The following is a 66,505-nucleotide window of genomic DNA, read 5'->3' on the forward strand; positions in this document are numbered from 1 at the left end:
GTCAAATATCAAAACTCTAGGGGTCGATTGCACCAACACATTCACCTGCCCACCGCTGAATGGCGTCAACAAGACGACGTCGAGGCCTTTTACCTCGAGCCCAAATTTAGATCCAAGGGCCGCTAGCACAGTTATGAGCCTATGCTAGGGCCCGCGCAGCGATCATCTCTCCGGAGGAGCTAGCGGACAACCACACCCGGATGGTCATCAGGGTATGTATATTGCATATAGATATACTTGCTTATATCTTGCTCAATACTTACAATCTTATTTCCACTGCAGTGCTGGGTCGAGAGTCTACCCATGTGCCAAAGGCTAACATTTTTAGAGCATGAAGTCCAACAGCTTTGTTCCTTGAGCGACGTCTCCGAAGCCTCCCGTGATAAACTTGAACAGCTGATCGTCGAGGCCACTCAGCTAAAGGTTGATCTACAAAAGAACTTCGAGCTACTGCAAGTGGAAATGAGCAAGAACGCTGAACAGACTTCCCAACTAGCGAGGCTTAACAAACAAGCCAGCTCCTTTGAGTCAAAGATCAATTCGGCCAACACCCAGAAGCTCTGAACCATTGAGGAACTGGATATCAAGAATAAGGAGGTTCGGGTCTTAGCTCAGAATCTTAAGGAGTTTGAGGTCGCGCTGAGTGTCAAGCTGGAGAGTCGATCGATAGAGCAAGCTGCGGCGAATGTCCAGCTCGCCGCCAAGGATGTTGACTTGGAATCATTGAAGGCCGAGTTGGAGGCATCCCGATCGGTCCTACAAACTTATCAAGATGTAGAACCTGGTTGGTTTGAAGTCCTCAAGTGGGATTATCTCTGCTTGAACACCTTCAACAACCGATTCACGGATCGAGCACTCCACCTCTTCAACTTCGGAATTGATGGGACTCTTAACCAGCTAAAGGACGGTGGCCATCTTCCGTTCACACTGACCAACAAGGTGATCAAACCAGGAGAAGTTGATTGAGTCGTTGCTGGAAGACGTGTTGGATTATCTCGAGTGATCCCCCCTTTCTGCTTTGCAGGCCTTCTTTTGCACTCCCTCTGGATGTTATGTATAAAATTTTCTAAGTATCAATGCATGATCACCCGTTAGGCGCATCTTTCTTCTACTATTTGTTTTCAAATATTCCCTTATGCATCGTCATTCGGCATTTCTTCACTTTGTTAGATTTTTTTTTCAAACGTTCCTTCACGCCTCACCATTCGGCTCAAGTGGGTTGTGTACTACTTAATGTTTTGTGAAATTTCTCCAAGTATAATTCACTGCTTTCTCAATCGTCAGTGTAACTAGTCTCAGAGACGTCCGAATGTTCATTGTAGCATAAGTCGAATGGTAAATCATAGCGATGTGTGTCTGCTATAATCACTACTCAACCTGTTAACTTTGTTGTTGGGCTTTGTGGAGTCGCACGACCCTGTTCATCGTCGACTTGGTTATAGAGTCGTCGCTCGGCTGCTATTCAATGTAAAGTCGAGTTTATAGCCGCCGCTCGACTGTCGATGCGTAGAATTAGGTTATAGCCGCCATTCGGCTGTTGATGCATAGACTTGGATTTATAGTCGTCGCTCAGCTGTATATGAAGACCAGAGTTTATAATCGTCGCTCGACTGTTGATGAAAACCAGGGTTTATAGTCGTCGCTCGATTGTTGACGAAAACCAGGGTTTATAGTCGTCGCTCGACTGTTGACAAAAACCAGAGTTTATAGTCGTCGCTCGACTGTTGACAAAAACCAGGAATTATAGTCGTCGCTCGACTGTTGATGAAGACTAGGGTTTATAGTCATTGCTCAACTGTTGATGAAGACAAGGGTTTATAGTCACCGTTCTACTACTAATGAAGACAAGGGTTTATAGGCACCGCTTAACTTTTAACTTGGTCGATTAGCACAAGAGTCTGGAATACTTGAGATTTTTATTCATTGTCTTCCTACATTCACAAGACACATTTATACAAGTACATCTAGATTTAACCACGCACCTCTCACCCGATCCTATAGGGTTGGAGATGGTTCGTGTTCTAGGGCCGCTCGAGCCTTCTGCCGTTTTCATCCTGTAGGTAGTAGACTCCCGAGCAGAGCTTCTGAACGACTTTGAAAGGTCCTCCCTAGGGAGCCTCCAGCTTGGTGACGTCTCCGACCAATTTTATTCTTTTTTACACCAGGTCGTCAACCTAGAATAATCTTGGGATCAACCTCCGGTTGTAGTTTTGCTTCATTCGCTGCCTGTATGTCATTAGTCGGACGGTGACCTTATTCCGTGTTTCATCCACCAAGTCGAGCTTCATGAGTCTCCGCTCAGCGTTCTCCTCGTCGTAGAGCTGCACCTGATGGAAGAGGATCGACGCATTGGACGCGTCTCCATATGTGCCGGTCGACTTCTTACTCTGTCCCCAAGCGCGTACATGCTCCGCTCGGTCTCTATATCCGACTTGATGACCCACTACTGAGGACGTGGGCTCTTACGCCTGCACTCAGCTATCACTTGCTGTTGTTGTTGCTCCACCATTTTTACTGCTCAGGCTTGTATTAGCATTTCCAATTCCTCCTTTGTCAGCGTCACCGTGGTGAGTCGTCCAGCATCCTCCATCTTCGTGTTTCGAATGGCAGACTACGTTCTCATAGACGATGCCAATATGATCCTGTCTGAAAATCGTGGAGATGGCAAGCTGGAGATGTGGTTGCTACGTTGACTGGATGTAGACTCCGCTTTGCTCTGTAGCACAAGAAACATCAATGCCGAGCCAAGGAAGGGGCCCCTGGCGTTAACCCTCCGACGCTCAAGTCAGTTATCGGAAAGTGGAAAAAATGAAGCAACAATAGACATAGGCGTGAATAATAAATTATGCGTACCTCCGCCGGTGTATGGACCCCCTTTATATAGTGTCATGGTGGGCAACATGTACGTTTCTCGAGGCATGGGTATGTTCTCTTATTGGTCGTGGACACGTTCTCTAACTAGTCGTGGGTACGTTCTCCAATTTGTCCTATGAAAGAACATGTCAGAAAGTGCTTCTGACACTATACCTTAATAGGACATGCATATCCCCAAAACAGTGGATACATTTGGTTCAAGTTATCATATATAACCTTGGTTATGGGGAATAAAACATAACCAAATGTTGTTTGGTTCAATGTAGGTAATGTAACAAAAACTTGTTTGTTTGAAGGTTTTAATGAATAACCTAATTTAATATTTTACTATATTACCCTTAGTTACAAAACCAACTACACAACATAATAATAATAATAATAATAATAATATATTATTATTATTATTATTTAAACTCTACATTTATTTTTTACTTTTTCTTTTTTCTTTATTTTTATATATTTTTTATTTGTTTTACTTTTAAAATTTTTAAGTTTTTTTATTTTATTTTTTAAAATATTTAATGTTTTTTACATTTTTTATATATATTTTTAATGTTTTTTTAACTTTTTTATTATTTTTTTAAAGTTTTTCCTTTTTTTCCTCATTTTTATTTTTTTTATATTTTTAATGTTTTCTTATTTTTAACAGTTTTTTATTTTTTTTAAAAAATATTTTATGTTTTTTTTTATTTTTTATTTCTTTCTTTACGTTTTTCTTTTTTGTCGCATTTTTTTTCCTTATCCGAGGATATTTTGGGTAAAAAAAATCGTTAACCTCAGAATCAAGAAAAATCTCAGTTTTTTCTGGTTGAATGTCTCTTTTGCTGACGTGTCGGGTATGGAATATTACTCGGTAATCATTGATTACCTAAACCAAACAGGGTTTTTGTTGATAACTTTGGATGGATAACCAAAGTTATCAAGAATAACCCCCAACCAAACACACCCTAGAAGTTTTCATCGCATGATCCGTCTGTTGACCATGTCTTATGTCAACAGCACTATCTTCCAAAAAGATATCCCGAAATACAACAGTGATTCCGTTGATCGACCGAGCGAGGAAGCCGCTTGGCTAGGGACACCTAAGATCGGTCAGACTTCCCCGCGATGATCCGACTCGATAGGTTATTTCCACCCGACCGTACTAATGCTCCGGTCGTCCCACCGCTCCTTTGTTCCGTAATGAGCGCTTGATAATCTAAGCTGCACGAGTGTTCTGTTTAGATCATCTTTTTGTCGATCGGGCGGTTTATGTTCGATCGACCACTGTATGAGAGCTCCGCTCAACCCCCTTCGATGAGTCCATTGATTTTCTGACATTGACCTTTTAAACTTGCAACTCTACATCGATTGTTGTATCTTTTAACCTACTCTTAGTGGGCTTTCTTATCACATATAATTTTGTTCACGTACAAAATGAATACAATACTAAGGAATACGGAAATTTATATAATCCATCAAACTTTACTTCTATTTGGGAGGAGGGGAGTGAAAGGAAAGAAAAGGTCAAGAGAAAGAAAATTTTTTATCCTGGTCTGAGATTGAGTGAGTTACAGAGGGAAATGGAGAGAAAGATTAGTCTTAAATATGCATGCCAAGAATCAGCATAATTTCTTATATTTTGATTTGGAGTGTAAGAAAGGGGAAAAGAAATTTAGATATATGTTATTTTAATTTTCTCCCTAATATCAGTGGTTATGTTTGACTTTCTCCCGGGGGCAACACGTCGAGGAGGCAGTGGCTCCGGTGGTGTGGCAGCGGTCGTGTTTGTACGTGATAGCAACGACGAAACTCACTCACGGAGAGAACAATAGGTGATCGTACCGGCAAAGAAGCACGAGAAAAGAGGGGGATAACTATTGTAGGATTATTGGACCTCGATTGACGGACAGTGGGGAGGTGGCACACTGACAGCGAAGAGGTTACAAAAGTTTATACATTTGTAGGAGAGGGAGAGGAACGACGATAATTAAAACTTAGATTTTTAATTTTTGAAACTTGAGATTAAGTTCAACTCCTCATTCAAAACGAATATTTTTTTGTAACTTTATATATTTAGTGCCCCTGTCTTTCCTGTAAAAAAAATAATAATAATAACACATGTAACCTTCATTCCCTTTCTTTCTCTCCTAAATAAGGAAATATAAATATATTTATAGGAATTTTTCCTACAACCGATTTACCCAGTCGATGGAAAATTTTCGTATGAAAATTAATCACCCCGGGATAGTCAATGAGACTATAATTATTATTATTATTATTATTTTAAGTCAAAGAACACAAGCTAACTTTTTTTAAAAAATTAACAAGTTAAATTATCCAAACTAAAAAAATATAAGAACAACATAAATATGAAAATTACTTTACTAACCTAAAGATAAACATGTAGAGACAAATACGAGTACGAGTAATGCCTTCAAGGTCCCTTGGTAACAAGGGTGTATTCGACCCAAAGGAAAAGATAGTTCATTTGTAGAGTTTTTAGTTCAAATCAATTAATTAAATCACCAAATAATCAATTTAAATCCTAATAAGAAATTGTTATTTATTAATATTGAATCGACTTATTATATTTTTTTAGTCGACTCAATCTACATTCAATTAAATCGAATATCACTAACTTATTTACCAACAATTTTAAATTATAAATCAGTTAGTGGACTCAACTTGCATTCCACTCACTCAATTCAAACAGAGAATAAAGTCATAAAATTACAATTGACTAAAAAATCAACTAAACATCCTAATCGACTAAGACAAATATAAGTTGGCTTTATCTCTAAATTTGCTCAATTATATCTAATAAGTCTTCACAAGTTTATTATTTGTCTTATAAAGTAATTAAGGCTTTAGCTAGGAGTGAGTAAAATTTTGATTAAACAGAAATAGCTGAACTAATTTAAAAAATATATTATATTTATTTGAAAGTTTATTTAAAAAGACACATCAATTATTCTGACTCAATCAATTTAATTTCAATTTTGAAAATCATTTAATTATTATTATTATTATTATTCGGAAAAAACAAAACAGACAATTCTTCTTTGTTACACACTATAAATAAACTTTTACCCTTCTCCTCCTCCTGCTTGTCTGTCGCCCAACTAAAACCCTAGGAAGCAATATCAACGAGTACCGCTCGGGATCCAAATTCAAGGACTGGACATGGGCGATCAACAGTTCGGTGAGGAGAGACCTCATCTTTCTGCTCGAGAGGTAATGAATTCATCTCCCTTGATCTCGATCCGTGTTTTTTTTTCCATCTTTTTTTCTTCTGATTTTGTTGTTTGTGGTTCAGGTGTCGGATAACTTTGTTCCGCAGTATTACTACATCATGCAGCATTCGCCGGAGTTGCTGCACCAATTCTACCGGGACGGCAGCTGGCTTGGTTGGTCGGATGCCCATAGCGCCCTGGAGTCCGTCAACACTATCGATGTGGGTACTCATATCACACCAGTTTATGTTTTTCCTGTAAATATGATCAAAATATTATTGAATTTTCATCTGAGTTATCGGTTTAGGCGATCGATGACAAGGTTCTTTCGACGGAATTGGGTAGAGTGGAAATAAAAACGGTGGATGCCCAGGAATCTTTTGAAGGCGGGGTAACTGTGCTTGTGTCAGGGTATCTCATTGGAAACGATTATGTCAAGAAGAACTTCATTCAATCCTTCTTTCTCGCACCTCAAGAGAATGGATTTTATGTCTTGAATGATGTATTCAGAGTTGTGGAACAGGAAAGCCACCACCAAGAGCAGCAGCAGCATTTGCCGAATGGTGCCTATGCACCTCTTGTTGACGATGATCATGGTTGGTCTTTTCTCTTTTCGACTTCATATCCTAGGCTCAGGCTCCATTGCTATTTCATGTTTATTTTTTTTTTTTACTTTTTTTGCAGATTTGCCATCAGAAGATGTCACTGATGACCAAACAGTTCCTTTGCCGGAAGAAGATGTCTCTAATCCTTCTGAAAATGGAGAAATTGAGGAAGTGGCAAAACCTATAGTTGATGTTATTGTGGATGACGCTAATGATTCTCAGCCACGGTTGGTTAATTCAGATGTTGAAATTGTGCAAGCCAATGTGATTGAGGAAGCTACTCAGCCCCAGGTTGTTGATTCAAATGTTGAAATTGCACAAAATGTTGCCAGTCCAGAAGTTGTCAAAGATTCTCAGGAGGAGGCAGTGGATTCAAAACGATCATATGCTTCAATCGTAAGTAATTATACACTGGTTGATTTTTACAAAATGCATGGTTTGTTTGGCGTGCTTAGTTTTGGAAATTGCAAGCTTTATCGGGTTGTATCCATAGAACTAGGATCATCTAGCTTTTTTTTACACATGCCTTGGCACAACGGTAAATTTGTTTCCACGTGACCTTGATGTCACAAGTTTGAGTTGCAAAAACAACTGCTTGTAAAATGCAAGGTAAGACTGCATACAATAGACCTAATGTGGTCTGACCCTTCCTTGGGACTTTGCACTGACAAGAACTTTGTGCACTGGACTACACTATTACTAAAAAGGACCAACTTAAATTATGTTATTAAGTTTTCATAGTTTTTTTGTTGAAAATTTATTTCATAATATTGTCTTGATGTGTCATGGATGTAGGTGAAACTCATGAAAGAAAAATTCTCCGAATCAGCTCCTGCGCATGCCCCCTCTAAGCCCATATCCATTAAAACTGAACCTCAAGCCACCCCCGCACCCACTGTTGCTCAAGTATCCGACATGCCTGAATCCACTTCTACTGTTGCTGATAGCAGCAAAAACCAAGAAATCGCAGAAGGTAATAACTACTTGAATTTGATTTGCTTTTGTTTTGTCAAATTTCATATTGTGTTTTCTCCATTTTAGCAGATGGGCATTCGATATATGTGAAAAATCTTCCTTTGGATGCAACTCCTGCTCAACTCGAAGAAGTGTTCAAGAAATTTGGTCGTATTAAGCCAGATGGTATCCAAGTTAGAGGCAATAAGGTTATTATTCTTTGTTTTATCTGAAATCTTTTTCAGTCTTCGCTTTACTGTGATCTGACAAAATTCTTTAAATCATATGCAGTTACAAGGTTTCTGTTTTGGGTTTGTGCAGTTTGAGGCGGCAACTGCTGTTAGCAGTGCGATTGAGGTGATTCTTATGAGATTTAACAAGTTTGACATTATTTTGCTTTACTTCATATCGAAATGTTAATTCTAAGATTCATTTTCCCATATAGCAATCGAATGATTTTAACTAATCATTGGAAGTGCAACATCTTAATGTGGAACTAATTGTCAGATCAGGATTGGAATTAGTCATGGCTTGTATATGTTTTATCTGCCATTGCTTCTTTTTGCGGGGAACCTTGAGAGTGTGCGATCTACTAGTAACAAAAAAAAATAGAAACAACATTATCGGATCCTTTTGCTTCACATAGGGATTTAGTTATATCTGTCATTTTAAAAAAACTATTAGAGTTGTTTACAGACCATCTCTCTTTATCTCATTCACATGAACTCACCTGTAAACAAACTGTCGATATAAAGAACCAGAGTATGTTGAGTTATACGAGCTAATGCATATACTTTTGTTTATCTGTGTTTTGGCTAATAAAAGGAATATGTGAATGGAAAGTATTTTGGTTAGTCACTTGTTTGATAAATATGAAGGGGAGTTTTGGCACAAGGGTATAGTTGCTGCCAAGTTTGATTCTCAGAAATAGCTTCTTGTAAAGCAGGATATAACAGACCCTGCATTAGTAGGAGTTTTGTGAATCAGACTGTCCTCTTTTTACTTGTCTAATAAATATCATAAAATAATTGCTTGTTCAAATCGCAGGCATCACCTGTACTGGTCGGTGGTCGTCAAGTCTATGTTGAAGAAAAACGAGCTACGGGTGCACGAGGTAAGTCGGCAAGGACTTCTATTATAGGCTTCACATGAGCACTTATTGATAGACCTTTCTATATGGATTACCTTTCTATATGGACTTCTAATTTTGTCTTCTCTCCTATTGTTCGGAAAATGCAACAATTTTTTTTTTAGAAAAACCTTTTGTACCATGGATTCAAGAATCATTCTTGCTTTGCCTACACAATGATGCAAACACAATCGAAAGATATATTTATTTCTTTTGCGAGCCGAAATTGAATTTTCAGTTTTATTAGTTATCATAAGGATATTCAACACTTGAGGGACTCATTGGCATTGCATAATTCTCTGTCTGCAGTTACTAATAATAGAGGAAGATTTCCACCAGGAAGAGCGTTTCAGAACAACGGGCGAGGTCGTGGCAACTACGCCGGGAGAGGATATGGTAGGTTGAATTTCAACACCAGATCTGGAACCGACCTTGGAGGTAGAGGTGCTGGTAGGGGTGCCTACTTAAATCGCGGCAATGGCCTTGTATACCAGAAGGTTGCTTCCATGGAATCAAACGACGGTTCCCATTAGCTCTTCCTCTCGTGCAAAGGGTCTTTCGATGGGACTCCTTGTTCTTATTTGAGTTATTTTTTATGTTATCTTCTATATTATTACCTTAGCAACACTTCGACTTATCTTGGAAATTATTGGTTCAATTGGAATTAATAATATTATTATTGCGAGTTTCTGTTCATCCAATATTTGAAATGAAATGGCTTGTGAAAATATTTAATCCATGTTTTTTTTTCTTTTCTTATTTTGACATCAATATTTGAATGATAAGTTTTAGGAATGTAAAATAACTTGAAAACAAGAATAACTAGTTCAAGCACAAGTCATGATCCAAAATAAGGTCAGGGCGAGTATTTAATCCAAAATACCTTTGGTGTCCTTCCCGGTCAAGAATGGAATGACGTGAAAATATTTAATCCATGTATTTTGCATATTTGATATCGATATTTGAATGATAAGGTCTAGGAGTGTAAAATAGTTGCAAACATAGAATAACTAGTTCAAGGACAAGTCACGCACACATAATATTTCTTAAAATTTTATTAAATTCATTTAAGTGTCGATCTGAACTACTAAAAATTCCTTTTGACAATAATTTTTGAGTAATTATTATTGATTATTAAGTAATAAATAATTTTATCTTAATCTTTGATATCCATGTGACAAAAGGCGATTCGCTCGCCCCAGCGCCCCCGTCAATCCGTCCCTAGGCCAACACGGAGGAGGTAAATCACGGATGACTACTAGCCATTAGTGTAAATGGCTAAGACATGAGGGAAGTTATGCTCGGTCACGCCGAGTTTGAACCCCAAGACCTTATGTGACAACTCCCCATGTCTTAATCTTTGATATCCATGAGAGTGAGAGAGAGAGAGAGAGAGACTTGACGCACCATGACTAGTATTCAAATATACATACGATTCCTTTTGAGAAGAAAAACTTTCCAAAAAAGATTATAAGGAACTACATCTACGTAAATTTCCATTCCTGAAGATCTTTCAGGAGTTGGAAAATTGAAGTGGAATCGAGTCTGTTAAAACACAATCGAAGAACAGAGGAAGAGTTTCACTTAGCTAGGAGTGACATTGCTATCGAGGACCCTGGTGTCGCATTGGGCAAATCTAGCTCACACAAAAATTTTAAAACCTTGCCACTTTACGTCTCCCTCCTTGACCTCCTAGGTCGAAGGCCAGATGCATCGTCAACCTTTTCATTCTCCTCTTTGTCCTCTGCACTCCCTGGAGCATCGTTCTCAGCGGTTTTGATGTTGGTTTCAGAAGTCGATACTGCAGGAGTCTGTAAAATGTAAGAAGGTTGATGGAGTTAAAAGATTGGTCAAGAGGCAATTTGCATTAAGCCAGAAGAAAACCAGCAGTGACCTGAGTCTTCTTTTTGCCAAAGAGAAGCCTGAATATAGCAGTAACAAATACAATTAATATGGAAATCAAGACTCCGATGGTGAGAGTAGGTTGTTTCTCTGCCTTATCGATAACATCCTACAAAAGAAACCAGTCATCAGACCTGAAAACAAAAAAGACTAGATTTCTTGACTCGATATAAGGAATTGAAAAAGAAAATCTGAAGAAAAAAACTTGGAGCAATAGCTCACTATGATTTTAATCTTGTAAGGCTCCAAGAAAGGAATGTCTGCTATCTTGTAAAGGAGATCGAATATGTTCTTCTGTAATAAAGAATGGAAAGATTAAGAATGTGATGTTCGACGAGAATTAACTTGGAGCAACTAAATTTAAAAACTAGAGTTTGCAGATGGGAACATCACCTGGAAACCTGAAAGAGCATCTCTGAACCCAGAAGTTGCTTCTTCAGTCTTCTCTTTTTCCTTCTCAGCCTTGTATTTACGTTTCCATGTCTCCAGCCGATAAGACTCAGCAACCTTCTCATCACTAGCTACCAAAATATTGTCAAACAGAATGCCATCCTGCATAGTCCATATCTCGATACCAATGGCAGCAATGGACTCAAAATTGGGCTTGTCAAGTTCAAAGTATTCAGGGTTATCCATCTCTTGGGGTTTCCAGATACCCTTGTAGTTTGGATTGTCAATTAGAGGAGCAGACCATTTTCCCTTGTATGCTGGGTTCCTCTTCATGGGTCTCTTCCACTCTCCACATCCAGGTGCTTCTTCACACTTTGGGTTGTCTATCTTTGGTGCTTCCCATTCTCCATCCTCTTCGTCATCCCAATCTTCTGGCTTTGTGGCTTCAGGATCATAAATTTCCTCAGGCTCATCATCCAACCATCCTTCCGGCTTGACGGCTTCCTCATCTTCGATCTCCATTGGTGCATCTTCATTCCAGTCGTCAGGCTTTACAGCAGCAGAGTCTGGAATTTTAGCTCTTTCATCCCAGTCCTCAGGTCTCTGATCATCAGGATCAGGTATTGTCTTGGGTGGAATTAGAGCCGGTTCAAAGTCATCAGCAGACAAGAAATTAGCTTTTTTCTTCTCTTCGCCATCAATCAAAATTTTCAGCTCATTGTCAGGTTTTAAAATAGCAGTATAAACATGCGAGTTTTTGTCAAATGGAACTGATGGAGGATACTTCAGATGATGCTCCACGTACTTGCCAGTTTTAGGGTTCTTGTGCTGGAGGATAAAATGCACCTTATTCGTGGATCCACACTTATCAGGTCCAAACATGATGGTAAATGGGGACTCATTGTCAAATCCCTTAGGTCTCCAATCAGCAGCCTGAGGACGGAGGTATTTCAGATATGCACCTCCACATTCAAGTCCATTTTGTAATCGAACTTCAAACTGAAGAATAACAGTTGCATCCTTGACAACAATTGGCCCCTCAAGTTCTTTGACAATGGCATATTTTCTCGCCTTCTCACTCACAAGCATCCCATAGTCTTCATGCCCATCACTCTTGGAGTATTTCCATATGCCTAATTAACCAAGACAACTTCGTAAGAAGGGTGACACTGGTTGCTAAAAACCATAAGCGAAGCAAAGAAAAAAACAACTGGGAAATAGCATACTTTTTCCAGGTAAATTTTCTGCCATGTATGAAACCAACATGTGGAAAAGATGATGTCACACCATAAAGGTATTCAAATTTTGGTGGATAATACTTTTGATGCTTGCGTTATACAAGTTAGCAAGAAACGGGTCATGATGGTAAACTACTGGTGGTTGATTTCAGTAAACAAAACAACTAAAGAACATGGTGCTGATAACTAAACTTCTCATAGAGAATCACATACTCCACCCTTCAAGGTATAGAAACTAAAAAAGTGCCTACATATTTGCTCAAAAATCAAACCTGAAAGCCCATTAGAACAAAATACAATTTGTTCATGTCATGAAAACCAGATTATATATGAACATCAAGTATCAAACCATAAACTCTCAAGATAACATTCTTACTAGAGAGCACATGCAGTGAATCCATAGTTAAAAGAGTTTCCTGTGCCATATTGCTTAATTGACATTTTAGTTATTTTACCATAATTCACAGATTTTATTATCATGTTCCTATTCAGTAACATATTAGTATGGATCAAGAAGTAAATACTCTATATCTCAGATTAAGAATTTTGATGAGGAAATTATAGTTTATTTATTAGCACTTCTGATATTTCAAAATGCTATTTCTCTCAATCAAATAATTGAAAATGTCACATTCTATTCATATTTAGTTTCGTTCTCCAATTTGAAAAAATGTGTTAAATATTCAGATCCTTACTGGTGTTGGATACCACATATCTGAATCTGAGAAACATACAAGGAGTCAATAAAGTTGTCTTGGCCATTGGTCGTGCGGACTACACTCAGATTATAAGTTTTTTTTCAGAAAGAAAGGCAATATCACAATAAACTAGCTAAATTAAAAACTTATTGAATTGAAAAATTGAAAGAAGTTTAATCGTGGAGAAAGATAAATAGATCAAAGTCAATAAACACTAAATTCCAATCCTTGCAACTAAGAAAAACACTTACACAAAGTTTATCATCATCAAGTTGTGATTGTCCTGACTATTTTAGATTGGCTACATGAATCCTGTTCTTCAATTGAATTCTGTGTTAAGCAACATCACTAGTACTATTCAAATTTATTTAATTATTTCTGTTATATTAATTGATGCTTTCTTTAGTCTCCCTCTCCCTCATATATATTTCCTTCAAATAAGTTCATCTCTCCCCTATTTATCAAACTTATTGATCCTCTTTGAACATATAATTATCATTTCAATTTAATTTCTCTCATTCTAGCAGCATTTCTAATGGATTAAAGTGAATGACTCGTTCACCTTTCTCGTTAACTTATTGAAGAACGACTAAAAAACTTAGCATTCATACGAGTAATCTAAAGTTAGTCAATTTAGTTTCATCACATTAATTGCCATAATTTATTCCCTCATGTTTCTTTCCCATCATTTTCAGATCTCCGAACAGCGATCCCAGAATCATTTGCCGGATAATGAAAATAGGAAGCAGAAACCGAAAGACGAAGACTTCACTCTGATAACGGGAGATCTACTGCGAATTAACAACAGATCGGAAAATAATTTACCCTGGTAGTCCGCCTTGTCGGAAACGATCCACCGCCCCTCAAACGACTCATCAAAGGGCTCGAAGAACAGCTGGTTCAGAAACGACAGGTCATTAGCTACATCTCGAGAACGCCAATACTGGAAGAAAGAAGCAAAGAAGAGACAAACTACCGGATCCGACGCCCAAATCTGCAGGAAAGTGGAAGCGATCAGCACCAACAGAAGTGGGGCGGCCATCCTTCAACCGCTCAGTGGAGGGAGACAGCGGATCGCGAAGGAGCGAGCGCCCGCGAGGATCTCCCGATGCAGAGACCGGAGCAGACGTAGGAGTGAATCACACTCGCCGCACCTTCTCGGCTGACTCCTCTCTCTCTCTCTCTCTCTCTATCGTGGTTAATTACAAAAAAAGTAAACCCCTCCTGCCCAGCTTAACTATGATATACCCGCAACAAAAAAAGTAAACCCAACGATTTGTTTCTGCGAAGGACACGAAAAATTACCACGTCGAGTTCCCCAATTAAATGATGCCATGTCATCAACTATTGTGGGACCCTCCTCCAGGAGACAGTTTTGCAGATTGGGTAGTAAAAAAGGTAAACTTTGTGTTCTTTAATTTGATAAGATAGTTGAACTAAGGCAGATTAAATCTAAAATAGATTAAATTAGGTAGTAAACAAGGTAAACTTTGTGTTCTTAATTAATTTGATAATATGGTTAAACTAAGTCAGATTGAATCTAGATTTAATGATGAGATACCTGAATAATTGATAATTTTTATTTATTTACAGTAAAAAATAGAATTATTTATCTTAAACGGTTTAATATTGTCGGTCCTTCTATAAAATATATTGTTTATCGAGAGATCAACGTTTTACACTTATTGGAATTTATCTCAAACATAGAAAAGCAATCATTTATACATATGCCAACTAAGTCAACTCATGATATTTAAATATTTTTTTAAATTGATGAAGACTCCCAATCAAGAACATCTTTAATAAAATACTTCCTTTGATTTTGTCATTCGGCTATGTATTAATACAATGATGGATCCAGATAAAAAAAAGAAAGTGTGCTCAAAGAAGAGAACTGAAGCTTATTTTTTTTTTTACTGTCCTCAGATTACAATATACTGGTGAAATTTTTTGAGAACAAAGGGGTGCTCAATCACACCTCCGCTCCCCCCTAGATCCGTCACTGTATTAATAGAAGAGTATTTGAAAGATATTTTATTAATTATAACTTATGTGTACAATTTTTAAAATATAAAAATCTTGGATTTTTTGGTCATCCACTATATAAGTGCTTTCTGATTTATTCTGATGGTCGATGAAAAAATTTTATATGAGTCTAAGCTGGTCATCCTAGACTAGTAAACGAGATAAACTGAATTTATTATTCTTTGTATTTATTTTTTTTAATGGAGCCACCCTGTTGATCTGTATACGTTGAATGAATTTAAACGTCTAAATTTATCGAGAAAATGATAAGGTAAGATGAAAAAATTAAAAATAAAGAGGCATTTAAAAGACATTTATTATAGGTTTTAAAATGAAATTGATTTTTAAAATTATATACATACTCATACTCCCTCTCCCTCTCCCTCTCCTTTAAATTCCTGCGAGAAGCCCCTTTAGTTAGTTTTATATAAATATTTGTACTAATTTATTTTGGGATTCATTTTTAACGAGTATAAAAGATGTTGTTAGGTGCCTAATTTTTATATGGAAAAAAATGCTAAGACAAAATTTCCCATTTTATTTTGAATATCACTTTTAAAGTCGTGCTAGAAGAAAAGAGAAGATAAAAAATAATTTGATAGAGAAATTACCGAATTTTATTAGTATGGAATAACTCTAGAAAAAAAAAATTCTTTTGATTCAAACATTCGAGTATGTATTAATGGAGGGGTATCTGGAAGATATTTTATTAATTATAACTTATGTGTACAATTTTTAAAATATACGGATGTTGGACTTTCTTGAGCACTTTTAGATTTATCTGTCGATGGAAAATTTTCATGGAAAATCGAATTGATAATTCTAAGACTAATTAATGAGACTAACTAAATTTATTATTTTTTTAATAGAGCTACCTTATATGTGCATACGTTAATTTATCGAGAACATAATAAGGTAAGATTGAAAAATTAAAAATACAAGAGGCATTTGAAAAACATTTATTATAGGGTGTAAAATTAAATTTATTCTTAAAATCATATACATACTCTCTCTATATAAATATTTGTTCTAATATATTTTGGGCGAATTTAGGGCAAGGATCTTGTGATCGATAGAGGGGCACTTCTCATTTATATAGAAGAAAATAACAAAAAAACAAAAGCTATGTTGCTACCCTTTTGAAAAAGGAGTAAGGATCACCGAAGTAATGTCTAAATCCAATGACTTTACAAAGGAAAGATAAAGAATTCTAGAACAAGGAAATACTATTTTCAATTGTCTCAAAAAAGGGATCAGAATAATTGACTCAGGATGAGACAAACAAAATAGATTAGAGACGGCTCAATAAATGTTTAAGGATTCCCCTGGGACTATGTCAGTCACGATGACGAAAAATTAGGAAGAGAAAACGATGATACAAATTTTATTAAAATTAAAAAATATATATTAAATTACATAACACACTAATAATATTTGGGCTCCTCTTATAACTGGGCTTGAGGCAAGCACCATTTGGGCCTCACCTCAGGTCCGGACCTGTATACATACTCCCTCTATATAACTATTTGTTCTAATATATTTTGGATCTATATAAAATATTTGGTTAGGTGTCTAATATTTTCCATATAAAAATTCTAAAACCAAATGTCTGTATTTTGAATATCATTTTTAAAGTCTGCTAAAAGAAAAGGGAATATAAAAAAGAATTTGATGGAGAAATTACCATATCTTATTAGTATGGAATATACATAAGTATTTAGAGTAAAATAGACAGAAAATCTAAAAATATGAATTGTTTCATAATTTCAACCACCAATCTGTACAGTATATTATAATATACGACTAAAACAATTTTATTGTATAATCATAATTTACTTCAATGTACTTGTGGTTTAATTACTGTATTTATATATTACAATTTTAATTCTAATATACTTAAAATTTTAAAATTAACGTTAAATAACATTTAGAAATTAATATTCTCAATAATTTGTTTCTATAAAAAGAGATTAAGTTTACTATTAGACAGCGTCAAAACCGGCACCATCAACTCCTCTTTCTTTTTATTCACTTCCGCCATCTCTGTCTCCTTAACTCCTCTGTCTCTCCCTGTCTCTCGATGTCGACTGCCAACATCGACACCGTCGCCGCCTCACTGCGCAGCTTCTCTCTCACCGCCGCCGGAGGCAACAGCGGAGACCCATCGCCACCGAAGGTCGGGGAGATCACGGTGGACCTCCACTCCAACTCCGCGCTCCCCTGCCACTGGGAACAGCACCTCGACATGCAGGTGCCATTTCCCTCCCTCCTTCCGACGCGCCCTCTTCTTAAATGCTCCAATCATTGATCATAAATGCGCCGACCATCTCAAAATCTAATTTTGGAACTCATCTCGCCGTCAAAATCCTTCCTTTTTCCCGGCGATAGATTGTCATTAATGCTCTTGTCTTGTTTTTTAAGGTTTAGTTTTCGAAAATCTCATCGCCTCTCCAACTTCTTAGTTCTTTCCCCTCGTCGATGGTGATTGCAGTTGTGTGTTTCTTGATCTTCATTATTTTACATCCTTTTCGATTTATTTCCGTGCAAGATTTGATTTTTTACATCGATTCGATGAAGCTTCGTCACTAATCCTTTTTCTCGTCGATTTGTTTTTTTTTTTTTTTGCAGACAGGCGAAATCCACTACATCAATCGCGAGACCGGCGTCAAAACGAAGGAAGACCCGCGCATATACTCCTCCGACGAGTACAGCTGCCGTTCTGACTACGAGGAGGAGGAGGAGGAGGACGACGACGATGACGGCGACAGCGACTCCGGCGACTTGTCCTCCAGCGCGTCCTCTGCTTCCCCTCCCAACACCTCAGCGCCCGCCCATGTCCTAGTGGCCGCCGGCTGCAAGGGCTGCTTCATGTACTTCATGGTCCCCAAGCACGTCGACGCCTGCCCCAAGTGCGGCGGCGGCGGTCTCCTCCACCTCAGCCGCAACGGCTGCATATGAACCATTTATCAAATTTTTTCCTCCTCCCCGTCGATGTAGTAGATCACTAACAAGATCACAGCGATCGCCTGCTTCTAATCAAATCAAATTCGCGGCTTGTTCCTCTGCTCCTCCATCTCCTCCGACGCTGCTGCAATCTGTAACTAAATGCTGCAATAATTGCGACGCCCGATGCTCGATATTTGCAGACAGTGCCGGCTTGTTCCGTAGTTCGACGGTGGCGCCGGGACCGCTCGAGGCCCGCGGAAGTACAAAAATATTCCCTCGCTTTCATTTCGTAGCCAAATCAATGCAATTCGGCGCCCAGTCGCCAGCAAAAGTTAAACGTTTGATAGCAAAAACACAGCCTCCCTTCCTGCTTCGCTTTAATGGGCTGTGGGCATACATAAAAAAGGCGCCCTTAATTATCAGGGTATTTTTTTTTTAAAAAAAAACAAAGGTTCCGTTAATTGGGTCGGAACCTCGGAAATCGGAATCGGATATCACTGCACTTCTCCGATAAAACCCTGCTCCTCTCTCTAGATACGTCTCGTGTCTAGTGTTCTCTCCTGGAGTGGAGGAAAGTATATCACAGAAATTATTAGTTTTTAGAAGATTGTTGATACATGACTAAGATATTTATTTATCTTAGTCATATAAATATTCAAATCTTATTCTATCATACTAGTATCTTCTGCGCCAGTATATAGACCGTCTCAACAAGTAATTCGAATTTTCTGTCCCGAATCTTCTTTGTCCTCATGTTCCACTACTGATCGGATGATCCAGATTACATTTCAAAATATCATGCCATCTTTAAGATGTGTACAGTATCCTTATGATGTGTCATGATATCTTGAGATATAATCTGGATCGTCCGATCGACAGTGAGACATGGGGACAGAGAAAGTTCGGGATAGAGGATCCGAACTAATTTGATCAACTAAAAATTTTTATCTCTCAATTATAATACGTGTATACACATGTATATAATTAATATATACATATGATATTACTAAAATACTTATGCATACATATGCATGTATGTATTCTGGATGACCAAATTCTGACCATTTAATATTACCCAATTTTTAATTAGGGATTGTCATTATTTTAAAGGATGGTAGTCATTTATTTTCTCCGTGTTAGTTGGATTGACAAGGCACTGAGATCAACGTAATTAATTTTTATCGATGTGGATAGGTCTCGTGTAATCTTATTTAGTGTTGTCTAGAGAGAGAAAAAAAATTGATAATTTCAATTAGTCTTCTGGGAGTGATCAATTTAGTCATACAAAAATTTTTCATCGATCATTAGGATAAATCAGAAAGCACACGCAATAACCAACCTATAAATTCAAGATCCTTTATTTGCACCCTCCATTTGAAGGAAAAATATTTACAAATACATCATATTTGAATATTGAATTACGAATACTTGGTGACAACCTAAATATTCTACAATGATACTATGATAGTAAAAGACGAATACGCTCGTCCCTAGTACTTTCGTCAACTACAATTATGGCAAAAAAATGAAACGCTCGTCCCCAACGCCTCGTTGTACCCGACCCGAGGCCATCACGAGGAAGGTAAATTGACCTCCGTCAACTACAATGGTGGCAAAAGGTGAATACGCTCGCCTCAGCGCCCCCGTCAACTCGTCCCAAGGCCAACACGGAGGAGATAAATCACGGACGACTACTAGCCCTTGGAATAGTGATTAGCACATAAGAGAGGTATTTACTTCGACTTTATCAAGATTCGAATCTCAGACATCATGATGACAACATCTCATGCACTAACTACTAGATCCATCCAAGAGAAGACCTCCGTCACCTAAATTGATACTATTGCAGCAAAAGGCGAAGCCCTCGCCCCCAGGGCCCCCACCGACCGGACCCACGGCCATCGTGAGGGAGGTAAATCGCAGCACCCGAGCTAGTATGGGACGGACCGGGTGGGATACAGGGATAGGGGATTTATTCCCCCGCTGCCACTGAATTTCGACCCGGCGGCCTCACCTAAATTGATACTATAAGTCTATAATTACAGGAGAGAGAGAGAGAGAGAGAGAGAGAGAGAGAGAGAGAGAGAGAGAGAGGGGCTGACATTAATACGAAGCGTAGCCCCCTCTACCGTTTTGCCCAGGGAAAGGAAAGGGACAGGACTTGCGACGGAAGCAGCAATGTCTGGCTGCTGTTGCTGTTGCTGCTGCTGCTGCAACTTCTCTTCTTCTATCTTGTGATGCTTCATTAATTCGTTTGGCTTTATCTTCCTGATTGACTCCTCAACTTGCTTGCTGTTTTGCATCATGATCAAATGATTTTTGCTCTGAAAGAGGCGTCTTCCTTGGTCAGTGGTCACAATAATATAATATAATATAATGAAGTTTTATGGAAAAACAGATAAAATAATATTATAATACAATTTTTATTTCAATATTATAACAACGACAAAAATGAATGTCTTATTTTATACACCTTTTGAATTTTTAATCAAACGGACTTCCACTATTGCCCTTTAGAATGATATAATTATCTTCCAATATAATATTTGATATTATTATTCTTTTATCATTTGCTCAAATCATCCAGTTGTAAGAATTAGATAAGTTAGTGATGATGCCCTTTTTTAGCTTTTTAGTCATTGAAGGATTGAGTCTCAATCATATTTTACAGATCCTATGCGAGACTAATTTGAGATTAGTATCGGATTGCAGAATTAAAGATTCTACCATATACAAATTTAAATTAACTAGTATATTAACTCAATAATATTTATCTTTTAATATCACAAAATTAAAGAGTTGAAATTTTCTACTACACTGCAAGATATAGATATTTATCGACGAATCTTTTCGTCGCTAATACATGTGTTTTGTCGCTAACAAATATTTGTGACGATAAAATTTTGTCGTTAGAATCGTCGTTAATTATAAGCTTATCATAAACACATATTAGTGACAAATTTTACAATTTCATCACTAATATTTTAGCTACGTGAAACTATTCGTCACTAAATAAAATTATTTCATCCAAAAACATTTGTGATGATTTAAATAATATCTTTGCTAAAATTGGGAGTTTAGAGATGACATAAATTATATTCATCGTTAACATCTTTGCTACAATTGATATAAATTCGTCGCAAACAGTTACGAGTCAGTGTATCAGATAGGTTACTGACGAAATATCATAATCTTGTCGCTAACATTACAATTTAGCGACGAAAATTAGTATTTCGTCACTAAACACTTTGCTACGATTTATTTTTACCGCTAAATAATCATAGTTCATCACAAAAAATTACCATGCATGGTTAGAGGCGAAATTGTATTATTTCGTCGCTAATAGTCATGGCTAGCGATGAAATCACCCGAATTCGTCGCTAACCACTATTTAAAAAAAAAAACATGTTCTTTTTTGTTTTCATTCATATATCCTGTATATAGATTTACAAACATATCAATCATCATTATTATAACAACAAATTCACAAATACACTAACAAATAACTCATACCTCAATACAAATATATAATCACAACATTCACAAATTAAATTCAAAACATGTTCACAGCCAAGAATTCAAACAACTTCAAAATAAGTTTATAATCAAAAATCCAAACTAGTTTAAAACAAGTCCAGAATAATATTATATTCATATCCAAAAGTCCACAACATCAAAGTTTAAGACTGAGAAAGAGGAGTTGGAGAGGAAGATGAATCATAAATCAAGAAATCCAATATTCCAAATGTTAATCGTTTAAGAATTTGTTCAAACATATCTTATCTTAATTTTATTGATGCAAACTCAGCTTGGATGTTTGCTAACTAAACTCTGGTGTTCGCTAACTTATCTTAGGTGGATTCAAGTATTCCACGTAATGCAACGTTAGTTGATCTGAATGAGGAGATGACTTCTGAAGAAGTGGACCTAACTGACTTTGGCACACTTCTAAGTCTTGTGATGTATGCAAACCGAGTACTGATAACCTAATACAAAATTTTGAAGATAATAAAACATATGACATGATATGATTATATTGAGCATCTATATAAGAGTTAAATCAATAGTAAATTAAATAGCAATCAAATAAGATGATTATGAATATAGACATACAAAAAAAAAAAAAAGATGATACTAAAATTTAGATATAAAAAAAGCATGAATTTGAAAGAACTTGAAAAGCTCTCCCAAATCAAAGTAAGTGACTGAGTGAATACAATGAGGAAATGAATATAACAATCTAATCACTATTTTAGTTGAAGATTCAATTTAATTTGAACATTTCGGGTATAAACTTACTATAAAGTTACTAGAGTCTTTAAATTCAAATAATAATAACAAGTCAACACTTGTATTCATGATTGATTTAAATACAACTTTAAAAGGAGGATATAAACTAATTGTACCTATTTATGCACTATGTTAAACAAACCATTATTCACTAAGAGTTATGGAAGTCTATAAGTTTTTTCAAAAGAAACTACAGATTATTATAGAAAAAGTGAAAACTATATTTGCAGTTATTAACCAATATTTTCGTGGACCTGATCAATTGAATTTGTTAAACATCACTCTTGTCATTTGCAATATCTTTCTTGTGTTTAAACATATATAACCAAAGGAGAAAAGGAGTACCAAATGATGATGACTCAAGAATCATCGGAGCAAAAGCCGATGAAGATACTAGCACGGATCGTCGGAGAAAAAACCGATGAGAAGATTAGCGCAGAGGAGAGAATCGTCAGAGAATCGCTGCAGCAGATCTCGCAAAGAAACGACAGAGGAGAAGGGAAGAATTAGGTTTTGCATGTATTTTTGCGACGAAACTTAAGAGCTTAGTGGTGATTTTAATTCATAGCTAATATATTTGCGACAAATTTCTAAAATTTGTCGCTAAAGTATAATTAAGTTTGCGACGGATTGTAATAATTCATCGCAAACATGTTCTTTTTTACAAATCAAAATAATTTGTCGCAAATACGTTAGTGGTGAAATGAAGAAATTTATCGCAAATGGTTTATTTTTGTGACAATTTAATATTTCATCGCTAATGCCATATTTTAGATACGAACAAATAATTTGTCGCTATTTTAATGATTTTTTGTAGTGCTAACACAATAAAAATAATAATATTCAATTTCAAAAATATTATTTTCGCTCACAAAATGATTCAATTTAAAGGCCAACTAAACAACTGATATAACATAAGTTATTGACACCTTTGATTCGAACCAGTACACTAAAACTAAAACAATACCCATTCAAAGACTCATCACTTTGTGAAAAAGAAACAATGAAATATTTTTGATAAAAACTAATTCAAACATAACTAAATAAATGTTTAAATAGTCTCAAAATTCTAACCCTAATTATGCAAATGATGAATATAACTTACATTATAAATAGTCCAAACGATAATAAAAAACTTAAAAAATTATAGACCTGTGAAAATACTTTAAACGGTGTTTTTTTGAATATGAAACTGGATGGTTATAAGTTTCACCCAATAATAAACTGTAGATCCCCAAAGATACTTTAATTTAATATATTATAGGTGACATGATTCAACTTGAGATAAAAGTTATGACCTCTAAAAACTTCTCCTGATCCTTCTAATCCTGCTACAATCCTACTCCAATTCCATTGGAAAAAATGATCCTATTCGATCCAAGACCGATTCGGTGTTTTGAAACATAGGATCATGCGATCCTACAATCTTGAATTACGATTTTGCAAACATTGGTCCCAACTTCGTAAAATTAAGGATAAACTTTTCTTAATGGGTAGTTGACCTAAAACACTGAGCTGACACTACTAGAAAAAACACTTTTTGAGACACAACAAAATATGTCTTAAATTATAAATTTGATGTCTCAAAATGTTTTTGAGACGGCTATGAGACAGTAATGTAGTCGTCTCCAATACAAGCGTCTCAAAAAAATATTGAGACAGCTGTACCGTCTCAAATGTTATTTAAGACAGTGATGAGACGGTTGTTCAATTGTCTCAAAAATATTTAAGACAGTTATTTTTTGTCTCAAATGTTATGTCTTATCTTGTGAAAAATAACTAAAGACACTAAATTAAGACGATAATGTGCCGTCTCAAAAAGAAGTGAAGACAGTAAATTGTTGTCTCTAATATTTTAATTTGTTAGATGCATCATTTATAACAAAAATTAATAATCTTAAAAGAACATTTACTATACAAATTAATCTAGATCCGATCCGATTTATTGAATTATCATTTCAAAACAAAAGGAAAAACTCTCTCTTCATAAATTAAAAGTGATATACATAGACAAAATTCTAATATTTTTTAACTTACAAGTTAAGACATAGGTTTCATGTCAACATTCATCCAATAATAAAAATATCTACATATCCATCATTAATTTGATAAGAAAAAAAAAAATTACTATTCTCATGAAAGTTACAGAAGAAAAAACATAAAGAACAACTCCTCGTCATCTGAAGATAACTTCTATAATCCTTCTTCATCATAATCCTGAACACTAAAAAAATTCTTATTAGAGATAAAGATGATTTAGAATATATATTGTTCAGAAAAATCAATAAACAAAATTGTTCAATAAGAAATCTCATCATTTAACACATAATCCTCTTTCTTGCAACTATATATATATATACACAACACAAATAGCCCCAAGTTAAACAAACCTCTTCATCTCGTAATAAGAAATGATGGGGTTCATGTGTTTATCAATATATTTGTGTCTTTCAAGTTGTTGCACCTGTAAAATAGATTTATTTACAACATAAAAATATGTACATTATATAGCCAAAATTGTTAATAAAACCAAAAAAACCTTGTGAAAATAACTACTAATGTACCTGTTGGTTACCCAATCTTTATACATGTAAAATAGTATTATCTACAATCTAAATAAAAAAATAGTGTATGTATATCAAGAGCTTCCTCACCTTCGGCGAGGTCTTCAAACTTTTGGGACCTGACGAAGGCAAATAACATAATCGAGCCTTCAATTAGCAGCCACTTTACGACCAACTTGCACAAATAGGGTCTTAAAGGTCTACTACTTACACTAATCGATAGAAGAGGTCACCTAATCAATGCTTGATGATGCTATAAGTGATCTTTTGACCATCAGAACCTGCTCCTCTCTCGACGGCCTAGTAAAAAAATAACAAAATATACAACAACTGTAAATCTTGATCCACGAGATTTAAAACATGAAGTAGTCTGGAAGTCTTGGACTACTAGTTGAAAAGTGAAACAAGAGACCAATATATGATTGTAATAGAAAATCTTGCGATAATTCAAATTATCTTGTGAGTTGTGGTTTGATAAAAAAAAGCTTCATAAATTTAGATGAGCGAGCTACTATTAATTTTAGCTTAGCTCAAGTATTTTGGACTAGTAGTTAGATATGATAGCTGGTCAGTTCTTTCATGTAAATGGTAAAATATATCATAAGCCGAATTAACTATCCCACAAATGCATGTGAGCCTATTAATGATACGGTCAGAGGAGGGTGAGAAGTGATAGTCAAAACAAAGAGCTTGGGCAAGGTGGCTTCTAACATATTTCTGGTAGGAACAAAACCTAGAACCTAGAACACACAAAAACTAGAAAGGTGGGACTGCACTGGTCCATTGGTGTGACTTGAGTTAAATGGATTATGTATGTATGTATTCTCTAAAATGACACGAATTTTGGTGGAATTGGTTCATTTCTATATAAGAACTTTCTAGTTACAAGTGTGCTTGAGATGGTACAATTTCAGAATGGGTGATCTCATAGGAAGCTCATCAACTTGGAGTCACATTCCATGTGGTGCAATTTTAGGATGAGTGATCTCTTGGGAGGCTTCTAACCTATATGCCATATTCCATCACAGGATAAAATTGTTAATGATGTAATAAAATGCTGATTAAACTTGACAATACTTCAATGTTGTTAGCACATGAAGTTACATGTCAGTCTGATAATGAAAGGGCACTATTATACTCGGAGGTCAACTGACTAATGTTGGGGTCACAATTGAGCATCAAATCAGAGCAACAAGGATAAGCTAATAATCAAAACAAAGATCATAAATTACTACAAATTAGTAGAATAGAGCAGATGAGTACCTGATTCGCCAAAGTGTTGAAGTGAATAATGTTACGCATCATCCAAACTAATTTGTAGAATGGGCAGAACTTGTCATATCTATTGCAGAAGTTGTTGATTGGCACTTGATGAGACAAAAACAATTATGGTAAAGTTATGCCAATAACTGATTGTGTCAAATACAACTTATGGAGTAAATGCATTCTGGGCAAGATAATCTTCACACAGAAGATTAGCAGTCTCCAAGGTAATCTTATCTGTTTCTGCAAATGCATCTTTACCAACTAGCTGCAGTACCAGAGACAAAAATCAAAACAAATTTTTATGTAGTTTGGTCTTTCATAACTAGATAAAGAAACTCCAAAAATCAAAATTTCCAAAACTATGTTAGAGGTTCCAAAAATGCATCATTTTTGGACATTAAAATACCATGTAAATTGATTTATTGTTTCATCTCTAAACATTGTTCCAAGTCCAATATCCTATATCAAAATCCAGAAAAAAAAAAAGCTGTCGGAGGCATAGTTTGATGTTAGAGGCATATATCCTATATAAACATAGAGCCATGATTACCTCTGGATGAATCGGCGCTCTGGTGTGGCCTGATCGGGCAACTCACGGGGTGGGCATGACAAGGCGAGAAGAAGAAGAAGAAGAAGAAGAAGAAGAAGGCAGTGGAAGCGGTGGTAGCGGCGGGCAGGCACAACAGGGCGAGAAGAAGAAGAAGAGAAGGCAGCAACGGCGGCGGAGGAAACTGCGGTGGAAGCGGCGGCGGTAGCGGCGGGAGGGCACGACAAGGTGAGAAGAAGAAGACGACGACGAAGGCGGTGGCAGCAGCGGCGGTGGAAACTACGACAACGACGATGGCATTTAGGTTTCGACGCGTGAGAATAGAAATTTAGGACTTAGTTTTAGTTTTGATAAAATAATTTATTTTCTAAAATATAATTATTAAAAAATATAATATAATATAATAAAAATTCATTTTAAATTTTAAAAAAATCTAAAAAAAATTTATATAATCATATAAATTATTTTCATATTAACTATTAATTATATTATTATTATTTTCTTAAATAAAATTAGATTAAGTTTTAATTAATATCATCATCCTCTCTCTCTATATATAATAAATTTATTATTTATTCTTATTATTATGGTAGTATTTTAGACATATCCATAAAAGGTTAGTATGTCATTAAATATTTAATATAATTTATTTTCATAATTCTTAAATTATACATGTTTAATCACAAATTATAATTAAAAATTTTAATTAAGTTAAATTTGTAAATGTTTTTTTTCTAATGTTATTATTGTGTGTGTACATCCACATCGCGATCGTTCTATGAAATGATATGAAATTAGAATAGTAGAGTCTGTGACGGTTATCGCAACCGTTCCAATGAATCATATTCAAGATAAATTGAGACAAATATTTTTTACCGTCTTATTTGAATGTCTTATATAATTATATTTTTAACCGTCTTTATTAGGTGTCTTATTAATTGAATTTGAGACAAATCTTAAATACTGTCTTAAATTTAATGTCTCAATATAAAATTTTGAGACATCTATTATTACTGTCTTAATTACTTAGTATTTGAGACAAATTTTGTCACTGTCTTAAACTTTTTGTCTCAAAAGCCTAGTTTTCTAGTAGTGTGATATACGTACCATAGGTTGTCCATTGTGAGTACTTTCTGATTTATCCTAATGGTCAATGAAAAATTTTCTTGGGGTCGGACTAGTCACCCTAAGGATTAGTTAACGTAAATTGAATACTTAGATGTTAATTAAAAAAAGAATAGTACAAGTTCATTTCATACTTGCTGCAAAATTATAGTTATTATAATGTTGTAGTAACGATTTTATAATTGTTGTCGTAGTCATAACAACTATGGTTCGTAGTTGCTTTAATATGAATGTCGTCGCTCTAGGGCGTAGCACAGACGGTGGACGTATGATATCTCTGGCGTAATGGCCAGGGGTCGATTTTCAGAAACTGACGATCTGTGGTTTACCCCACCATATACCCGATGTCTGTGTACCTATATTTTTCTCCCTTCATATCCGTGAGGTCGATACTAATGGGTCATTAATATAGCGGATCTATATTTTTTTAATATGAATATCGTCGAACAAGAGAAGTTTATATTTTAACAATTACAAAAATTGTAATTGCTACAACTTAAATGCTGTTGAACAAGTATGCATTCTAAATGTTATAAAATTGGTTCAGGATTTAATACATGTGGTAAGAAATAACAATATTGATCATTATATTTAAGGATAATTGTATCATTTTACAAGAAAACAAGTGGGATGAGATGTTATTTTAATTAAAAAAAACCCAACAAAAAAAAACAGTGTGATTTTGAACCTTATAGCAATTTCAAAATAACTACTATGATTTATTAAAATGAATTAATGAAAAATCCTATAAATAAAACACTTTTATATATAAACCCCAAAGAAAATGAGGGAGGATTACATCGCCCACCTTATAGCAATTTCGTCAGGACATGAATCTAACTTGCACTAGCAAAGTCTATATATAATTCTAAATTTATAAGTTACACACTTACATCAAAATTTGTCGACGGTGAGTAAGTCCTCACATTTTTGGAGGGTAAATAGATAGAACTCTAAAATTAAATATTTTATAAACGCATAAGTAATTTAATGTCATATGCTCCAGAGTGTTTGTATGTGTTTGGTTGATTATATTAAGTATTAAATGAACATATTAACGAGCTCATTGACTTGATAATAATTTTGAGTTCAATATCAAACTCAAGTGCAACTTGAATTTAAATGATTTTTTTAATCAAATAATTTATGAGCAACTTGAGGAATTAATGCACCCTGTCTTTCATTTGCCTACGAAATTGGGGTATTGAAACTTCATGTTTTTTTTTAAATTCAGATATCCAATAAATTCTTGGAGGGTTAGTACATTAAATGAATAATGGTATTTTCAGATAAAATTTTTGACCCAAGACTTCTAAAGCCAAAAAATATATTTTGTTTGCGTCTAATCGAGTGATTGAATAAATATTATCGTATATCAGTAATGAATTCCTATCTAATTGATTGTTAAATTTTTAATCAGTTGAAAGTAAATATAGTCGATTGCTTTTTAAATATAAATATTTTGTTTATTTGAATTGACAAATCGATATCCCTCCATTTTTTTTTTTCAAATTTTGAATCATGTTTACCGCTCTGGTATTGTAATCTTGAACCTATCGATCCTCCATGGTCCGTTCACCCGCACGTCGTTTGCGCCACGTACTTGTCGAGTAAGATTCTAACCAGTCAGATGGATGGCAAAGATTGGAGTATCGAATATGTTGACGAAAAGAAAAGGTAATTTCGTTCCTATCTCTTCTTCTACCTCTGTCTCCATCGGGCGAACGCCGGATCGTCCCAGAATCCTCTCCATCGTCAGTTCTTCTCGGCATGGCATCGACCAGAACTTCCTCCCTCCGGTACGATGCCGTCGATTCGCGTTCCTCCTCAGGCCCCTCCCCTCCCTCCTCCGATCGCAAGAAGTCCGGCAAGAACCTATCCTACTTGCGCCGTCTCATCGGAAATGGAGGACGCCAAGGAAACTCAGATCCTGTATCTGCAGCCGCGCCCGTGACAGAGAACTACTCTAGATCCCTCGTCAGGGCGCGGGATGCCAGGAACGGGCATAATAACTTTGGGAGCTTGGTGAAGAAGCTCATGGAGAAGCGAACTAACCCAAAGCTGGGATCGAGGGATCGCTTGGATCTGGTTGTTCCGGATGATAGGATAGTGGAGGAGCTCAAGAAGGGCGCCAAGTCCACGCATTTCTTGGGGTTATCGAAGAAACTTTACCAGAAGGGTGGAGCGGCGGAGAAGAAGGTGCTTACCGAGGTCAAGTCGAACACGCGGACGTTGGCCATGGTGCTGCGCAGTGAGAGGGAGCTTCTCGCACAAAACAAGGAGTACGAGGCAGAGGTCTCGGAGCTTCAGTTGCTTATGGAGGAGAAGAACAGAGAAGTAAGCACATCTACTTCAAACTTCACCTTGATCATACTAAAGTTAGGATCTTTTTTGGCATCATAGTGTCATTGTATGATGTGGCTGTATCGATTTGCTCCAAGAATTTTCATTATTTTTCTATGTGCAGATTGAGAAACTGAAAGACATGTGCCTGAAACAGAGAGAAGAGATAAAGGCATTGAAGGATGCTATACTCTTTCCGGACGTTATAAATTCGCAACTGCAGGACCTGCTGGAAGAGCAAGACTTTGAACTGAAACAGGCAAAGCACGTCATCCCAAACCTTCAAAACCAAGTCATCTCTCTTACTGGGCAGCTCCAGTGCCTCGCTGAGGATCTTGCCGAGGTAAATTTCCACCTCCTAAGTGATCTTATAGATTAACTTTTCTACAAGTGCATTGACGATTCTGATAGATGGAGGGAATAACCATTATATAATTGCTACTTAAAAACCAATCTCTCATTTTTTTGAGCAAAATGTTTGACAAGTTCAGAGATTAACTGTGAAGGTTGTGAAAGTGTTCATCAAAGTTCGGCATATAACTACTCAAGGTTGAAGGTTGTGAAACTGTTCATCAAAGTTCTATGGTCATTAATCTCACATGGACAAGTATGTCAGTTCATTATCTTTATACATTAAAATGATATTTAATTTCTAAATGACTACTCATTTTGGGATGGAATCAACTTTACTCCAATTCTAAATTTATACTGTGAAAATGAACGAAAGATATAAAAATTTACAAAACAAAAAGAGTTCAATATTTGGCATGAGTTGTAGATTTAACTTTGTGGCAGACTTGCTTATACAAAAACCTAAGAGGGAGCTTAATCCAAACGCAAATGCGAGAGCATTTAGGTGGTGCCATGGAGGGAGATATCATTGTATTTAAGTATATTTTTAAAAATTCTCGTTTGGAGGTGGAGCTAAGGGTATGGTTACTCTCATGGATGGCTATGATTCCACATGGGACAGAATTGTATAGGAATTATTGATCCTTGTTGTTTGTTTACCAAATGAAAAGTAGCGAAAGAAGATAAAGGAGGAAAAAGAAAATTACTTTGTAGCTCTTTATCTTTTCCTCCACTCGAGTTCACTATTCTTCATCGCTAGATGTCGTCTGATCCATCGTCGATCACTTGACTACAGTGCTGACTTCACAACCTCATATGGTCATGTAGTCATATTGAAGGTTTGCTGATTTAGAGCAGTGTCAAACTGAACTTACTGCTCCTTTAAGGCTTTCCCATGCAAGTGGATGAGGGGTGGTGGCAATGCTTGTTGGTCGGCAAGGTTGCTGGAGTGGTAATACTTTGGTGTTTGATGAAGGTCCCGATGACCTACATGAAGGTTCATTGTCAGCGATGACCTTCAAGAGATTGTCGACTTGGGCCAATCCATGAGCTGCAATAGTAGTTCCCTTTGGGTGCAAGTGCATCATAGATGTAGGAAGGGGAAGTTAATGTAGGAATTTGGTGTCACTTTGAAGATTTCACTGCTTCAACTCAATTTCTGCTAGAAGCAATCTGTGTCAAATTATTATCCATGAAAGTGGATTTGAGATCCTTCTGCCTATGCTCTCGTCAGCATAAATAAAGGAAGACATCTCAACTTCCATGTCAGTCTCCTAAAGTATTTCCTCTCATTGAGGTTAAATGGACCCTAAGAGATGGAGTTTAATCCTCCTATTCACTCCCTACTCTTTATCCTAGCTCTCAAGGACAATACTTCTAGAGGTGATGTATTAATTGTCTTTTTGAGTTTTATCCTCATTTTCATTTCCTTCTTTTTAACATGCCTCCTCAGGTCCAATAGTGTTAAAGGTGAAAGATTGTCTTTCATACCACGTTAAATGTGTAGACTCTTGGTATTTAAACACATTTTAAGAATCCCATTTGGAAATGTTGAACTTAGAGATTAAGTATCTTTGCCTTCTCACTTCCTTCTTTCTTTACAATATCCTTGATAACATAGAAAGGATTTTAATTATTCTTCCATCGAATACACAACACAATTATCAGCGTATATGAGATGATTAACTCCTTACTACAGAGTTTAGCAGATACATGCATAATGCATCTCATACCATACAGTATTGTCTCTCATAATTAAGAACGTGATCAATTTCACTGTTTGAAAGATTGAATCATCTAAAATTTGGTTATGGATTAATTTGCACCTGACTCTAATAATGTGTTGAAAGTAGGGATGGAAATGGGTACCTAATAAATTCATTGTTGCAGTACCCAATTCATTTAAATTAGGTCTGGGTACCCTTGTAATTAGGTTTGGCCTGAATTAAAATTTGCTTTAAATTGCAAGGACCTACATATTGTAGATGCTTAAGTCAATACTATAGTTTTGGTTCTTATATATCATATTTGGGTGGGTTTAGATGAAAGAACAAATATTTGATTTTGCCATCTGCAGACAACTAAGAATGCAATTGCACCAAAAGAGATATAATTCATTGATTGGAGTCATCAAGCTCTGTTCATGTACCAGTAGATTATAGTTTGATTATGGAGTAGAAAGAAATAACATCATATATTCTTTTGTTGTGAACTTTTATGTGATATCTTAGCACTTCATTTTTTTTCCTTCTTTCCGATGTTCTTATGTGAATTTAGTAGATAATCTTCTTAAGCATAAATGTTCATCCAACATGATCTAAATGAACAAAAAAATAGTGGAAAGAAGAAATAAGCAATGCTCAATTATGGTGTCAAGGATTCTGAGATGTCTCATAATGTACAATTGAATCATCGATTGGGAGACTGTATAAAAATTCTGACGAGTTATATAATGAATTATGATTAGATTAATCATGTATGAAGATCATACAGACATCTTTTAGGTGTTTGACTTTGTGATGATGAAATTTACTTTGTGATAACAGGTGAAGTCTAACAAATATGGTGTTAAAACGTTCTCAGTCGGACAACTAAACTCTCCAAGAACCCCAAAGTTCTATCAGGAGGCTGCTAACCGATTGGTACTCTTTGATCCTTTTACACGCCTCAAAATAGTTCAAAAATCAAACTACAAAGAAATTAGCAAACAAAAAGGGAAATAGTAGAAAATTTTTATTTCCTCGCTTTAGTCGATGCACATCATTATAGTAAACATTGAGAATACCTTTTTTTTTTAAAATTCTGTTCTTAAACATTGAGTTCCTTTCTATTAAAATAACTTTTGTGAAGGTAAATTTGATTCTCACACGGTTCCACAGGAATATAGCTCTGAAGATCATATTGGTTCCGAACATGGAAGCCCAGATGAGATGTTCCTCAAGGATTTAAACCCATGTTTAACTCCATGCTTTTCGAAAACAAAGTCTCAGGTAATAACCATGTCTAGAAATTGAAGTCATCTTATATTCTCTATTCAAGTTTATTTGTGCCAAAGAAATCTGGATTGGTTTCTGACTTGTGGTTGCACAATTTCTAGGAAAAAGATGAATTGATTCACGACGCTCCGGAAAACAATAGATCGTTCAAGTATAACACACAATTGAGCCCCAACATGCCTTGTGCTTCCCGTGGAGGAACACTGTCAAAGAGTTCAGAACATTGCCTGAGGCCTAGCTTGGTTAGCAACAGCTTAAAGAAGGTTTACAAATCAGATGAAAACAAAAATTTGATTGCAAAACCACGCCGCCCAGATCTTTCCTAAACTCGATGGTTTTCTCTTTTGTTGTTTGTCATCGTCTCTTCTTGTTTTCGAAGTATTTACAAGTTCCTTGTATTGTCACTGTATCAGCTGTGTGCCCTTGCAGATCTTGTATCGATTGACATATAAGGAATTTGTTTACGTGGATTGCAATTAGCGTGTCAAAAATGAATTTGATTTGCCAACTTGACTTGAATCGATATAAAAAAAATACTATAATTTCAGTTAACTTGATTATCTTTAGAATGATTGATTTAATTTTACAGAAATTTTTTATCAGTCATCAGGATAAATTAAGAAATGTATGTAGCGACTAATCTAGAAATTAGCATCTTTTGGTTACATTCTTCGTTCGAGAAAAAATTCTTATAAATATACTGTAGTTAGGGTTCAATTTTGAATTATGTTGAATTTTTTTGTAATATCATTATTTGGATCCAATTTGAACTTATTTATTCATCCAAATTGACGAGGCTAGATCCTCTGTTTCAAAATTTTCTGGACCAAAGGAGGTCCTGTCCATTCATTGGTTGGATTAATTAGATCCCACCTGTTAAATAGGTGGGGTCCAGTTCATCCAACCAATGAATGAACAGGGGACTAGGGATGGTCCAGGATTCCTGTCCTTAATTGATATCCTAATTGTAATGTTTCCCTTATGTGTTAATCATTACTCCAAAGGTTAGTAGTCGTCTGTGATTTATCTCCTTTGTATTGATCCTGAGACGGATTGACGAGGGCGCTGGGACAAACGTATTCGTCTTTTTTTTTATCATCATTACTTAATAAATATTACATATTGATTTCTAAATTAAGTAAAGAAAAATAATGTATAAGTGTATAAAGTAGAAAAATATAAGAAGAGAAAAAGTAAAATTACCTAATTTTATTAGGTAAAGTTGAGGTAAACCATTAATTATTATAATATTTTTAATATCATAATATTATTTATTTTCAAATATTTCAACGCGTAGTCCCATTACATGGGCCCAAAGCCCACCGCATTCGTCCAGTTTCAGACGGTGGCGGATTCGTAATTTCGCCCACGAGGCCGGCTATAAAGCTACGCCTCCGGCGAAAAGTGACCCGGTGTTACTGAAACCCTAAAACTGTTACCAAATCGCGATGGCGAAGCCTACTGCCTCCTTGGAGAAGATTAAGGATTTCTGGAACTCTCAAATCAATGACGAGGCCAATTGGGCCTTCAACATGGTAATCTCATATCCATACGGTCGTTGCCTGCGTGCTTGATGTTGTTTTAGATCGTTATGTTTCATTTTCTTTCTCCGTTGCTGTAAGGAAGGAAATTTATATGGTTTGAGATAACGTCACTAAGAAGAAGTGATTGTTTAATATTCTTTAGATTCTTCACAAGTCAAGTTAATATGTTTGTGTACCTGGATTATCCGCTTTAGAGCGTAATTTTCCAGAAATTATCTACAATTACCTGTGTTTATCGCAGTAGAATGGAGTAGTGCTTTGTTAAAAGTAATTGCATAGGTGATCGTAGATGTTGAAACTGCTTCATGATCATCAGCTAAATGCTGCATTCACCCTAGTCTTTGTTAACCACATCATAAAATTGTAGGAATGTCTGTTGGTAGGGTAATGATATGCTATTTTAACCCAAGAATGATTAGTTCGTACCAATTGTTCTGTAATTTTCAGGTGTAACGTTTTCAGGCTCATGTGTTTGGAATTGTGACATTGTATTGATCAGCTAGTATCCTCTATGTTGTCATTGATTTTCTGAGCGTATGTGTTGTATGTCATACCTAGTTGTATTTAGTTTAGTAGATTTAAATGTACATCTCCATATGTGAAATGACTGTTCCTTGATATGGCTCCATAAATTAACTTACTGTAATTTTAGACACAAGTTTGGAATTATGAATCGTTCATAAGCAAGATTGGAATACGGCTGAGCATTGGAGGTTAACTAATATCATATATGTTAGCGCTTATAGCTCCATAAATTAACTTACTGTAATTTTAGACATAAGTTTGGAATTATGAATCGTTCATAAGCAAGATTGGCATACGGCTGAGCATTGGAGGTTAACTAATATCATATATGTTAGCGCTTTTGTGAAGTCGTGTGGCGGGGCATTCCTCCTTTTAATTACTTTAGCAGATACTCCTTATGCTCAATGCATGTTCTTTTACATAGCTGCATAGATTTAACTGAGTAGTCTCAGATTGTTAAAATATGTTGCACCGTCAATTTGGCAATGTTATCTTGTTTCAAAGCTGATTTCCTCAACTGATTATCTTCAGTAAAAGAATGATCTTTTGTTTGTATTCATTGGGGTCCTCCGAATCATAACATTGGTCAACTTCCATATGTAGTATTGTCGGGTGAGGTGGAAGAAAAGTAAAATAGATGAACCGTAGGAAGATGAAGCTAAGATCTACTCTATTGATACTTTCTTTGAATCGTTCTTATGATAAATCATGTTTCTGATGTTATCGTAATATTAAGATAAACCACTGTGCGTTGTCCATGGAGATGTAGGTGATGAACTTAAGTATCCATGAGACAAAAAAAGTATGTTTTTTTGTGTTGCATGATGTTAGTTTATCACTATTTAAAAACAATTTGCAGAAGCTTCTACGCGCCGTTGGCTTGTTTGGCGGATCGATATTCATAATGCGCAATTTCGGAGATCTTATGGCTATCTGAAGAGATCAAGAGTTGTCTTCAATGGGCTGGGCACAAATTGTTTGTCCCACTGCTATTTCTAGGATTTTTTTGTGTTTGATATGAACTTGTCTTCTATCTGGCTTGTTAGGAATATAAACTCTAATGAATATCAATATACCATTTTGGAGATATCGATATAATCCGATTGTATTTGTTTGGATCGACTTGCGTGACTAGTTTAAGTCAATCATTTTACAATAGAGGTAGATTGTTTTTCTTCTTTTAAATTACAATTTTTAAAATATATTCCTATTTTAAGGGTAGAATGTGTATTTAATAAAATAAAATTATTTACAGAGGTGAAATTTTTATAATTAAATATTAAAAATTATTTTTTTTAAAAAATAACTAAAAAAATAGAGTAGCTGATTTTATAAATGATAATTTACTAAAAGATGTATTTAGATTTATGAATGGATCAAAAGAAGTATTATATTTTGATATTTTTCAAATAGCGTATTTAATTTTTTTTTTTCGTTCTACCTTTTAATTATTTGTCTATTCTCCTTTTTCTTTTTTATGCATGTAATTTATTTTATCTTCCCACTCAACAATGTATATATCCTTTCTTTTCTTTCCTCTCATTTTTTTTCTCTCTCTTTAAAAGATATGCATGCATGCAAAGCATAATATAAGTATGATATGCATGTTTGATATGATTCCATATCAGGTCCACAGGATTAGAGTTTAATGTGCTTCTTTTGATAACATTTTAACATCTTTGGAAAAGTCGAAATATGCAATGGACGACACCATTGGACTCCTTATCGTCTTAGAAATTTGAGACCAAAATTCACTGATGAACCTAAAAACCTCGGATTGCACTCATTTCAGGTCCTATAGATTTCTGAGGCTGTAAGGAATCTAACAGTGCCATCTATTGCATATTTTGACTTCTCCGAAGGTGTTAAAATGTTATTGAAAGAAACATATTAAACTCTAATCTCGTGGGCCTGATATGGTTTATATCAAGTCCACGTTGGGTGTGATTTATCTTATCGTGGATGTTGTATTTTAGATAATTTTTGTTTTCTTTTGAGTTTGGTTGAGATTGTTATACCATATTTTATCAACTTTAATCGATATAATATAACAGAGGTTTAATGGGGAGCAATAAAACAAGCGAGAGAGTCAGAAGGACAAGAAACAAAATCAGAGCACGCTTATCGTGCCCTTCTACAAATTGTTCTTCTTCGCAAACTCCACATAGTACATTTTGATGCTATTGGGTTCGCTTGGTGCCACATGGAATGGAGTTTATCTACCACTTATGATAGTGCTCTTCGAAAATTTGATCCAGTCCTTTGGAGGAGCTTCAAACGAACATGATGTGCTTCATCAAGTCTCCAAGGTATGTGCATTACAATCACCTTTTTAGCATTCTATTCCACGATTGGTTCCTCAAAAATACTTAAAAGTTAAATAATGAAGTTTGTTGGAAAAAGAATGTTTGATAGCCATGGATCTGATTGCATACATGTAACGCTAGAATATTTCTAACTAGCTATTGAAGCAGACATTGCATCTTTTCTTGATACGAATATTTACTTGACTCCCTATTAAACCTCTCTTACATCATATCCACTAAAGTTGACAAAATATGATATACCAATCTCAACCAAACTCAAAAGAAAACAAGAATTATTAAAAGACAATCTCCACTATGAGATAAATCAAGCCCAATGTGAGCCTAATATGGAGCTATATTAGGCCTACATTGGGTTGTTTTAGTTGATTTTTTCTATAAGATTTTAACATCTCTGGACAAGTTGAAATATGCAATGGACGACATCATTCAATACCTTATAACCTTAGAAATCTACAGGACTTGAAATAGGTACAATTTGAGGTCTCTAGCTCCATCAGTGGATTTTTCCAACAAACTTCATTATTTAACTATTAAATATTTTTGAGGAACCAATCTTGGAACAGAATGCTAAAAAGGTGATTGCAATGCACATACCTTGAAGAATTGATGAAGCATGATCATGTCCGGAATCTGAGTTAGACGGAGGCCAGTGGAGATGGCGTTGGTGTTGACGGAGAGTCGACTTTGACGCACCCTTGTATGCGCGTCAGAAAGGAGAATCCACACGTGGAACCCCAAAGTCTGTGGTAGGAGAACTGTGGTACTTAGACTCTGCACACACTCAGACAAGCACCCGGTGTTAGTTAGAGCCTTAGAGCCAATCATTTGATGATTGTATGGACTCATTGTATCATATTCTTGTATATTAATAAAGACATTTGTTTGGTTATTATACTTACTTGTATTGGTGCCAAATAAACTAAGTATAATAATGTCCTTGAGTAGATGGTTCTCACCTATATCAATCGGTTAGTTGAACCGATAGTGAGATGATATAGGGAACACTACTCTTAATCATTCCTAGTCGAGTATTAACATTCAGGGACAATGTTAATGCAATAAGACAGCATGTAGGTCAACTCGATGACTTGATCTCACAAGTCATGGATATAGAGATATCAAGTTGACACATGGGTATACATTAGAGAATGTATACTGAATGACCTGCCATGAGAAAGTATCATGGATCGTTATATGAGTGTCATATACTTTCTTATGTAGCTATTAGTATGACTATTAGTCCTTAGTCCTGAAGTCACCATGGATCCCTACATAAGGAGTTATGTACTTTGGTTTCGTCAAACGTCACCAGTAACTGGGTGGACTATAAAGGCGATTACTGGGTATATAACGAATTATGTAGAGGGATGTGAGTGATGTAGATGAGATCTATCCCTCCCATATGACGGGAGCGACATCGGTATTCTTGATAGAGTGAGACCACTAAGTGCATGACCATGCCCAAATGAGTCAACATTAGATGTTGAGCTCATTTGATCGAGTGAGTCTACTTGGAGTTCAAGATTTAGATTGATTAGAGGATGACACGGTCTATGCCTCATATTGATCAATCTAGATGTCTATGATAGAAGGACAATGTCACATATTGTGAGGAGTCACAATTAGTAGTCACAAGGTGATGTCGGATCTCGACATTCTTGTAACTTGGGTAGTAATGATGTGTTGCTAGATACCGCTCATTACTTATGCTCCTAAATGGGTTTAGGGCATTGCCAACGTTACAAGAACCTATAGGGTCACACACTTAGGACAATTAGATGGAGATTAGGTTCATATGATGAACCAAGAGGATTAGATTCATTTGATGAATCAAATTGGATTAAGAGTAATCCTAATTGGGCTAACTTGAGTTCAACTCAAGTTAATTCATGTGTTCAATGAGTCTAATTTAGATTTTGACTCATTGAATCAATTTAATTAAATGAATTAGATTCATTATATTAAGTTGGCTTGAATCAAATGGTTAGATTAGATCAACCATGGAAGAGATTGGGTCAAGTTTGACTTGACTTAAGAAGGAAGACCAAAGGTTAATTTTGACTTGACCTTTTGCCACCTCATTGGTGAGTTGGCATTAGGTTGACCAATTATGATGTTCCACATCATCATGGTGTACCACCTCATGGGAGTTACTAGTGAGTGGCATCTCATGGAGGTTACATTCTCTCCTTGATGACAACTTAATGCATTAATGAGGGAGTTACAATAGAGAGTGGCCGGCCACTTTTGATTGAATGAGAAATTCAATAACACCTTTGTGTAAGGTTTTCTCCACCTACGTGTCCGTGTGGATACTTCTAGAGGACCGACGCTTGACGGTCTTGAGATCCGACAACTCCTTGGTCGAGCGGGAACGCGAAAGGGCACGCAACAAGGGTAAAACTCTCAACACATAGATCTAGGAGTAGATCTAAAGTTTTTGTAACTCGTACTCGTAATTTTCGTTCGGTTTTCCTTTCACGGATCTACGACTTTAGGTGATTCGGGGTTTCCGCGACGCGAAAAGCGGTTTTCGCGGCCAGAAAAACCCAACACCCGGAGCATTAGAGACCAGAAATCAGAGAAAAAGTTCTTGGCGCAGGCCCTCTAACGCTCAAGTCTAGTCCTTTTTCCCCGAAAAAGCAATGTACGATGAAAAAAAGAACTGTTATAGATGAGTGTGGATCTGTGCGTACTTGGCCAAGGAAGATGACCTCCCTTTTTATATGACTCTGCCTACCTTTTGAGTCTGACAGCTGTCAGCGAATGTCGGGTATCAAGGCCTGTCGAGTGAGAGAGGATGTACGGCGACCTCCTATTGGTAGAAGGAATGTACCACTATCAGGGAGTGACATATCATTGGAATATTTCCTAACATATGACAATTATTCTCTGACAGGATGTTATGATTTTTTAACATTGTTGTCGCTTAGTACTTTCCGTCTTGCCCAGGTTCAACTACAGACAGCTGGGGATGACCGCTCATATGTGCTACTAAGATTGAGTCCCGATGAAGAGGATGAGCTATGGTGAACCGACTGGCTTTTATTTGAGATTGTGGCGAGGGGCCCATCTTGTCAGGACCTTGACGTCGCTAGAGGGGGGGGGGGGGTGAATAGCGACTCACCCAACATTTGCTTCCTACAATGGTTAGTATGCACAACGGAATACAAAAATAAATACTAACAATAGAAAGCAAACCTAACACGTTGATTTAACGTGGTTCAAAGATAAAGCTCCTACTCCATGGTTGTCCGTAATGTGGACGATCCCGATCCATCGATGGATGATTCCCCGAAGAACTTCCGGCTAGCTCACGTAGCTCCTTGTGGGGTGGAGAAACCTCGCCACAACCTCGTACAAGCACGTTAGATCACTTGGGCACTTGAAGACTCTAATTAGGGTTAACCACCACTAATTTCGTCAACCTTAACCAAGCTTCCAATGCTTAGTTATATAGGCCACGAGTTGGAAAATCCCACCTACAGTCGACTGCCAAAACTATCAGTCGATTGCCCTCTGTGGAGATTCGACTATTACAACCCAACAGCTCGATACCAGTCGACTGATACTTCCATCAATCTATTTCTCCACACTAACTGAACAAACAGAAGTATTCTGTTCGCTCCCAGTCGATTGTCCGGTCGACCGTACCAGTCGACTACCCGATCGACCGCACCAGTCGACTAATGAAAACACCAGTCGACCGCTACAGTAGCGATATAGTAAAAACCCTAACCCTAGGATTTAACCCCCGAGTATATTCACTCAGCACTCGTCCTCGCCCGACCAACCTAGACCTAGCCTTCTAACCTCCTCCATCAGCCTTGCGTCCATCGGATGCCTCCCTATCCTTCACGTCTTACCTTCTGGAGTTTTCATCGGCATTGTCATTGTTGTCGGGTCTTCCTTTGCCAAGAGGTTGCGCCTCCGGGACTTCATCCATTGCCAAGTTACACTTGGACTCACGTTGCCAAGACTACATGCTTGGACTTACACCGTCAAGACTCATCCTTGGACTTTCCTCCTTTGCCAAGATCACCCTTGGACTTTCCTTGTTGTACCTATATTCTGCACACTCATAATGCATATCAAATACAACAATAAACCTAACTTAAACCTTTGCCCAAATATCAAAACCTAGGGTACCCAGATTAGTCCAATACATCTTTCACGATCTAACCACTGAAGATCTGGTCGAGAGTTATCTTAGTGAAAGTACCCAGATGTCAGGGCCTGTCGAGTGAGAGAGGATGTACGACAACCTCCTATTAGTAGAAGGAAGGTCCTACTCTCATGGAGTGACAGAACACTAGAATATTTCCTAACGTATGTATGGTAGTTATTCTCTGACAGGAGATTACAATTCTCTGACATTGTTGTCACTTAGTGCTTTCCGTCCTGCCAGGTTTAGTTACAAACAGCTCGGGATAACTGCTCAGATGTGTTACCAGGACTGAGCATTGATGAAGAGGATGAGCTGTGGTGAACCAATCGGGTTTTATATGAGAGTGTGGCGAGGGGCTCATCTTTCACGATCTAACTACTGAAGAGCCGATTGGGAGTTGTCTTAGTGAAAGTACCAAGACCATCTATAAAGGCTGAGCTGGAAAACTCTGATCAATCAGAGGCAGGTCGGAAACTAGTCCAAGCTTCGTTTTATGTCTCGGATCTAGGGACCTGCCCTGACCGCGACTGACTCGGAATTATGTGGCTGATGATGTGAGGTGATCTAACTCCCATCTTTCCTTGGCTGTCAACTACCATGTCCTCTTGACTATTGACCGTCATGTCCTTTTAACTTTTAACTGTCACGTCCTCTTAACTTTTGGCTTGCTGACCTTATCGAGCTCCTCCTTTAAGCATCGTATCAAAGCACATCATGTCCGTTTGAAGCGCCTCCAAAGGATTAGATCAAATTTCCGAAGAGAACCATCATAAGTGGTAGAGAAACCTCATTCATTGCGACACCAAGCGAACCTAACAACATCAAGACGTAATTTATGGAGTCTGCATAGGAGAACAATTTGTAGAAGGGCACGGTGAGCATGCACTGATTTTGTTTCTTATCCTTCCGACTCTCTCGCTTGTTTTGTTTCTCCCCATTAAACCTCTGTTACATTATATCGATTAAAGTTAACAAAATATGGTATAATAATCTCAATCAAACTCAAAATAAAATAAAAATTATTTAAAAAAGATAACTTCTACCATGAGATAAATCAGGCCTAACATATTTGACCAAAATTCACTGATGGACCTAGAGACCTTGAATTGGATTTATTTCAGGTCCTGTAAATTTTTGATGATACAAGGAGTCCAACGATGTTGTTTATTGCATATTTCGACTTCTATGAAGGTGTTAAAATATTATCGAAAGAAACATGTTAAACTCTAATTCTGTTGATTTCATATCAAACTCATATTATGCTTTGCATGCATATATATATATATATATATATATATCCTAAAGAGAAAGGAAAGAGAAGATGGGAGATAGAAAGGGAAGAGAAAAGGAATTATATGTATAAAAAAAAAAGAAAGTGAATAAATAAATGTTTGAAAGGTAAGATGGGAAGAATAAGAAATTAAGTAGGTTATTTGATAAATATTAAAGTATATAATCAATTCATAAATCTATTTTTTTTTTTTGATAAATGATCGTTTTATAAAACATACAATGATTGAAGGGATATCCACTCACATGTGTTCTATGTGCATGTCCATGGCTTTAAATACCAGCAGACAATTTCACAGTCTACTGTGGCACACATAAGAGCATGGGGCCCACTTCCAATGAACAATACCAATCGACATTGGCCCAGTCCGAAGTGAAATTTTATTCTCCCCCTTAGTAAGTTTTAAGAATTTCCATTTTACACCTTTATAGTTTTGCCATTTTGTCCAATCGACCCGAGACCCCGCCTGTCATTTTAGGAGTGTTGTGTCACGAGAGCCATTGCCGTTCCAAATTCCACCTCCTCAGTCCTCCCTGCCAGCTTCCAGCTCGGACCAATTTCTCCTCTTCATCTTCTCTCCGATCGGATAAGGTAATGAATATGCCTCGGATTATTATTCGGTTGCGTGGATCTTGAGTAGGAATATGAACAAGATTCCATGTTTTCGAACGTTTTTTTGCTGTTTTGTATTTCAACTGCGATTTTTTTGGCATAACAGGTTGATACTGGAAGATCCAATCCCCATTAGGGTTGCTGCAAGTGCCTGAGTTGTTCCAGATCCAGCTCAAAGTTTCCACCTTGCTGTTGCGCTGTGGCTATCATCGAAGAGTTGAATCTTTTACCATAGAGTTCGTGTTTGTTTCGAATATCTAGGGTTTGGGCTTCCGAACGAGTGCCTAGATGAAGGATTCCCACTCACCTCTCCTATCGTTCCTTCCTAAGCTCGCCTCCTCTCCGGAAGGCATCAAATTCGACGGCCACGGGCACCTTGGTTTTCCCGGACTGGGGGCTTCCGGCTTGAAGAAGAGAGGCCAGAGCAACCGCTCATGGATCGAGATCGACAGCACTGGAAACATGCGTGTGGTTGCGCTTGATAAGACCGCTTTGATGAAGAGGTGCGGCTTGCCGTCCCGGGATCTGCGTCTTCTGGATCCGGTGTTTGTTTACCCTTCCACCATTCTCGGCCGCGGGAGCGCCATCGTCGTCAGCCTTGAGCAAGTCCGGTGCATAATAATGGCGGATGTTGTGTTGCTCGTCAGGTCTGCTGATAACTCTTCGATGCAGTATGAAACAGAACTGTGTCAGCGGCTGCGTATGATGAATGATCAAAATGGTATCTCTCTGCCAACTATGGATAAACTACTCTCTTGGAACTCAAAATTCAAGAACACAGTTTAGGGTTTAGACACTATAATTTCTCAAATGGATTCAATTTTTCATAGCTTAAGCCCTTGGAAATTTATGCTAAGCGATAAAATTTCTCTTCATGCTATTCTTGCTGTGGTTATTGTTGCACTATTTCCTAAATTACTATCCAAGTTAACATAATATCAAAGTTTAAGGAATAGAGGGACTCTAGATCATTTCCCTATGTACTTGCTTGATCTTGAACTTGCAGGAGGTAATTGATAATGATCTTAGCTTTCTAATATTTAAGAGTTCGATTTCTTTTGTAAAAATTGCTCAAGATTTTAGGGAAATCAGTTATCTGATCAATCTTCTAAGATATAAAGCTCAATTGTTTGATGAAAGCTAACTTGCTGGTGCACCTTTTTGGAAATTTTGCTCTTGATAATATGTTGTCCTTCTTACAGATGACCTTCCGTTTGAGTTCAAGGCTCTAGAACTTGCTCTAGAAATGGCATGCACTTTACTTGATAGTCAGGTACTTGTATTGTGAATTTTTTTTAAAAAATGTTCTTTTTTAAGCTCACTATCACTGTAATTCTGACATGCAGTATGTATTGTTCTAAAACATAATATCTTGCTTGTGAATTATTTTTGTGAACATTGGACAATAGAGAAGAGTTCTTTTATCTTGCTTGTCTACTTAAACAGGTAACTGATTTGGAAATTGAGGTTTATCCGGTGCTGGAGGAACTAGCATCATCCGTTAGCACTGCTAACCTTGAGCATGTCAGAAGACTAAAAAGTCAGCTTCTAGCATTAACTCATAGGGTTCAGAAGGTACTTGAAACATTTTTTTACTTGGATAATTTTGGTTTGCCCTCTGAATTTTATAGTTCATTTGAATTGTTTCCACTATTAGAATGTTGCACAGGGGCATCCATTGCTAGTGAGTCGTATGACCAAAGTTTTTTTTTATTCTTTCACCCAAACACAAGTGGTTCATCAGCAAGAATGTTTCTGTCCAAAATTATACTGCTTAGAAATTTTAGATAATTTAGGCGAGTTTAAGATAGATAATTTAACTTCAAGTAACCAAGTTAAATAAAAGTTTTAAAGTTACTCTGATCAAATGAAAGTTTCCCAATAAAGTTATGTGATTTGGTCTTAAATTGATACCTTAGTATCTATTTTTCAGATGCATGATGAAATAGAACAGCTCATGGATGACGATGGGGACATGGCTGAGATGTACTTAACTGAGAAGAAGGAGAGAATGGAATCTTATTTATCTAATGAAGCATACATTAACAACACACAAACTGGTGATTGGGTCTCACATTCTGCACCTGCCTCACCCACCTGTTCTAGTAGTGGTCTACCAGAGAAAGGCTCAAGCAATTTGAGCTTCAGCAAGCATGAGAGCTCAAGAGAATCCTCTACTAAGGGAAGACAAGTTGAAGTACTAGAGATGTTACTTGAAGCATATTTTGTAGTCATTGACAGTACTCTAAGCAAATTATTATCTGTAAGTGTTGGACTCCAGTTTTGTTTATTGACATGCTAAGCTTGTCACATGGAAACATATAAATTTAGTTGTTTAAAAAATAATTTAATGCTTTAGGTGTAAATAAATATTCATTTAATCATAACATGGTAACAACATGATAGTTCATATTTGTTTGTTAGATCGCAAAAGCATATACTGGGCCTTCTGTAAAAAGTTTGTGCACTTCAGATTTGGATAATTCTATATCATTTCACTAAATTGTCTGATGATCTCTTTCAATATTGATCTTAAGTGTCTAAATCATTTAATTTGGTTATTTCACAGCTTAAAGAGTACATTGATGACACAGAAGACTTCATAAATATCAAGCTGGTAAGTAATTAGTAAATTATCAATCTTTAGTAAGAAATCTGTATTGCTGGATTCTTTTCAAATCATTCATGGTATGAACAGGACAATGTTCGGAACCAGCTCATCCAGTTTGAGTTGCTTCTTGCAGCCGCGACGTTTGTGGTGGCCATGTTCGCCGTTGTTACCGGAGTCTTTGGTATGAACTTTGAGGACTCTGTGTTTGACACTGCATCCACTTTCAATTGGGTGGTGGTTTTATCAAGCATATTATGTATAGTGGTATATTCCTTCATTTTACTATACTTCAAGCACAAAAAATTGCTTCCGGTATGAAATGTTCTCCTCGTTGCAGTCGTCTTATATTCATTTATTATTCTTGTGCAGATTCAAACAAACAGTATATGTTGTAGTTTTTGCATCAGGTTCTTATGAACAATTCATTTTGTTTATATTCATCTATTATGTGCCCCCTATTTCTAGTGATGTTTTTATGAAATGAACCATTTTATACTTTAGTGGTTTTAAATTAGGGATACCTAGTGAATGCGATGTCTTGAATTGTTTAGTCATTAGTGTAAACTACGTAGATTATACTCACATAATACCCTCTTGAGGCAATTACAAAAGTTCTTTATTGTGTATATTTTGACCATAAACAGCACTTGATATTATACTTTCAATGTGAGTATCATGTTTTATTTTATTGTATTCTCTGTCTAATTATTTCTCCTTTAATCTTCTTGTATTTGTGTACATGAATTACGCTTATAAATGAGCCACTTTCTTTGTCTAATTATATATCAAATTGGACAGATTTAAAATTAATTATAGTTTTTTGTCACTTGACTCACTTCAATAGCTTCCAATTAGATATTAAATTCCTATTCAGTCAATAAATTGATTGCATTAGTCACTTGATTTTATTGGCTAGAAAAACTAATTTCTAACAAAATCGAGCTATTTCAATTCCTTTGTCTCAACAAAGGGTTAGAGTTGTAAACCAACCACTACTTTGTGATCTTCAAACTTGTGTGTGACAAAAAGAATCGAGTCAAACTAACTAAGCTTAAAATTAAACAAGCTGTTCAAACCAATTGTTTAGATTTGGCCTTTTGTTTTTCTTTTCGAGCTTAAGTAAAAAAAATTTTGGTTTAAAATTTATTTAGGTGATTAATGAATTTGATATTACAAAATTACCTATTTATTTTATTTATTTTTAAATTTGATAAAAAAAACTTTATTCATATTGCAGCAATCCTCATTTCAGTGATATCACGTGTAAGTATCATCTGTGAGGGCATAAAAAATTTTAAAAAATATTTATTAGAGAAAAATTGATATTATTCAGTCTGTATGGTAAGATATAGATAGATAAATTATAAAAACTAGTGTGATTGTGCACACGCATTGCGTGTGTAATATAATAATATATAAATTATTTGGGTCTTTGAAAATCCGAATTATTTGAATTTTCTAATGTCACTCTTATAAACCAAGAATTAATTATTTGAATAAAATTCGTCAGATTCATACAATAGTGACGTTAGAGAATCCCAGTAACGGACTTTCCTATGTAAAAAATTATTTTAATTTAATATTATACTTATCTTAGTAAAAAAAACTAAGAAAAGTATATTTTTTAACATCGTTGGCCTAAAATATTTATAGAAAATTCTTTGATCCTAATGTTGTCAATTCTAAGATGTGGGACTAAAGAAAACTATATATTTTTTATATAAAACAACCAGAGAAAATTAACGTAAATTCATAATAATACGCCGCAGCTGAGTCTCGAACTCTAGATCAATGATTGTTTCGCTTGTGGAATTACTAATAAACCTTGGAATTATTTTTAAAGTGAATAGAAAAAAGGACAATAACGTAAATTCATTTTAGGCTTCATCAAAATTAGTTAGTAAAAGGGGAAGATTTTTAATAAAATAGTAAGATATTTAATCTAACATTCGTCCGAGCAATTTTGTATCAGTTAAAAAAAACTTTATTAATGAATATTAATATAATTAAATAAATAGAAAATTATTTATCGTGCCAAAAAATCTCCAACCAGGAAAAATCGTTGATAAAATTTGTGTCCAAAATTCATTAACTTTTTCTTAAAAAAACATAAATTTTAAGGGTCATCATCCAAAGAAATTCTTATATTTGAAAGAAACTAAATTGATTCGGTTCAAACCGAAAATAAAACCGGTACACATTTTTTTAGACCGAATTGGCCACCACTGACGGGCCGCCCAATTCGTAAACCAAATCCTGCCTTGGAGTCTATCCAATCGTAAGGCAGATAAAGATTCCAGTATAGCACTGTCGACACGCCAAATCACTGACTGTAACTTTCCTAGGAGCCTGTCCAATCGTAAGGCAGGTAAAGAGTTGGGTAAGAACAGTTCTAATATTTCCGTTTCCTTGCTCACGACGGCTCCGTTGGACCATATAACGCAACGTTGCGCGACCGGGAATGGATAGAAACCCTAAAACAAACCTAAATAAAGCCTAATTTGTGAGCGGAGCTTTTGGCATTTGGCGGCGAACTATCCGGCGATTCAGGTCGTGTCTCCCTCTTTCGAAGCTCTTGTTCTAAATCTTTGTTTTATTTTGGTTCGCTGAATCTCAGGAACTTCTCCATCTCTTTTCTTATTTGTCCGTCATTGCCGCCTGCAGAAGCGATGAAACCTTTTATTGCTTTGGTTATTCTTTTCATGATGTTGTTGCGCTCTGGTAGTGCATCTTCTCTCTTTGTATCTATCACAGAGTAATCGGTGGGCGTGACCCCAGAAAAGTTTCTTTGTTGTTGCTCGTCAGATTTTTCGAGGAATTTGAACCTGATTCTTACTCTTTCTCAATTATAATTTGTTATTATTCTATTTGTCGTAGGTGTATCTAAATTTCGCAGCAGCCACCAATATGGCTACTCGTAAGTACCAAGACCTCTTCTCAGCTAAACAGTTTTTTTCTTTTCTTTTCTAACAACGGCCTAGTTTCTTGAATTATGCGGGTTGTAGTTTGATGATGACATAAATGGAGTAATTTGATATGATTTTATAGTTCTTTTTTTTTAAAAAAAAATTGATATGACAAGTAACCAATAAAGAAACCCAGATTCCCCATTATTATTTGTAGCATTCTTCCTTTCATGAACTATGGTTTGTAGTTATAATTGTAGGTTCATTCCTGTGCTATATATCCATCATACAATGTTAAATGCACTATAAGGGGATGGAAATGTATTGGGCACTAGCTGTTTGTCTTCAACTGGAATTTATACTAGTTTGATTCACTTTCTTATACATTCCTCGAGAAAATTTTAGATACTTAAATGCTTTTAAACAACCCTCAAGAAATGACAATCTCCCTTTCTGCAGGTGTTCAGTTTGAAAACAATTGTGAAGTCGGGGTATTCTCTAAGTTAACAAATGCCTACTGTTTGGTTGCAATTGGAGGATCAGAGAGCTTTTACAGGTTAGTGCTTCAAAATGGACCAAAAAACGATTATGCTTACTCAGTAGGAACACTATGGTTCGCTGATGCAGTGTGTTTGAGTCTGAGTTGGCTGATGTTATCCCTGTGGTCAAAACCTCTATAGCAGGAACTAGAATTATTGGACGACTTTGCGCTGGTAAATACTAAATGGACACTTTATTCAAGTCTATTGTAACTTTACATGTTTCTATATTATGACATTTTATTTTCTTCAATGCAGGAAATAAGAATGGGCTTCTTTTGCCACACACCACAACTGACCAAGGTAATTTCCTCCCCTCCAATACTTCCCCATTTCTTTTGTTTATCGCCTCTTTTATTTTGGATAATTTTGTTTTTCTTTTCCTAATTTTTTTTTTTGGCAAGACTGCGATGCATTTTATAGTTCACTTAACTAGTATGTTCTGTAGCTCATTTGTATATATTTTGTGCATTTATGATAATGGTGTGAAATCTCAAGATCAATTTACAGACCCTGTAATCCTACTTTATATCATAAATTATGAACATTAAACCACCAAACATAGTGATGGTTATATGTAATATAAGTCATCATGGCAAATCTGTGAACCTTTGGGAATAGCCAGTGTTGAACACGGAAAAATGCAGGCTTTAGGAATTATAGGAAGATATGTTAAAATCAGGATAAATATAGGATAATTATATATGTAATCTTACCATTTGTCATAGAGGATCAACATGGTTATTCTTAAGGATCCTGAGGCTGACCATAATCACTTAAATGAGAATTTACTTTAGAGAAACAACTTGAAAGAGTATTGTTCAATTCAAAGAAGAATTAATAATGCAACTAAATGGTATTCTTTGATGTTGTCCTATTGCTACTATCTGATAACATATGACGCGAAACAGGATAAACATACATTAGATATATATATTTGTTGCCTGCATTTTTAGAGGTGCTAGATGATTATTCTCAAGGATTCTGAGCTTGGGCATAAGGTACTGACTTGAAAGAGTATATTATCCGGTTGTAGAAGATTATCTAGTGTAGCAACCTATTGAGCATTGAGATGATTAACTGTGGATAGAAAGAAATAGAGCAGGAATTGTTATTACTTGCAGTTGCACTAGAGAGTGTTGTTAGTCAGAAATAATATTTGATGAGTTAAACCAGAAATATATTTGTTGAATTAACTACTTTACGTCTGTAGTTATAATATATATAAAATTGGCTCCAATTAGTTGAGATTTATAAAGTTTGTTTGTTGTTGACTGACTAATATTACTTGATACAAGTCGAGTTAATTGTGCAAATAATTTGTCAGTTAAAAGCATGCGTTAACTGAGAAGACAATCTTTCTCTATGGCATTACTTGATTAGTTATTAGCATTCAGTTCCTTCCATAAATGGCGCATGCTCAAGGGCTGACGCTATTGTCAGACTAATTCCAGAACAAGAGAGCAATTAACCTAACAGCTTTAATGAATCAATGAAGAGAATGCCATGATTTTTTATTCAAAGAACTTGTGATTGATTAATAGTTGATATAGAGAAAAATCAGAAAAATACTTGTTTGATTGCATACAGGTGTATTTTCGAGCATTGCCTAAAATCATCTTATGCTTATTGTTATTTAGAGCTACAACATCTGAGGAACAGTCTGCCTGATGGTGTGGTTGTCCAAAGAATAGACGAAAGGCTATCTGCTTTAGGCAATTGCATTGCTTGCAATGACCATGTTGCTCTTACACATCCTGATCTGGATAGGGTAAGTTATTTTCTCCATCTCATAATCAGGGATTATACCACACTATTGTCCTAAGCAGAAGTCAGTTCAATCCCATACTAAGTAAACCTCCTTTTTCTTTCAGGAAACCGAAGAACTCATTGCAGATGTACTTGGTGTGGAAGTGTTTAGGCAAACAATTGCTGGAAACATACTTGTGGGAAGTTACTGTGCATTTTCGAATAAAGGGGGTCTGGTTAGTTTCTGAGCAGGATCATTCTTGTTGGACGTACCATTGCTCTCCCTCTTCTTATCTCTCTGTAATCCGAATACAGGTACACCCTCATACATCTATCGAAGACCTTGACGAACTCTCGACTCTTCTCCAAGTCCCTCTGGTCGCAGGAACAGTGAACCGTGGCAGCGAGGTTATTGCTTCTGGAATGACTGTCAATGACTGGACGGCTTTTTGTGGATCTGACACCACTGCGACAGAGCTCTCCGTCATTGAAAGTGTCTTCAAACTAAGAGACGCGCAGCCAAACATTATTGTAGATGAGATGAGGAAGTCGCTCATCGACAGCTACGTGTGAGATCTTGGATCTAGATAGCAATGGAATAGTATGGAGCTAAGATTGCTCAGGAGTCGACTATGGATTCAACCTTATGGTGGCCAAAATTATTGTAATACAGAAGTTTGTTATTTGCTGAGTGTGGATTGTGAAAGTTAGCTAATGGAGATTAAGCTAAGAAAGTGCTTCACTTAGTTTAGTGAAATACCAAGTGAATTGGTAATGAGATATAACGGAAGGTTGTGAAGGACTTTGTTTTTTTGTACTCGATAATCTAAATTAGAAAGGCCTTTATATTTATGATTTATGCCCACTCTATTTTAAATTATAAATAAATTTGGTGTCTTCTGTAGTTGTAGTAGTTGTTGCTTTTGCCACCATGGCGTCGTTGTAATCCATTTGTTCTACAACCTCAAGTGAGTCGATATTGACAAAAGATAAATATTCAACTCAATGTAACTACATCAACATTAAGAAAACTTAACAATTCGTAGTTTGGTTACCCTTGAGCGACCCATTTCTCATCGAGCTACAAACCGTAAATTTAAGTGCAAGTATTGTATTCCTTTGAATGAGAAACAGACCTGAGAATATTGACCAATCTTTATAAACGCTTTTTGATTTATTCGGAAGTAATCGATTCAAAATTTTAAATACCTAAATTATATAAAAAAAACTTACAAGTATCGTAAAATCATTATAGAAATCATAAAATTAATTACTTTTTATGATAAAGAAGTCTTGAATTAGCCACTGAAATATTTATACATTGTACATTGATCATGTCGAATTTGTTTCGACATATTAGAAACATATAATAGATTACAAATCCGAAATGAATTTAGTTCTCGAAATACCTCAATCAACATTGTCGTAAACTACGAACAACGCGTAGTCGGGATAATAGTCACGAGTATCGACCTATTACCATTGCTTCACAATGTCTCAACTCTCGACCCGATGATCTATGTCTGCGAACGATCGACTCCTTCCTCGAGTGATCTTCAACAATCTCCCATAATCTTCCTTCACCACTCCTCCTCTCGTAATACCCAAAATCCTTATCCCCTAGGAGTGGTCCAGTAGTTAGCGCATGAAGTATTGCCAACTTGAAGTCTGAGATTCGAATCTCAGCATAGCTGAGGTAAATGTCTCCCTCATGCACTGGTCACTATTCTAAGTGATAAAGTCATCCGTGATTTACTTCATTCGTACTGGTCCTAAGATGGGGTGTTGGAGGTGAGCGCAGTCACCTTTTGCCAACTTAATACCCAAAACCCTTTATATACTAATGCATATTTTGGGGATAATTGGGGGGTTACCCATTATCCTCCTTGGCATGTAAATATGCCTTGACGTGGGTATTATCAACATCTCCCAATTGCACACAAGGGCATTTCATTGTTGTCATTAATTACAACTCATGTGATCCATCATATCATCTCATTGGGCTTTTATAGAGGGTTAGACGTGTAGGACTGTGATCGTTCGATAGAGGGGGGGTGAATATCGATTCGAAAAGTTGAGTTAAAATACGCAGCGGAAAAGTAAATGAACACAGTTGTTTTTACTTCGTTTGGAGCCTGTGACGACTCCTACTCGAAGGCCCGTGGTCCTTGACCACTTTAGTTGGACAATCACTATCAATTCGAATATAGTTACAAAATCAGTACAGGAAATGCTAGTGAAAAAAAATAATACCGACAAGGAAATTAACTAAAACCCGAAGGAGCACTTTGTCGGAGCTTGTTGGCGTCGCAAGAACGTAGAGCAGCAGGACCAGCAGTAGAGGAGTTCTCAGATATGATGATTGATTCCTGAAGCTCCTGCCTGGGGCTTCTTTTATATGTTGCTCCGGGCGCCTGGATTCCTTCCGAGCGCCTGGAATGTGACGTAGCTGCTCAAACCGAGATGCTCCACGTGGCGACGACTTGGCTGGATATAATTTGCCTTCCGGGCGCCCGGACCTCCAAGCGCCCGGACCACCTTGTTCCAGAAAACTCCCTTTTCCTGCAAAACAAAGTTAGTCCGAGGCAATATATATCCTGCAAAATAGATTGTTAGCACATTTTATAATAGTATGAATTAGCACAAATAGTATGAGTTAGATTCCGTCTTTCCGAGACCGGAATATAGTCACGATCTCGACTTAGATATCCAAAATGGATCTAAGCCGGATCGACGCCTAATGTTCCCTTCCCGGGAACGCGTCCTCGCAGTCACTCCCCTCCAGTGACTTACCTCACTTACCTGCCAGACGTCCGGTCAGCGCTTCGACCCGTCTGGACTTCTCGCCAGCTATCTAGTCAGCCCGTCGACCTAGCTGGACTTCTTGCCAAGCGTCTGGTCAGCCCGTGGACCCGCTTGGACTTCTCGCCAGCTATCCGGTCAGCCCGTCGACCTAGCTGGACTTCGTGCCAGACATCCGGTCAGCCCGTCGACCTGTCTGGACTTCTCCTGCACACTCGATCAAAGTATCAGACAACAACAAAACTAACTTAACCTATTTGTCATTCATCAAAACCTAGGTTAGACCGTTAGTGCTACCCGCACCAACAATCTCCCCCTTTTTGATAGAATGACAATCTGGTTAAGTTAGTGAAAGAATGCAAAAAACAGGTACATCGGTTTTAAAGTTAGTTTTAGTGTTTTCAAGTTGGTTTATCTAACTTAACCACCTAACCCTCCCCCTTTGGCATTCATCAAAAAAATAAGCAAGGGTAAACAATCATAGTGTAGAGTTATTTTTTAAAAAATAATCACAGTTAATCTTGGAAAAAAATATCTGAGTTTGGTTCAAAATTCAAAGATAAAAGTATAATTTTTAAATCCAAGGAAAAAAATCAAGTTGACTTGAGGGAGACAAGTTGAATTTTGAAAAGTATAAAATTAAAGTTAATCAAGTTTAACTTTTCAAGCGTGTAAAAAAAAATTTTAAATCAGGATTATCAAATTTTCTTTTCAAGTTTAAGTAACATTTACTTTTCAAAAAGATAAATTTTTTAACTTCAATTTTTTAAAACAAAGTAAAAATTAAACAAGTAAGATTAAATTTGCCAAAATAAAATTTTAAGGCTAATTTGATAAAAGCTAAATTTGGAAGGTTTAATTTTCAAGCATATGTTAAAAAACTGAGTAAGTTTAAATTTGCAATAGTCAACTTAAAAAATTAGGTGGGATTCAACTTCCAAGTTTTTCAACCACTTAGTTTAGCTTTTTGTAAACTGGTGTTTTAAAAATAAGTCAGTTTTAAAATAGCTGTACAAAAGCATTTTTCAAACACACAAAATTTTAATTAATTTCTCCCCCTGAACTTGATACTTAAATTTAAACAGTTGTCTAACCAATTAGGTACTAACTAACTATCAGAAGATAGTAGCTTTCACTTGGTTAGTCAGATTAAGTTGATTATAAGCAGTCAGTCTTTGATTTGACTGATGAACTTAATCTGATTAATATCTGAGTTGTATTTAACGTCCAGACTTATGCTGATGCACCGAAATAAGCATCTTAAGTCCAGACAGTTGGCCTATGCATCTCACCCCTTTCTATGTTTGTCAAACACAAGCAGGGTAAACCTAAGGTGTTGGTGAGATGCTCAAAAACTAGTCCTATGGGTACATGCTTTCTAAGGATTCAAAACTAGTCTAAGGCCAAAATTGTTTTTGAAAATCTAAAAATGGAAAGTTTTGAAAACAAACAAGTTTAACTTATAATTTGATAAAACCATTTTTGAAAGTATTTTTGAAAAATCCTTAGTCTATCAAGATAGAACATAATCAATGTAAGTCTGAAATATCACTAGATAGATCCAAAATATTTTACAGGTAGTGTAGCTACAGAAGTGAGTCATAACTAGATCTACTGAGATGATGAAGGGGGTGGTCCAGATCCCAAGGATCGGAGAAGCGCCATCAGCTCAATGTGTCGGGTATCCTCGGCAGCTCGGTAGCTCGACAGCTCGTAACTCGGCAACCTCTCGCCGAATGTCCCGATGAAAATCTGAGTTCTCCTGCTGAAGACTCGCCATAGCTCTCTCTAGTCCGGTCATACGGTCGGCTAGAGTGCGGGGAGCGTGACGTGGTGCTCGAGCTGGGGGCGGTGGTGGAGCCTGTGCGGCTTCCTCTGGAAATAGTGCGAGCATGAACTCGTCCACCTGTGCGTCTGGATCGGGCTGGTGCTGTACCCCCCTCCGCCAAGACATAGTCCCGTCATCCCTATCTATCTGGACACCAGCTAGGGAGAAGTTCCGAGCTGCTATAACATCGAACTCGGTCATATGGGCAATGTCTCCTCTAGTGACATCAATGTGCAACGAGGACATATAGGCTGTCAAAATGTGACAAAATGGCATGTGGACTCATCTATCAGTCACGAATCCAGCCGAGTAGATAATGGTGGAGAAGATATGTAGGCTGATGTCAATATCTAATCTATGACTCAGGGCATAGAGTAAGAATGAATGGAATGGGCGCATCACAGCGATGTCCCGAGTAGTCAGTGGTAAAATGCAAAGGACTAAAACCCTATAAAGAGCGTAGTCCTGAACCCGAAGTTCTACCGACCTAAACTGTGTCACAGTGGGATCTCGCTCTCCTCCAAAAAAATACGAATAAATCGTATCGAGAGTAATATGTGAGTAGGGATCTCCGAATGGTAGATCCCTGGGAGGATAGCACAAAAAGGAACAAGTAGATGGACGCAACTCTAAAAACTCTCGGATAGTCGTAGGGGAAAATGTGATATCAGTGCCTGCTGCCCTAGTGGTATAGGTGAGATCGTCTACTTTCACTAGGTTATTGCAAAATTCGGCACACAGACTTATGTTTATTGGACTTGTACATTCGACAAGGTTCCTTAAGTTATAGTGTTCTATAACCTCTAAAACGGAGGGACATGACTCTAGAAAGAATGATCTATCTATGCAGGTAGTCCTAATGGCTTTATAAATGGTTGACTGAAACTTAATCCTTAGTTCATCTGTGGGAAACCTAAGGTCAGAGCTAGCATTAGAAGGTCCAGCACCAGTATTTGTTCGTTTCCTACTGTATATATAAGAAAATATTCTAAGAAAAAAATGAGAGGACAAAAAATAAAGTTTTAGAGAGGGGAAGAATTTTTACCGAGGAGCCATCGACAAATATAGATCTGACGACCTCGGTTGAATCGCAATAGCGTCTTCACCGCAAGAAAATTTGATTTAAAATGCTCTCGCACTAAGGTTTGGAGTAAACCATTGGCAAAAGTAAAGTTTGTGGGGCAAGGGTTAGGGGCGCCTGCTGCCCCTCATTTATAGGGGACTCCGGGCGCCCGGGGTTGATTTAGGGCGGGGCGCCCGGATCCCTTTTCGGGCGCCCCGGAGAGGAATACCAGGGGTGCTCGCCCTTGGTTTTTTTTTTTTTTTTTGAGATTAGGTTTGAAGTTAAGTTTTTAAAATTAAAATTTTGAATTTAATTTTTAAGTTTTAAAATTAAAATTTTGAAATTAATTTTTAAGTTTAAAATTAAAATTTTGAAGTTAATTTTTAAGTTTTAAAATTAAAATTTTGAAATTAATTTTTAAGTTTAAAATTAAAATTTTGAAATTAATTTTTAAGTTTAAAATTAAAATTTTGAAATTATTTTTAAGTTTTAAAATTAAAATTTTGAAATTAATTTTTAAGTTTAAAATTAAAATTTTGGAATTAATTTTTAAGTTTAAAATTAAAATTTTGAAATTAATTTTTAAGTTTTAAAATTAAAATTTTGAAATTAATTTTTAAGTCTTATTCATCTCACCCGATCTATATTATCAATCAGGGAATCCTATGATTTTGTGAGATGAAATTGGTTTGATTACAGAGTTTGGTTTAACTAGTATTAGATTCAGGTTTAGTTTTGGTCTCTACAAACAGGCATTCTTCGGATAAACTTCTAAGCTTGGTGAGTCACATGGACGTCATTAGAAGTAACCAACATTTCGAGGTTTTCCGAATAGTCCTATCCACGGAGCTTAGTACTAAATCTTGGTCTAACTGGTTAGGATTCGTTTAAGGATAGCTTCGGTCAGTTTCACTTGACCAAATGCACCAGATCGAAGTCATATCTGTCTAGACATGCGATGCCCAAGTTTCCCTAACATACTATCATCCAAAAACTTCACCGGTACCATGATTCAAGTTAAACTTGGTCTCTAATCCTAATTACCCTGCCGGGTTAATTTGTTTTGGGTTACCCTGTCGGGTAAGTTAGTTTTGGAGGTGCCAGCTATTCTGGAGCCTCCCCCTGAATTATTGGCCATTGATTTTAAATTTTGGTTTTAGGTTTGTGTCGATTCTTTTTATAGTTATGGTTAACTTGGTGATAATTTTGTTGATTTTTAAAGTGTTTAGATTTTGAATTTGATTTAGGTTTGTGTCGATTGTTTTTATAGTTATGGTTAACTTAGTGATAATTTTGTTGATTTTTAAAGTGTTTAGATTTTGAATTTGATTTAGGTTTGTCCGATTTTATATAATGTATTTTTTCTTTAGGTATATAATATTGATTCAGTCCTACTTGCGTGGTCAGACACGCTTTCGGAACCCAAGCTAGATTGGTTGATTTGTCTTGGGTTATTAATGATTTGAAGATTTTATTTGAATTCGACTTATATCCTAGTCCGGTTTTATTATAACATGTTTTTTGATTATTCAGGATTAAGTCTAAATTTTTTGATCTTGTTGTGAATTTTTCTAACATTTCTTTTAAATTATTAATCTCATTTTTTAATGATAAATTGTCCTCCTCAAGTGTTAGATCTTGAGTTAGATTTGAATTTTTGATTTGTTCCTTGAGGTTTTGATTTTCCTCAAGAAGTGATTTGTTTTCATTTTCTGTTTTAATTAATTTATTGTTTAAACAGGAAATAATTCTAAAAAATATTTTTGTTTAAATTAAAGTACCTCATTCGGGCCTTCGGAAACGAGTACGGACTCGTGGCTTGTTTCGGGTTTAGACCCGTCTTCATCTTCCGACTCGTCTTCTGTTTCAGCTTCGTGGGCCATCAGTGCGAGGTGGCTCTGATGTTTCTGTTCTTCTTCCTCCGATTCGTCCGAGGAGTCGTCCCACGTTGCTTTGAGTGCCTTCTTTTTGGTTGGCTTCGGTTTGTCGAACTTCAGTTTTGGGCATTCGTTCTTGTAGTGTCCCTTTTTATTGCAGCCGAAGCAAGTGACGTTCCTTTGTTCTGTGGGAGAGCTGATATTTTGAAGGTCCTTTTTACTGAAGCTCTTCTTTCTCCTGGTGAACATTTTTCTTACCAAGTTCACCAGGTGTTCTTCGTCTTCGGAGTCTTGGTCGGAATCTTCTTTAAATTCAGGCTTGCTTTTCTTTTCTTTGGTGGAACCTGCAAATAAAGCTATACCTTTCTTGGCTCCAGCATTAGTTTGTTCATGTAATTCTAATTCACAGAAAAGCTCATCTAATTTTAACTTAGAAAGATTTTTTGAAATTTTGTAGGCATCCACTATTGATGCCCACAAACTATTACGTGGAAAGGCGTTTAATGCGTACCTTATTAAGTCTCTATTTTCCATCTGGTGGCCTATCGCATGAAGCCCGTTGAGGATGTCCTTGATTCTCGCGTGGAGCTGATTCGCCGTTTCTCCTTCCTGCATTTTTATATTAAAAATTTTATTTAAAAGCAGGTCTCGCTTTGTTACTTTGGTGTCGCTCGTTCCCTCGTGCAGCTCGATCAATTTGTCCCACAGTTCTTTAGCGTTTTTGTGTGGACCGACTCTGTTTAGCTCTTCTCTTGTTAATCCGCACTGTAGAGTGTTGATCGCTTTATTTTCTGTTGATGCCTTTTTCTTTAAGTCTGCTGTCCAGTTTTCAGGATCCAGTAAATTCCCGGAGTTGTCTACTGGAATTTTGTAGGGTCTCGTAATGCTCATCCACTGGTCGAAGTTTGTCTTGAGGTAAACCTCCATCCGCTTTTTCCAGTACGGAAAATCGTCCCCGTTGAAGAGTGGAGGGCGTACTGTGTTGAATCCTTCTGTCTGAGACATTTTAGTCCTGCGTACAGACGAAGGAAAAGAGACAAAAAAAATCCCAAGACTTGGTCTTGGATTAGTAGTGCGGGACGAAAAAATAGTAGACAAATCTAGATTAGTGTTGCACCAATTTAGATTTAATTGCAAAAAAAATGATATACCAGTTTAGAATTAGAAAAAAAATTTAAGAGAAAAAAAACAAAGGAAAGGTTTCACCCCCAGTCTGATTGGTGATTGCACCAAATCAGAGCGATACCTGCTCTGATACCACTTGTAGGACTGTGATCGTTCGATAGAGGGGGGTGAATATCGATTCGAAAAGTTGAGTTAAAATACGCAGCGGAAAAGTAAATGAACACAGTTGTTTTTACTTCGTTTAGAGCCTGTGACGACTCCTACTCGAAGGCCCGTGGTCCTTGACCACTTTAGTTGGATAATCACTATCAATTCGAATATAGTTACAAAATCAGTACAGGAAATGCTAGTGAAAAAAAATAATACCGACAAGGAAATTAACTAAAACCCGAATGAGCACTTTGTCGGAGCTTGTTGGCGTCGCAAGAACGTAGAGCAGCAGGACCAGCAGTAGAGGAGTTCTCAGATATGATGATTGATTCCTGAAGCTCCTGCCTGGGGCTTCTTTTATATGTTGCTCCGGGCGCCTGGAATGTGACGTAGCTGCTCAAACCGAGATGCTCCACGTGGCGACGACTTGACTGGATATAATTTGCCTTCCGGGCGCCCGGATCCCCTCCGGGCGCCCGGACCACCTTGTTCCAGAAAACTCTCTTTTCCTGCAAAACAAAGTTAGTCCGAGGCAATATATATCCTGCAAAATAGATTGTTAGCACATTTTATAATAGTATGAATTAGCACAAATAGTATGACTTAGATTCCGTCTTTTCGAGACCGGAATCTAGTCACGATCTCGACTTAGATATCCGAAATGGATCTAAGCCGGATCGACGCCTAATGTTCCCTTCCCGGGAACACGTCCTCGCAGTCACTCCCCTCCAGTGACTTACCTCACTTACCTGCCAGACGTCCGGTCAGCCCTTCGACCCGTCTGGACTTCTCGCCAGCTATCTAGTCAGCCCGTCGACCTAGCTGGACTTCTTGCCAAGCGTCTGGTCAGCCCGTCGACCCTTTTGGACTTCTCGCCAACTATCCGGTCAGCCCGTCGACTTAGCTGGACTTCGTGCCAGACATCCGGTCAGCCCGTCGACCTGTCTGGACTTCTCCTGCACACTCGATCAAAGTGTCAGACAACAACAAAACTAACTTAACCTATTTGTCATTCATCAAAACCTAGGTTAGACCGTTAGTGCTACCCGCATCAACAAGACGTCGTGCAACTAGCGAGTTCATTTGCAGACAAAAAATTTCTCTAGACACCTGCTAGGATGCTTGAGTAGTCATTATTAATATCAAAATATAAAATCTTGTTGTACTCCAAATCCAAGAATAATTACATCCATCAAACTACTTTATTCAGTGAAAGTAATTCCCAGATTTTGCTCGACTTTGTATCACTATTATGTTTATCCCTATATAGATAATCATAAAAGATCAGTCGGTGATTATAAGATAATAATGCAATGTCAATTAGTCTTCCTGTATCCAAACTCGAATCTATCAGTCTTAACCCAGCTGATTTCCTAGACTTACCACTCAGAACTCAATTTATCTTCTAAGTCATCAATAAATAGACAAAAGTAGCAAATACTGAATTAGGACCTCAAGAAACAGCCGAAAAATAATAAGGCACATGAAATCCCACCTCAAAGATGTAGGGTTTCACATAGTAGGGCTCGAGAATATCAAGTCTAAAGTAAAATAACTCCCGTTATTTCTAGTCGTTTTATCACACGTGGTATGAAACACGTGCTACAGTGTTGGTCCCTCATCTCTCAAAAAACATATGTTAGATTTCTCTAACATTGTACAGGTATGGGACTCAGCTACACATAAAGACTCTATCCAGAGATCTCAGAGAGATACCTTAAAGACAATCATATAAATGACAGGAGATATCTAAAATCTCATAAACTGACTTCTTACAGACAATATGGATGTGGGTATGCCCATGTCGGTCATGTCATATATGACCTCATCTTGAACACATATCAAGGTGACTTAAGTTTTAGTGTGGCTACTTTCATAACCTCTTATAGCTAAAAACTATCATATCTCCACTCTCGGATATGGTCACTCTTATGAGAGAGTCAACTCTGTCTGTTTGACATATCTATTTCACAAAACATATATATAATAATCAAAGCAAATAGAGAGAGAGAGAGAGAGAGAGAGAGAGAGAGAGAGATGTTAGATCGTGAATTCGATAGAGGAGGGGGGGTGAATATCGATTAAAAAAAATCTCGTAGAGTAAGCAACGAAAAATAATTGAGCCAAAGCGAATGACATAAGTAGTTTTACTTGGTTTGGAGCTTTTGACGACTCCTACTCTAAGGCCCGCACATAAGGGTGTTTTCGATGGGCAATCACTAATAACTCGAAAGATTATTACAAATTAAGTACAAGAATTAATTAGCGAAAAAAAATCGACAATAAATAAAAGAAACAGAAACAGGAATAGCACTTTTTGTCAGAGAGCTTTTCGCAGCGTCGCAGAAGCACACAAGAGTAGATCTTTCGTTGTTGTATTGAGTTTCAGCCTTTACCCTCATTATATAGGAGGTTCGGGGCGCCCGGAACCTCCAGGGCGCCCTGAATATGACGTAGTTGAGTCAACCAGGGCGCTCCACGTGGTGAAATGACGTTGCGGATAGAAATTCACTTCCGGGCGCCCCGATCCCTCCTAGGCGCCGGACCACTCTTCTCCAGAAAATCCTTCTCCTGCAAGAATGTATTAGTCCAAGGCAAAATGTAAATAATATTATCCTGCAAAATAAAGTGTTAGCATAGTTTAAAGTTAATAAGCAGAGTAGTAGCTAGATTCCGTCTCCTCGAGACCGGAATCTAGTCATAATCTCGACTTAGATATCCGAAATGTCGGATATCTAAGTTGGATCGACGCCTAATGTTCCCTTCCCGGGAACGTGTCCTTACAGTCACTCCCCTCCAGTGACTTACCTTCACTTACTTGCCAGACGTCCGATCAGCCCTTCGACCAGTCTGGGCTTTGTGCCAGCTATCCGGTCAGCCCGTCGACCTAAATGGACTTCGTGCCAAACGTCCGGTCAGCCCATCGACCCGTTTGGACTTCGTGCCAGCTATCCAATCAGCTCGTCGACCTAGCTGGGCTTCGTGTCAGACATCAGGTCAGCCCATCGACCTGTCTGGGCTTCTCCTGCACACTCGGTCAAAGTGTTAGATAACAATGAAACTAACTTAACCTATTTTGTCATTCATCAAAACCTGAGTTAGACCGTTAGTGTTAACCGCACCAACAAGAGAGAGAGAGAGAGTTAATTAATAAATATCAATGTCGTCAATAAAGTACAAACTAAGAAATTTTATAAGATACTCAAATCCAATGACTCTCTATGTCCTATAAGGGGATCTCAAGATATGAATTTAGTGAAGGAGTTAGTTACCATGCCGTGTGTCAAAATATACTTGATTGTCACTTCACCTTTTTCGATGATGTCTCTAACAAAATGATATTGATGTCTATGTGTTTGGTTCTACTATGAAACTTAGAGTCTCAAATGTAAGCAATTATAGCCTGATTATCACAATAAATTATTACTGACCTCCCACTATTCGCTACAATCCCTAAGACATCTACTACTATTAATATCCAAACACTTTCTTAAATAACTATGGAGTAAGCCACAAACTCAGCCTCTATTATAGATTGAGCATCGCAGGTTTGTTTCTTCTTCTTCTTCATAAGATGACCCCACCATTAAGCAATAAACTAAAACCCGATGTTTATTTTCGTTTGTCCAGATTATCTCCCCAATTAGTATTCGAGTAACCCACAAGGTGCAAATTGCCTCCTCCATAACACAAGGATAAGTTTATAGTTACTTTAAGTTATCGAAAAATCCTTTTCACTGCTCTCTAGTGACCCCTCCCAGAATTAGCGTAATATTTGCTTACCAGATTACTACATAACATATGTCCGATCGAGTACACATCATTGCATGCATAAGACTTCTAATTGCACAAGATTAAGACACTTTACTCATTTCCCTTACCTCTTCCTGAGTGATAGGACACATTTCCAAGCTTAGGGCTTCACCTTTAGCAATCAGAATATCTATGAGATTATATTCACTCATCCCAAAAGTGCTCAAATATTTTCATAATGTAAGTCTCTTGTGAAAGAGCCAACATTTTTCTCGAGTGATCCCTCTGGATCCATCTGTACTTCGAGGATAAATTCAGCTTCACCCATATATCTTTCATATCGAAGTCGGTTGACAATCATGTTTTAATTGTTATTAAATACTTAATGTAATTCTCAGCCAATAGAATCATAGAGTTGTCTAACCATATTAGATAGACACAATGATACTCTTCGACTATCGTAAAATCGTAAGATAACACCTCCTCATGAAATCTTAAGTATCACTGCCTGAATAACTATTTCAGGTCATATATTGACTTCTGAAGTCCATAGACCTTATCTTCCTGACCTACTAGAATAAATCGAAGGGATTGTTCCATGTAAATCTTCTCTTCCAGATTCCCGTTAGGGAAAGTGGTTTTAACGTCCATCTAGTGTAAACAAATCGATGTAAACTTGACTACTGGGGAGAAGGTTTCCTTGTAGTCAATTCCCTTTGTTTGCGTGTAACCCTTGACTACCAAACGAGATTTATACTTCTCGATCGATCCATCAGTCTTCCTTTTGATTCTGAGAACTCACTTATTCCCAATGACCTTTCTATCCTTAGGTAAGTCAACTAGGTCCTAGACCTTGTTGACTTCCATTGATTTCATTTCTTCCTACTTGGCCTTTAACCATTGGTCCTTTGCTAAACCCTCGAGAGCCTCTCTGAATGTCCTTAGTTCTTCATTGTCCTCTGGGAGTTAAAATGAGAATCTCATCTTCAATCGAAAAACGTCGATGAGGTACCTTTTCTCGATAACTCCTACTAGGAGAGAGAGTCACCACACCTTAAGATGGATCACTCCCACTAGTATCAAAATCCTTAATATGACCTATCCTGCTCTTGGGTTCAGCTGAGCCACCAGGCTCATCCATCTCGTAGAAAGTGAAGTCTCAATTGATTTCACCTCCCTTAGGGGAACCTTCTCAAGAAACTTGGCATCACGAGATTTAATCTCAATGTGTGCAAGGAACATATGCCCCTTGGGGTGGTCAGTGTAGCTGATGAAAATACACTTCTTTTCTCACGGGCATAACTTGTCGTATTTGTGTGAGGAATCATAAGCATACGCGCACAACCCCGTGGTTTTAATTTGCTAAGGTTAGCATACGCACCCAATTCCCTTTGAAGGCACCTCTAACAGTGTTTCCATTCTCCTTTCGCTCTTCTACTGCTCCAATCACCTAGGTGATCGTGGCCATTCGGAATAGGGCTCACCTGAACCCTTTTCCGGCTTCTCCTCGAGCAGGTTTTCGCTCCGGCTTCTCGTCACTCGAACCACCGTGCACATCCTTCTCGCCCACCGGGGTACTCTTCCATAGCACCTCGTCCGTCTGGCGCATCGAGCCCGTCGACTCTCTCCCATGCCGTCCTTCTCGCTAGCCGCGTCTTCCGCTCGACTTCTGTTATCCTAAGTTCCTAGACACTGGGTTAAACATAAACAAGACCTAACCTGATTTTGTTGATCACACCAAAACTACCACGGGGTACCAACAACCTCCTCCTTTTTGATGTGATCAAACCCAAGGTAAGTTAGGGTAATTAAAAAAATTTCTAATTTTTGCAAGTAAAAAAAATTGCAAGTAAGAAAATTTTTATAAGTAAAATTCGCTGGAAAAAAAATTTAAAAAAAATCAAGTAAAATTTTTTAACCTTTTTGCAAGAAGAAAATTTGTAAGTACCCTCTAGACTTGTTCTATCCTACTTCCGTTTTTATCACATTAAAAATGAGGTTCATTTAAAAGTCTAAGAGTAAAAATAATAAAACCAGTAAAAAAATTTCTAACTGTTTTAAAAAGATAATAATTCATTACAAAATATTTAATTAATTTTTAACAAAAAATTAAGTCATTTTTATAATTTCTAAATGCTTAACAGTTAGTAAATTAAATACTTATTTCAATAATTGAC

At 36.7% G+C, this 66,505-nt stretch overlaps 6 protein-coding genes and 1 pseudogene across 8 annotated transcripts; 5 read left to right on the plus strand and 2 right to left on the minus strand.

The window, feature by feature from the left end:
* The first annotated feature begins 5,953 nt into the window (after nt 1–5,953).
* On the plus strand, nt 5,954–9,473 carry LOC121971869 (nuclear transport factor 2-like). Of its 2 annotated transcripts, none has more exons than XM_042523354.1 (9): nt 5,954–6,090; nt 6,173–6,310; nt 6,397–6,685; nt 6,774–7,090; nt 7,490–7,667; nt 7,736–7,857; nt 7,940–8,005; nt 8,696–8,762; nt 9,087–9,473. In XM_042523354.1, the coding sequence occupies exons 1-9, from the start codon at nt 6,040–6,042 to the stop codon at nt 9,308–9,310; spliced, it is 1,452 nt and encodes a 483-aa protein (XP_042379288.1). In that variant the 5' UTR covers nt 5,954–6,039; the 3' UTR covers nt 9,311–9,473. The 2 variants fall into 2 exon arrangements, with proteins under 2 accessions (XP_042379288.1, XP_042379289.1); XM_042523355.1 differs by having other exon boundaries at nt 5,962–6,090; nt 7,739–7,857.
* Nucleotides 9,474–10,190: 717 nt separating this feature from the next.
* On the minus strand, nt 10,191–14,226 carry LOC121971870 (calnexin homolog). Its single transcript, XM_042523356.1, has 6 exons — nt 13,982–14,226; nt 13,831–13,900; nt 11,073–12,202; nt 10,902–10,973; nt 10,672–10,788; nt 10,191–10,588 (listed from the first exon to the last, which is right to left on the minus strand). Exons 1-6 carry the CDS (start codon nt 14,045–14,047, stop codon nt 10,448–10,450), a joined length of 1,596 nt encoding a protein of 531 aa, XP_042379290.1. The 5' UTR covers nt 14,048–14,226; the 3' UTR covers nt 10,191–10,447.
* Nucleotides 14,227–17,110: 2,884 nt separating this feature from the next.
* On the plus strand, nt 17,111–17,988 carry LOC121972971. The gene is made up of 2 exons (XM_042524579.1): nt 17,111–17,281; nt 17,659–17,988. Exons 1-2 carry the CDS (start codon nt 17,111–17,113, stop codon nt 17,986–17,988), a joined length of 501 nt encoding a protein of 166 aa, XP_042380513.1.
* Nucleotides 17,989–24,235: 6,247 nt separating this feature from the next.
* Nucleotides 24,236–26,367, minus strand: LOC121972972 (annotated as a pseudogene).
* Nucleotides 26,368–29,437: 3,070 nt separating this feature from the next.
* LOC121971871 lies at nt 29,438–33,966 on the plus strand. The gene is made up of 5 exons (XM_042523357.1): nt 29,438–30,105; nt 30,236–30,454; nt 33,009–33,104; nt 33,342–33,452; nt 33,560–33,966. Exons 1-5 carry the CDS (start codon nt 29,539–29,541, stop codon nt 33,782–33,784), a joined length of 1,218 nt encoding a protein of 405 aa, XP_042379291.1. The 5' UTR covers nt 29,438–29,538; the 3' UTR covers nt 33,785–33,966.
* Nucleotides 33,967–43,780: 9,814 nt separating this feature from the next.
* LOC121971872 (magnesium transporter MRS2-5-like) lies at nt 43,781–46,976 on the plus strand. Of its 2 annotated transcripts, XM_042523359.1 has the most exons (7): nt 43,781–43,904; nt 44,032–44,646; nt 45,128–45,198; nt 45,372–45,500; nt 45,859–46,188; nt 46,495–46,542; nt 46,624–46,976. In XM_042523359.1, the coding sequence occupies exons 2-7, from the start codon at nt 44,214–44,216 to the stop codon at nt 46,852–46,854; spliced, it is 1,242 nt and encodes a 413-aa protein (XP_042379293.1). In that variant the 5' UTR covers nt 43,781–43,904; nt 44,032–44,213; the 3' UTR covers nt 46,855–46,976. The 2 variants fall into 2 exon arrangements, with proteins under 2 accessions (XP_042379293.1, XP_042379294.1); XM_042523360.1 differs by lacking the exon at nt 43,781–43,904 and having other exon boundaries at nt 46,670–46,864.
* Nucleotides 46,977–48,969: 1,993 nt separating this feature from the next.
* On the plus strand, nt 48,970–52,582 carry LOC121971873 (eukaryotic translation initiation factor 6-2-like). The gene is made up of 8 exons (XM_042523361.1): nt 48,970–49,086; nt 49,414–49,453; nt 49,902–49,998; nt 50,070–50,155; nt 50,240–50,284; nt 51,622–51,752; nt 51,856–51,966; nt 52,046–52,582. Exons 2-8 carry the CDS (start codon nt 49,444–49,446, stop codon nt 52,301–52,303), a joined length of 738 nt encoding a protein of 245 aa, XP_042379295.1. The 5' UTR covers nt 48,970–49,086; nt 49,414–49,443; the 3' UTR covers nt 52,304–52,582.
* Nucleotides 52,583–66,505: the final 13,923 nt, after the last annotated feature.

This window comes from Zingiber officinale, chromosome 4A, assembly GCF_018446385.1.
Source record: "Zingiber officinale cultivar Zhangliang chromosome 4A, Zo_v1.1, whole genome shotgun sequence".
Lineage (NCBI taxonomy): Eukaryota > Viridiplantae > Streptophyta > Magnoliopsida > Zingiberales > Zingiberaceae > Zingiber > Zingiber officinale.

What these genes read in the sequence shown, in the direction of transcription:
- LOC121971873 (XM_042523361.1), top strand. An exon ending in ACACACCACAACTGACCAAG is followed by an intron (nt 50,285 to 51,621) that starts GTAATTTCCTCC and finishes ATTGTTATTTAG; the next exon opens with AGCTACAACATCTGAGGAAC. An exon ending in CACATCCTGATCTGGATAGG is followed by an intron (nt 51,753 to 51,855) that starts GTAAGTTATTTT and finishes TTTTTCTTTCAG; the next exon opens with GAAACCGAAGAACTCATTGC.
- LOC121971872 (XM_042523359.1), top strand. Translation starts at nt 44,214, where the DNA reads ATGAAGGATTCCCACTCACCTCTCCTATCGTTCCTTCCTAAGCTCGCC. An exon ending in TATGATGAATGATCAAAATG is followed by an intron (nt 44,647 to 45,127) that starts GTATCTCTCTGC and finishes TCCTTCTTACAG; the next exon opens with ATGACCTTCCGTTTGAGTTC. An exon ending in ACTTCATAAATATCAAGCTG is followed by an intron (nt 46,543 to 46,623) that starts GTAAGTAATTAG and finishes TGGTATGAACAG; the next exon opens with GACAATGTTCGGAACCAGCT.
- LOC121971870 (XM_042523356.1), bottom strand. Translation starts at nt 14,047, where the DNA reads ATGGCCGCCCCACTTCTGTTGGTGCTGATCGCTTCCACTTTCCTGCAG. An exon ending in AGATTTGGGCGTCGGATCCG is followed by an intron (nt 13,901 to 13,981) that starts GTAGTTTGTCTC and finishes TTTCTGAACCAG; the next exon opens with CTGTTCTTCGAGCCCTTTGA. An exon ending in CTTACAAGATTAAAATCATA is followed by an intron (nt 10,789 to 10,901) that starts GTGAGCTATTGC and finishes TTTCTTTTGTAG; the next exon opens with GATGTTATCGATAAGGCAGA.
- LOC121971871 (XM_042523357.1), top strand. Translation starts at nt 29,539, where the DNA reads ATGGCATCGACCAGAACTTCCTCCCTCCGGTACGATGCCGTCGATTCG. An exon ending in TGGAGGAGAAGAACAGAGAA is followed by an intron (nt 30,106 to 30,235) that starts GTAAGCACATCT and finishes TTCTATGTGCAG; the next exon opens with ATTGAGAAACTGAAAGACAT. An exon ending in TTTCGAAAACAAAGTCTCAG is followed by an intron (nt 33,453 to 33,559) that starts GTAATAACCATG and finishes CACAATTTCTAG; the next exon opens with GAAAAAGATGAATTGATTCA.
- LOC121972971 (XM_042524579.1), top strand. Translation starts at nt 17,111, where the DNA reads ATGTCGACTGCCAACATCGACACCGTCGCCGCCTCACTGCGCAGCTTC. An exon ending in AACAGCACCTCGACATGCAG is followed by an intron (nt 17,282 to 17,658) that starts GTGCCATTTCCC and finishes TTTTTTTTGCAG; the next exon opens with ACAGGCGAAATCCACTACAT.
- LOC121971869 (XM_042523354.1), top strand. Translation starts at nt 6,040, where the DNA reads ATGGGCGATCAACAGTTCGGTGAGGAGAGACCTCATCTTTCTGCTCGA. An exon ending in TCCAAGTTAGAGGCAATAAG is followed by an intron (nt 7,858 to 7,939) that starts GTTATTATTCTT and finishes AATCATATGCAG; the next exon opens with TTACAAGGTTTCTGTTTTGG. An exon ending in CTGTTAGCAGTGCGATTGAG is followed by an intron (nt 8,006 to 8,695) that starts GTGATTCTTATG and finishes TTCAAATCGCAG; the next exon opens with GCATCACCTGTACTGGTCGG.